This window comes from Urocitellus parryii, chromosome 4 (assembly GCF_045843805.1).
Source record: "Urocitellus parryii isolate mUroPar1 chromosome 4, mUroPar1.hap1, whole genome shotgun sequence".
Lineage (NCBI taxonomy): Eukaryota > Metazoa > Chordata > Mammalia > Rodentia > Sciuridae > Urocitellus > Urocitellus parryii.
Window position 1 is genome coordinate 61,448,092 of NC_135534.1, and position 72,089 is coordinate 61,520,180.

Below are 72,089 nucleotides of genomic sequence, written 5' to 3' on the forward strand. Positions count from 1 at the left end.
GCTCACACTCCTGATCACCATCATTCTCCAGATTTCCAGATCTGATCCTTTCTTCTTGATTCCTTTCCAGTCTCTCAGCCCAAATCAGAAACAGGAAATCTGTCTTTTCCATCTCACTGTTCAGTCAGTTCAGACAATTTCTCTGATCTAATAACATCTGACTCTAACTGCCAAGGAGGAGGAAATATGAAGTTAATTGGAAAGCTGGAAGATATCTGAACTGAAGTCCAGTTTCTTTTCTGCGTAGCGATCTCAGTGATTCTTTTGGGGGGCTTTAAGGAGGTGGCTGCCTACCATCTTCCTAATTAACACTCTGCTTCTCTGGCTCTGTAGTCACACCCCTCTAGGTTATTTTCTACTTTCAATGCTTGATCATTTTAATAGGGGACAAATGATTATTTTTATCTGCCCCAAGTTGACTCCTTTGTCAACTCAAAATAGTGGCAACTTCACTGGATCGTTATGGGAATAAATGGGGATATCACAGAGTGATCGAATCAAGTAAATTAGCATATTCATCATCTCAAACAGTTATCACTTCTATTCAGTGAAACATTAAAACATGTCGGTTAAAATTAAAATACAAAAAAAATGATAAATTGTAGGTAAAATACTTAAAGTCTATCCTGTATAAGGGACCACAATGTGCCGCTATTGCTACTAACAACAAGGCAATGAGGACAGCAGTGGCAGAGGTCCTGTGAGACCTAATGGGAGGGTGGAAGAGATGGGCACATCTGGAGTGCCTTCTCATAGAGATAAACAGGAAGAATGGGCATTTCACAAAGTGATCTAAGTAGTCACATGGTGAGAATGTCAGTTTGGTTCAGTGAAGTCCCAACATAGGCAGAAATAGGAATAACTTCTGTTTTTCTCCCCTCTGAATTCCTTTAATAATTTTTATGGGCCTAACTATGTGCTTTTCATTCTATTCAGTTAGTGCCAATTTTTTTGGGAAAAAAAGTATAGGGTGGCATGGGAATTTCCACCTAAACACACCATGATTTCCTTGGGCTTTAGTGGATGATGACCCTGAATAGCCACATTCGTATTCTGAAGTTCCCACAATTTCTGTATTTACTGTACAACATCTGTATTCACCAGTGATAGTTCTCCTGATGTTCCACAACCCCTCATACTGTAGCACTCCTTTATTCCATCATCCAACTCCTACTGCTCCTGATGCTGTATTTTTATAATCATCCCCAAGGCCATGTGGTATCTTCCACCCTTTCTCAGAAGAAGAGGGTAGATTTTGAGGGTTTCGTTTATTAACTTCAAAATCTAAAAGACTTACAAATTAGAGTTAAGATCTCTGAGCTGTAATTAAAGTAGTGATAGAAAACACTGATACTTCAGATTGAAAGGAATCTTGAGGTTATCCGGTGAAAATCTAATTTCATTCTGTAATTTAATCCCTTCTCTGTTATGTCTGAAAACAATCTTCACTTGTGTAAACAACACACTCCTGGACATTAACATCCAGGGAATCTTAAATAAGCCCTGTCTATCTGTAAAGCCAGTCTGACTTGGAGACTCAAAGCATGAATATGAACAAGGTAGGTATTTTGATGAAAATAATGTCCTTTGGTGAAAATAACTTTTTCTCCTGACCCAGTTTCTGTGTCCTCCTCACACTTTTAATGTCTGCCCTTCTCTTTTGCTTCTCAGGTTACCCTCTTTTTTGCTATTTCCTCCCACTTTTATTTCCCCCAGATCTCACATACTTGGTAGACTAGTTCCTCTTGCTGTGAATGACCCTTCTGTTTCTGAGAGCCAGCAGGATGCCTTAATAAGCCTTCCTTCTTCAGTCCTCAGAGATATGAGGCCCCAGGATAAACACAGGACAGTGGCTGCAATCTTGCCAATGCTAACATTTGAGAACCTTTTCAAAGTCCTCTCTACACTACTTCAAGATTGCAGCCGGACATTACAATTTAAAAGCATAGAAGAAAGAATTCTTTGGAAATGCTCAAATATTTATTTCATCATTGTCTGAAATACATGATGTAATGCAACAGGAGATGAAATGCTGGCATATGGTCACAATATGACAACATCCACTACTAGTGACAAAAATATAATTTTGAATATGGTATAGATAATAGCAGGGACTAATTAAGAATTTATACTGTGAGGAACATAGGTCTATTACTTAAGTACTGGAAATATCTTGTGTTCAGTTCCACGTAATATTAATAATGGATAAAAATGAAACTCAATTATTTGATTTCCTCCCTCAAAATCATATAATAAGCAATAAAGCCAACATTATTATCCAATATCCTGATTCTCTAGTGTGGTGCCTTTCTCTCTGTGCTAGAGTTCTCAAAAAAGCAAATTTGAGCTGACTATATGACAGCTTTTGTTCAATGAATAAAAATCCTGTTTGTCAATATTATTGACTTCTAAATGCCTGTTGTCGGATTGAGTCCTGCAATAGGTAGACTACTAACTGATAAAAATATCTATAGGATTTGGAATTTGAATTGTAATATCAGTCCCACTTAGTACAGGAACTATCTTAATATCTAAGCTTATTAATCTTCAGATGCTACTGTACTCCATGCACTCAACCAGTAGCTGTTTTTTTTTTTTCATGAACTCATGACCTCAGGAGAAGTTACACTTCTCATAAAGAAAATTTTGTTAATTACTAAAGAAATTCAACATCCACTAATAGTCTATGAAAATGAGATGCTATGCTTTATTATAAGAAAAACTTTCCCATCTCCATCTTTTTACCTCCCATTGTGAAACTACTACCAGATAAATGATTTGTTCTTATGTCATTCACTGGTACTGGATATCCTAAAAATTATCTTTGTACTTAAATTATTTTTATATTAATTTAAATAACATTGAATTTATCTAATTTTGGTATGATAAAAAATCCTTAATTTAAAAGATTATCATTATTCAATGCAAATATACTGCTTTGTTTTATGTTTTGTATATTTCTCAGATATGCAATGAGAGAGAAAAAGCAATTACAACCCCCTCAATTGCCAAATGCTCTGAAAACCCAGCTCATAAATGCAATCCCATATGTCCATTTAGATGAGGAGAACCTGATGGGCAAATACCCACCTTTAGAGTTACAAGTAGAACATTACCTAGACCAACTAGAGTGAGAATGGGTACAAACTTGACAGCCAAGGAGATGTCTGAAAAAACAGCAGAACTCATTTGTTCTCTATCACAGGATCTCTTGGGAGCACCGCACATTCAAACCATAACACTCCACACATTTTAATTTTTTGATGTCCCCATTTACATCTTTCTATATTGCATATTAAATAACACTAATATAGTTGTTATTTGTATTTTTTGTTTTTTAGTCTTCATACTAAATATATGAATGGTTTATGAACCACCTTCACTTTAGAGCATTCTGAAACTGCGTATTGCTCTTTTCAGTGAGTCTCTTACCATTCAATATATTCTTCTTACTCATTAACATGTCTTTCTTTCAGTTCAGAGAAATCCCTTTATCATTTTTGGGTAGAGATCTGATGCTGTTAAATTTTCTCAACTGAGCAATAGTGCTGGGCACCTGTTCCTCCTTAGCAGGTACAGTGGGTATCTCATGCCACACTCTACTGTCCTGTGTGTGAGGTTTCTCCTGAGCAGTCTGTTGTCAGGCCCATTGTGATACCCTTCTGTATTATTTCTTTTCTTTTGCTGCCTTGAGAACCCTGTCTTTATTAGAACCCTTGGAAAGTTTGAATATAATAGGCTTAGACTTGGTCTAGCTGAATTTGGCTGATCTTTGATCTACCTGTTCCTGGATATATGTATCCATCTCTAGTTTTCTATCTATTTATTTATATATTTTTATTCTTTTGGTTATTCTCTTGAATAAGCTTTATACCCTCTTTGATATTATCAACTTCCTCTGGATTGCACATTAACTTGATTATTTTCCATTACAATGGTGTTCTAAAATTCATATAAACTTTCCTCACTATTTTTAATTCTTTTTTCCCTCCAACTGTGTATTTTCAAATATTCTATTTTTAAGCTAACTCATTCTTTCATCTGTTGTCTCTTCTGTTTTTTGAGACCTTTTTTCACAATTTTAATTATACTTAGTATGCTTTTCAGCTCAAGGTTTTCTGTTGGACTTATAAAATTCTAAGTGTCTCAGAGTATTAGACTGTTTCTGTGTCTTCTTGAAGTCTGATGAGTTATTTATTAAAACAGTGATTTTTGAATTCTCCATCTGAAAGTTTTGATCCTCTCTGAGTGTTGCTATAGGGTCACATACTGTCACCTTATTCTGTTCTTTAAGATCATGATTCCTGGAAAGTTCTTCATACTTGTTGATGTACAATTTTGTCTCTTTTTTAAGGATTAGGTTTTTATTCAATTTCTTAGAATCTGGCATTTGTGGAGTTCTTCCTTTCAAAAACTGTAAGCAGTGCACTTGTTTCCTCTCTGAACACTTCCACTATTTCCCCACTGTTTGGTCCCCTAAGTCCAGGTTTGCTGTCTAAGTGTTGTTTTTTTAGTTCAACACTAGAGGGTGTCCCAAGGCTAGGCCTGTCCCAAATTCTAGGTGTGTTGTTCCAAAAGATCTGGGAGTGTCTAAAAAGGATGCCGCATCCCCACATCTCCTACCTGGTAGGAGAATATGCCACAATCCTCATCCATGGTCACAGGCTTGTGATCAAGTGCCAAAGGATTCTGCTGGGTTCTGGTCCTTACTATGAGGAGATCAGCACACGGACCTAGGCAGTGACTTCACAGCTACCTATTTTTACTCTTCTGACTCCCCTGTCCAGAGTGGGAGGCTGAACTAAAGTCACTCATGTGAATTTGGGGTGACACAAAATACCACACAAACACAAAATATCTTTTATATGAGCTTCAGGATGGCTTCCATGACTCCTGGCCTTAGGTTCCCCAATAAGGGGAGCAAGAAAAGGTCATGAGAAGCTGAAGAGAGAGAGAGAGAGAGAGAGAGAGAGAGAGAGAGAGAGAGCACCCAAGAGCAAGCAAGTGCATTCAGAAGTGAGCTTTTACTTGGGGGGACGCTGTTTCTTAGAACATTCTATCCAAAAAAGTCAGAATGGGTAGGATGACAAAGGAACAGGTGAGAGTAACTCAACCCCAGCGGCTGGCCTACACCTGGAGCCACACCTTGTTATCCCAGCTGGGGTAATGCCCAAGTTACTGCAGAACACAATAATTGTTCAGGACCCTGGGGCATCAGGAGTTAAAGGCCTGTTCATCCAGGGCGCCTCCCCAGACTCTTCCTAAGAGACAATTGCTTTATTCAGGGGAAGAAGGAGTAGGCAGTTTCCCCCCGCATTGGCAACAATCACAGATCATACCCTGAACCCAAAACTTACCAGTAGCAGTGCAGCACTGAGTGGACCAGCACACACTCTGCTGTGGCCTTTCTGCTGGCCCAAGACTGCTGCAGAGAGCCACAGCTGGTGCTAGCTGGGATATTAGTCTGTGTACCTGGTCTGTGAGTCACCAACAGGCACACAGATGGGTCCAGAGGCACCAGCTGCAGGCACTGTCCTGGGGACTGTGACTATTTTGATTCACACAGTGCTGGGTTTTACCAGCCCCATATTAAGTTCTAAGACAAGGACTTATGCTCACTTTCCTGACCTAATCAACAGGAGCTGGAGCTTTCATCCTTATTATCTGTCCAAGGTTGTACTAGAGGTGATGGGCATGGTACCTTGGCCACCTGACTAAGAGGGAAAAGAGGCTCAGCTGGGCAGCAGAGTCTATGAGCCCTGTCCAGCACTGAGTTTCCCTGTGTTGGGGACCACACTGGGAAAGATCAGGACTTAATTTCTGCTTCCTACAACTTTCTGCACATTGGGCTCCCTGGGGTTGGAGGAGGGCTGACACTGACAGCTCTTTTCTTCCTACCTTCTTCAGTGTGTGTTTCCAGGCACTGCAGTGTTCCACCTGAATTCCAAGGTGATGTGAAGGTGTTTGGTGCATGAAGAGCTGTCTAAACTGGGCAGATGATCACTGAAGCCTGCTACTCAGCCTCCTTATTGCTCCCATCTCCTAACTTTTAATCATATCTATTTAATGACCTAGTCCTTTCACACCTAAGTGTGCACCCCAAATGAAACACAGATCAAAAAAGATTTATAAATGAACATGAACAGCAGCTTTATTTATCACACCTACAACGTGGAAAGAACCCCAATGCCCATGGACAAATGAATGAATAAGTAAATTGTAATATATTCATAGAGTAAAATATTATTTAGCAAGAGAAAATGAATAATTGATGAATTAATTTAAAAGTAATTATGAATAATGAAAATAACTAAACAAAAAATGCTATTAAATAGCATTTTTCTGCATCAAAATCTACAATGTGCAAAATTCAACTTTACTGATAGCAAGCAAGTGGTCACCTGGAGATGGTGGTAAATGGAGGGAAGAATAACAAATGCACCTGAAATCTGGGTGATTGCTGGGTTAATTGAAGTAATGGTTTTATAGACCTACATGTCTGTCAAAACTGATTAGATTGTATAATTTATGTACAGTTAATCATATGCTCTTTTATACTAAAGTTGTAAAAATAAACACTATCTACTACTTCTATTATTAAAATGTGATTCTACATTTATTTTATATCTTAAAATGAAGATAATGGAATAGATATGATCATAAGCGCCCATGAGGCAGATGTTTTAAATACAGCAGGGTAAGTATTAGACTTTAGTGTTTGATAATTTTGGCTACATTGAAGCACATATACCTGTTCCTCAAAATGCATCAACAGTATATTTCAGAAAAGATGACAATATTTTCAATATGTATAGCAGAAAATTTTTGCACACAACATATATAAAGGACTCTTAAATATTAGTAAAAACTAACGTAGATAATTTGATAATGAAAATGGACACAATTATTAAATTTATACAAAAGAATATGCAATCAGGCTATATATGTGAAAATATGATCCAATTTTGATAGTTTTCAGACAAATGTCAATTTAAAACCACAAAGAGTTTCTACTACTTATAAACCATGTGACTAAAATCACAAGGTCCAGTCTCAAGCATGGGAAAAATATTAAGCAACACAATATTCTTATTCTTTACGGTAGTTTTAGTTGATGGAAGCATTCCAGAAATGTTTAAAAATACCTACCAATATTGATATGTATGAATTGGTCTTTTGATTCTTAGATGTACCAATCAGCATTCAAAGTGCATGAAGACACATACATACAAATATATCATTTATAATTGATCTTTTACATTCAAATATATTATTTATATTTGACCTTTGTCAATGCACATCAACATAAAAAAGTCACAAATTACAGTGTATTTTACCATGGCATATTATTCAAGGAGAAAGATGAGCAGAATAGACGTACAACCAGCAACCTAAACAAAATTTATAAGATACACACAATATATACTGTGTAAGTCATTCACACAAAATTCAAAATCAAGCAATACTAAAATTTAAAACTTAGGAATGCCTGCTTAGGCTGCGAAGTATATAGAATAAACGGGGGGGGGGAGGAAATAATTATATTAGATGTAAGAAAGAAGTTTATACTTGTTAGGGGAGGTGAGAGATTGTGATAACAAAAGGACAATTACAGGACATGTTGACAGTGAGTAATGATTTATTTCTTCACCTACATTGTAATTCCTAAGGATACATACTGGATTTCTTCTTTATGATGCAAGGAGGTTGGATTATTATATTTTCTGTTGATTTGATCCCAAAAGGCATTTTTCTAGTTTCATTTATTTACTTTGTTGTATTTTACATTTGATACCTTGAATTCATTATTTAATTTATGATTAATTGGTAGTTATCATTTTATTCTATAATTTTGGTTTCTTATTTGGAAATACTATATGTGTACTCTCTCTATTTTTACTTTTCATGCATAATAACTTTATGAAAATTTTGTATATTTGGCACATATTTTTCTAAGAGAATGATTCTTCAACAATTATTCGCTCTGTATTATTAATCCCACAAATACTGGAATATCTAATTATCCAATGCAGAATTAAAATGAATTATTTAGTTGTTTGCATTTATTATTTCATTTAACATCTTGTCTGCCTATCCAGTAACATGATTCTTTTTAATTTTGAAAATGTTTCTATTAGTGCATTATAGTTGTGCATACTATTTCAGTTCAGTTGACATAATCATAAACGCATGGAATATAATTTGCTACACTTCAGTCCTCAGTACTTCTTCTTTCCCTCTTTTCCTCCCTCCCTCTGTTCCCTTTCCTCTACTCCAATGGTTTTCCTTTATTTTTTTAATTACTGCTTAATATACATATACATAAAGAAAAGTTTACTGTGATACATTCATATGTGTACATAGTATAATTTGGTCAATTTCTCTTCACCATACCTCCTTTTTCTTTTCCCTCCTGCCTTCCCCTCAACCCTCTTCCTCTATTACACTGATCTCTTCCACTGATCTCTATCCCCTTCTTTAATTTAGCATTCACATATAAGTGAAAACATTCAGCCCTTGACTTTCGGAGTCTAGATTAATTCACTTATAATGATGTCCAGTTCCTTTCATTTACTCTGGTAAATGACATAATTTCATTTTTTTAATGGCTGAATAAAACCCATTATGTATGCATACCACATTGTCTTTATCCAGTTATCTGTTGATGGGTTCCTGGGCTGGCTCCATAGCTTGGCTTCTGTGAATTGTGATGCCATAAATATAATTGATTCCAAATTTGTTAAAATGTAGATTCAAAAAATAGGAAATACAGTGCAATGAATCTAACATAACTATCCTATATATATATGAATACACCACAGTGAATCTGCACATCATTTAAACCACAAGACTGGGATCCTAATTAGATAACATGTACTCCATGTTTCTATAAATATGTCAAAATATACTCTACTGTCATGTATAACTAAAAAGAAGAAATTTATAAAATGTTTTTAAAAGCAAACATCAGGAAATAGAATATAATAATTATAAATAAATAAATATAATAATTATAAATAAACATAATAATCATAAATAAATAAATAAAATAGAACATAATATTTAGAATCAAGCACTTTTCTCTGAAAACTTATTTTATATATAAGTCTAAGGAACTAGAGAGGAAGCATTGAGTTTAAATGGACAGGGTATACATAGAAGAATGACATAACTAAATTGAAATCTCAACACAAGAGAAATTGTGTTCCTTATGTTTTAGCCAATCAATTGAATACCTCCTTAAATAATGAGCATCTGAGATATAAACATTTATTATTAGATGTAACAATTTGAGGAAGATATAATTTTTTACCTCAGTGAAGTTGTTACTTATAACCAACCAAACACTTCTATGCAGAGAGTAGTTAACAATCAAGAATTTGGAGAGGAGACAAACATTTTCCAGACATGTCTGCGGATTTCTTTGGTCTTAACTCCATAGACAATAGGGTTGAGAAAAGGTGGAACTAACAGGTAAAGATTTGACAAGAGGATATGAACATAGGGTGGTATATGAGAGCCAAACCTGTGTGTAAAGAAAGAGAAGAAGGCCAGGAGGTAGAATGGTAGGAAGACACAGATGTGAGCTACGCAGGTATTGAAGGCCTTGACTCGGGCCTCCTTCTGGGGCAACTGGAAGACAGTGATAAAAATTCGAACATAGGACATGGTAATAAAGATTATGTCAAATCCTAGGATGGCGAAGGCAACAAATAGGCCATATATCTTGTTGACTGTGATGTTTTCAGCAGCCAGTTTCACAACAGCCATGTGCTCACAATAAGAGTGGGAAATAACTGTAGTTTGGTAGAGTTTAAGTCTGCATTTGATAAGCAGCAGGGATGGTAATGAAAGAATGGCAGACCTCATTGTTACTCCCACTCCAAGATGAGTCAAGAGTTTCTGGGAGAAGATAGTAGCATGTCTCAAGGGGTTACAGATGGCCACATAGCGATCCAGGGCCATTGCCAGCAGGACACCTGATTCAGTTCCCTGGAATGAGTGAACAAGACCCATTTGCAGCAGGCATGCATCAAAAGAAATCTCTGGCCAATGAAACCAGAAGATACCTAACATTTTGGGAAGAATACAGGTGCTAAGTGCCATGTCTGTGGCTGCCAACATGGCCAAAAATATGTACATGGGTATGTGGAGGCTGTTTTCTTTTTTGATGATAACCAAAATGAGGGAATTCCCAATCACAGCGATGACGTACATGGTGCAGAATGGAATCCCAATCCAGCACTGCACTGGCTCCAGGCCAGGAATCCCAACTAGTGTAAAAACAGAAGGCATGAAGAAGGAGCCATTGAATGTGAGCATGGTGACTTGGTCAGAAGAGCCACGTGGTGGTGCTGCTGTTTCATCTTCTAATCCATGTGAAGACTGGATGAATGGAAAATGAGGAGAAAATAATTTATTTTAGAAAAATATACTGGAGTTAGATTAGGAGTATGGTCTTTTAACCCTTTCACCCCCAAAACTCCTCTCTATTTTTCTTTCTATTTCCTTTGCCAAAGTCATTGAAAAACGAGCCATCAGGATCCATGTTTCTATATACCATGATCATATTAAATGAGCAAAATTAAATTTACTAGATGATTGCTTTCTGTTCCCTTACTACTGAACCAAGAGGATTCCCTTTAACTGTGTTTGCTACTAATCAGGTATGTTTGTGACTTGTAACTTGGAAAAGAGACAAAAATTACTTAATTATAAAGATATTTCAAAATCTAGGTTCTACCTACACCTTATATAAAGAATTCAGAGGTGACAGAGCAGTTTTCTGAAACTCAGAAGACAAGCTTTCCAGGAACATTTTTCAGTTTTGCTGCTCTTTAGCTGGATTTCTTAGGTTAGTCTATTTATACTTTATTTTGTCATAAATTCCCTTGGAATACAATCAAACTCATTTCTCAAAGTTCCAATTTTCCCAAATCCAAGCATTTATTTGACAACTTTCTCTATTTGTCCTCTGAGAAAATGAACCCATTATACTTTAGTTCACGGACACGTTCTCTCAGAACTTCTCACCTTCCATGACCGGCTATATGCACATCACTTGTATTTAACATCAGTGCCAACCCATGTTCTCTGCTTCTCTTGCTCTCTCTGAGCAATCATTTCACTTTTCTAAGAATGAACAGTTATTTCTCTTTAACCTTTTGAAATAACATGGAATGACTTATAAAAAGTATTTTCTTTTCTTTACAGCCTTGTAGATCTTCCATCCAACCAAACTACAATTTCCATAGAGGTGAAATTTTTCTGCTCCACAGTGTTTTCCATAGGACTCTCTCCATCCTGTTCTGTCTCTGCCTTCACTGGTCATCCCCACCCCCATGATACTGCAGACACCCATCTTGGTTACCAAGGAATTTGCTTCAGCACAGAGGAGCTTTGCCTTACATCTTCCAAAGCTCAAAGTCATTTTCCTGCCTGTTTGCAATCTGTATTTATTTCTCCTTCAAGAAATAATTTTCCCTCAGAATACAAAAATCTTAAATCATTTACACAATGCATTTGTTTTCTTGTAGAATTGTGAAAATCATTTTCTGAAGCCATTGAAGTAATATTTAAAATAGTTACTTAAGAGATAGTGAGGTTTCATTGGAAAATGAGGAGAAAATAATTTATTTTAGAAAAATATACTGGAGTTAGATTAGGAGTATGATCATTTAACAATTTCACCCCCAAAACTCCTCTCTATTTTTTTTCTATTTCCTTTGCCAAAGTCATTGAAAAATGAGCCATCAGGATCCATGTTTCTGTATACCATGATCATATTAAATGAGCAAAATTAAATTTACTAGATGATTATTTTCTGTTCCCTTACTACTGAACCAAGAGGATGAAAACCATGCCTTCTCCATCATTTCTCAGGGGTGTTTGTTGTTGCTTCATCCACTCCCCTGATCAACTAAAAATGAATCTCAGAAATAAATTGGCAACTATAACCCACATCAGGGCAACTGGAAGAGCATTTTCTGCTTCCTTTTCTTTAAACTTATCAAACTATGATCAAAACTTTCCTGAGTCTTGTCATTGAGAGACTCTTCCTTTTAACAAATACAAAATCATGTTCAACCAGGTCTTCCTTCCATCACAAGGTAATGTTATCATACACAAATTAAATGTTTAACTCCTAATGTTTTTATTCAGATATATTTATTAAATATCTTTTATCGTCTTAGTATTATTTAAAGCATTTGAGGAATAAAGACAAATTAATACAATCTATATTTAAGAAGTAACTAAGTTGTACTAAATACCTAGAATTCAAAAAGAATCATTTACTATTTATTAAAAACACATTAATCATCACTTACTCTTCTAACATCTTTGAAGGTTTTAGATTATTATACTTTCTTTGCCTTATAATGTTAGCATGTTATCCTACAATATTAATGAACTAAGAAAGAATCATTATAGGCAATTTTCTTTGGATCTGAATTCCATGGTTTATTTACTCAGCAAGAACAAAATAACAAATTTATATCCTTTGAGGTTTTGTAATTATAATTCAATTAAAAATATTAGGAAATGTTCAACATAGTATAACTGAATCAGTCTTGGCTATGTAAAATACTCTAAATGTTTTACGTGGTATGTACCTGTTCAGAAACTGTTCCTGTATCACTTCCTTAATCCACAAGGTACATAAATACAATAGAAATAGTATAGAACATGTACATTACATACCACCTATCTGATATATAATCACATATCCTACAGCATATGAACATACAGTAACCAAAAATAATCTGTGATTCATCTAAAAATTACAATTTTGGTTTTATCATTATGTTAATTGGGGAAATTTTACATTGCCACATGACTGACAGTTGACCTAAAAATAAGAGAAAGTGATGATACAAACTGACTCTGACACTGTGTGTACAGAGCGATCAGATGAAGGAGAGTGAAAGTAGAAGAATGCAGTAACTAAACAAAAAATCAAATAAATTTTAAAAAATACACATTTTCAGTCTAAAAGACCATGCTGCAAAATTAATTTACCTTTGTTCTCCCTAGTTTTCTATTTCCAAATTCCATGACTCTAACTGATAATCTTCTAGGGCAGGTTTCTCTATAATGGCCTAACTACATTTTAGGACAAATAATTTTGTTGTTGTTTTTGTAAGGATAGTCTCTGTGATGCTGATGTTTTAGCAGCATCCCTGTTTCCTACCCATTGGATATCAGAAACAACAATAAAAAATGTCTCAGGCATTGCCAAATGCCCCCTGGATGTGTGGGGAAGAATGTATCAGAGAAGGAGCTGACCTTTGTTCAAGGGTCTTACACTGAGAAGAAGAGGAACCCTAAATTAAATAAGAATTGTTGAATTTACATACCTTTTAAAATCAAGCAGGATAAAACTAGCTATCCAGGGGAATAATCTTCAGTAGATAGTAACCAGACAAAATATATGAAGAAAGGAATTCTAAGAAAAGAAAATACATTGTTCAAAATCACAGATGTGATGTATGCTGGCATTACCAATCAATAAATGTTTTAGCATTAAAGTGGCTAATAAGCAAGAATGATAAGAGTTGTGGCAATGAACAGAGAAGAAGACCAAATTCGAGGTACCAATTTAAGCAAATCAATCATGTAGGTGGTTGGGCAAAATTTTTGCCCATTTTAAGTTCAATCTGTCAGTAGCTTGGTGAATGAACTGATGAGCTTGAAAATAGTGGGTTGGAATAACTTAGTGGAAAGCTATTTGTAATAGCCCTGCTGGCATATCATGAAATGATGTGAAAATAGTGAAAGAATAACAAGGCAAATCCATGGAACTCACGGACTTGATGTAGGAGTGTCATCACCTATCCTAGCTGGTGACTTATGCTGGGTTCACAAAACTGACTATACCAACAACTTAAGAAAATGGCCAAGAAAGCACACAAACACGCAGAAGTACCTTTTCAAAATTCATAAAGGCTCTCCAACCATAAGGGTCTGTGGAAAGAGAGAGAGCCACTGGGATGCTTTATGCTTATATTGGTGACTTCTCACCTTTCATGACCGGCTATGCGCACATCACTTGTATTTAACATCAGTGCCAACCCATGTTCTCCTTCCACACGGGGAGGTTCCATGGAACATTCTATCCCAAAAAGGGCAAAGGGGTAGGATTACAAAGGAAGAGGTGAATGTAACTCATCCCCACCCAGTAATGCCTACTCCTAGAGCCACACCCCATTATCTGAGAGGTGGTAAAGCACAAGTTATCGTGGGGTGCAATAATTGTTCAGTATCTCTTGCTCAGTCAGGACTTAAGGGCGTGTATTTCCAGAGCAACTCCCAACATAAAATAATCTGAGAGAGATGAGGTGGAAAATATTCTTGGGCTGAGAATTACTGGGCTGGATGACAACAGACAACCTGAGGGAAACACTTTGTGTGCATAAATATGCACATGTTTAAAAGAAAAAAACAATTTCTCTAATCATTGAAATCCCGGAGCCAAACAATACTGAAATTTGGATATTCTCTGTATGGGTATATCCTTAATCATTATTCTCACCTATAATTCCTGTTCCAAATTATGGCAATTACCAACAGCTAGAATTTTTAAGAAATTTAAAGATCTCAATATAAATTTCCTAAAGGGCAAATTTCTTCCCTGCAATATAAAGAGCTCTTCTTTTTATCTCATATGATCTTTATCCTTTGATTTCTGCCTCAAGGTCTTCAGTGACAGAAAACTCCCTTATTTTTTCTATGACAGTCTTTTACATTGCAGATCAGCTCTGAATGTCAGAAAGATCCTTGTATAATTATCCCCAAACTCCCTCCATCTTGATTTTTTATTAAGGTTTTAAATCTACATTCCCAAAAAACACATTTTCCATTGATCATAGCAGTCAATTGTCCAGAATTTAAGACCAGACTAGACAGTTCAAACCCTGAATCTGCTGTTGAATACCTTTCATGCTCTTGAGTTCCTTATAAAAGTAAGTTCAACAATGACACCATTGGTAAAATAAGGCAAATGGATAGAACCACATTAAAGGATGAATGAAAATTAAATGAGATAATTCATGTCAAATACATAGAAAGAATTGTAAAATATACTGTTGTTTCATAAAATGCCAGATGTTAACTCACAAATACTTACCCACTCCTTCCCATGAAACAAATCAGATATTTGAAGATACACTGAGAACTTCTTCTGAATCCCCTCCAGTCAGCATGGATAGGCTCCTAACCTTTAGCAAACAAAGTTTAAATTCAAATATTAATCCATTTCTCTAGAGATCCTCCAACTTGTCAGACCTTAAATTTTTCCACTCTACATTTTATCAACTGTTTGAGATATATTCTGGAAAATATTTATTATGATAATATGGAATCTTTCTGAATTGAAACACTTGACTCTAGACACTGTTGCTTTCTGATCATTCTGCCCCCATATAGAGTCACAGAGGTATGTCTTCTTTGGGAAACAAATCCTCTGTTTCCCCACTCATACTACAGAATCTCAAGATATCAAGCCCACAGACTTACCAGGGCCTATCTACTAAAACGTAAGCAGAACCCATAGAGTAGAAACTTTTGGATATTTCAGGCTGTGAAAATTCAGTGTTTTATACACTAGGGTGCCCCTGTGGGACTGGGTTTCTTTAATTACTTCTGAGCCTTTTGGTCTCCCTATAGCAAAAGAGAAAAAAGAAAGCATAACATGGTTTAGAACTTAAAGATTCCTTGTCTCATAGAGGTTCTGTCTCATTTTTCTTCCCCTCAAACTTGGATATCTCTTTGGAACTTGGAACCAAAATGACTTCCCTTTTAAGAATTCTGAAGAAAAGACAGCATTCAATGATGACACCAAATAAGCCGTGGCGTTTAAGTAATGAGCCATAAGGAAAATAGAAGCACCTTGAGATACTCAGACTAATCCATATAGACCCTTCCTGGCCAAGAAACAAGGGGAATATTTTTAAATTTAATGCCAGTGTGATAAACAGTGATTCTTCTTAGGCCCCTGAAAGGGGCTGATCTTAGAATCATTTTTATTTTATTTTATTTTATTTTTTTATTATTGTTGGTTGTTCAAAACATTACATAGTTCTTGATATATCATATTTCACACTTTGATTCAAGTGGGTTATGAACTCCCATTTTTACCCCGTATACAGATTGCAGAATCACATCAGTTACACTTCCATTGATTTACATATTGCCATACTAGTGTCTGTTGTATTTAAATCTCTGAAATTCTTCCACTTGTCATGATTCTGGTGTCATGAATCTTTACTATATCTAACCAGCCCTCACCAAGTTTTTCTTGCCATGTCCAAAAGTTTGCCCTGAAAATATGTATCTTTGATAAATTTAATGTGAATATATCTACAATAGAGATATAATATTTAAGCCTCCATTTACATAGTTGAGAGAAGAACCTGTGCCTTAGAAAAGGGATTTTAGGAGGTGAACTCATAGAATCAGAGAGGAAAATGATGGTTACCAGAGGCTGGGTGGGTAGGGGAATTGAGATGTAGGTCAGAAGAAAATTTCAGTTAGGCACAATAATTTGAGGGATCTATGGTACATCACGGTGAGTACGCCAATAACAATATATTGTACACTTGAAAAATGCAAAGATTAGAATTTAAGTGATTTTGCCACAAAACAGGTATGGTGATAAATACAATAAATATCTCAATGTAGCCATTACACACTGTAATCATAGATGAAAATATCATACTGTATACAATAAATTTACAGTTTGTATGTGTTAATTAATAATAAAATAAAAGGAATTTAAACCTTTAGCTTGAGGAGAAAGAAGAAAAAAGATTCTCATTCTCTGCATAGTACAGGAGATAGACTACCAAGACTGGATAGCATGCAAATGTTTGAGAGACACAATGGTGACACATGACAGGCAAAATTTTTGTCTTGTGTCATTGTATCTGGCCTTATTCAATAGAACTTCTCTTTTGCATTTAAAGCCATTTGACAGATCTTTTGGTTAACCACCTGTAAAATTATATCTACTCCAGGGAAAAAACTGGGGCATAGATTTGAGGGCAGTTATGTTCATATGATTTAGTTCATATGGCTTAGAAAAGCTAGTTGCATGCATCTCCATCCAGCTGTATGTATAGGAAATGTGTTGTAGCCTGAATTGATCCATTGCAGGAGCACCTACACAAGGAAAACAGCAAATGATTCAAAGAAGGGTACAAACCCACCCAAGGGACAGCAGAAAAAGCCAGAATAAAAGGAAATGTTTGCACAGAAAATAAGATGAATATTTTTCAAATAAAGCATGAGGTATGCTCAGGTGTGCATTAGTGAGTTCTCCAGTCCATACACAATTCTTCATGTGTAATATAACCAATAAACTTATCTGTTGAATGATTCTTAAGATACATTTAAAAACACACATTGGAACATTTGTGCAGTGCTTGCCTCACATGCACAAGGCCCTGGGTTCAATCCTCAGCACCACTAAATAAACAAACAAACAAATAAATAAACAAATAATTGGAATTTTAAAAATAAACATCTGAATGTCAAGAAATCACAATGCTATAGAATGCTAGAGTCAAAAACAATCTTAGATACTACCTTTCTAAAACTCATGAAAATAATGGAGAAATAATCTCTTTTATAAATGATGTGACCACTCATGACTGGTACATGTCTTTAGAACTCCTATATTAAATTTCAAAAGGAGCTTTCACAAAACAACTTAGAGAAATATAAACTTCTACAAAATGTAATAGAAAATAAAGACAAACTTTTAAAAATTAGAGTTATATTTCCTCGTGTTTTTCCAAGAAAACAAAAAGCTAATCACACTTAAATTCAATTATAAGAACGTAGAATGAAATTTGAATAGATTTACCATAGAAGGTTAATAAATTTATGTGAAGAAAAGATACATGTTTTCATGAAATATAGAAATATAAAATACAAGGGCCTGACCATAGATATATTAATTGGTAAATTGTTTGAATTAAGATGGGAGAGTTTACCATACAAAAAAGAAGAATTGTGGAAAAGCTCACCCTGGCCAAAGACCTGTCTGCTAGGCTAACGAGCACTCAGATATTTCTATTCAATGGACAATTATTTGGCAGTAAAAGTAAATGACATTTGATTCATGCTAAAACATGGATCAACTTGAAAAATGCTAAGTGAAAGAAGTCAGATATATAATGTTACATATTATATGATTCTTCTTACATGAAATATCCAGAATCCAAAAAACAGAGAATAAAGTAATGGATGCCCAAAATGGAGAGCAATAGGAAATGCAGTGACTGCCAGTTTTGCATAATGTTTCTTTATTACTGTGACTGAAATTCTATAGAACTATACAGAGTAATGATAGGCAGGGACATACCCATATCACTAAGAGAGAACTTGGCCAGGAAGTAATACATGGGCTCATGGAGCCTGGGGTCTGTCCAGACAATATGCAAGATGATGCAGTTGCCTGTTATTCTAACAAGGTAGAAGAGGCAGAAGGGGGTGGAAATCCAGTGGTGGAATTCTTCATAGCCAGGGATCCCTGTGAGATAGAATGTGGAGGACAGGGTACTGGTGGAGTTTGAGGCTCCCATAGGGCTGACTTTTAAGCCACAACCCAATTCCACAGACATTCCAATGGGGAAGGCATTGATAAGATCAGCATCTGCATCATGGAAAATTGAGGAAATACGAAGAAAGAAAACAAAACTTCAGTATTTACCTCTAATCTCTCTTTAACCCATCCCCAATTTTCTGCTTCATTTTTTTCTGTTTCATTGCCAATATTCTCAGTAAATTATTCACTTTATAACCACCAAATCATTCAATTATGTCTCCCAGACCCTAAGTCATTCAACAACCCCTTTAAAGGAATGAACTCCTTCTAAAGACACTATATGTACAGAGCACCATATACAAACTCAAGATATTTTTAATATCATTATTTTCTTAGGAATTTTTTGAACAGGGGTTCTGCTCATACATTAACCATATTTTTAAAGATTCTTATACTGATTTACATTACATCCTTTATCTGCCTGATCTTGATATTTTCTTCCACAATGCTAGAAAAACAGGCAAGTCAAATTTACAAAATACAAATCCACACCCCACTACACACACACACACACACACACACACACACAACTTGATAAGAAACAAAATGAGTTTATTGATGTCTTACCTGACACTGAATAGTTTGCATACAGAACAAATAAAAAAAACTATTTCCGTACTTCTGTGGATAAGGAAAACATCAATGAAAAAGAAACAAACTGCCTCTTAAAACCCCATTTGTGATTACTTGCAGTCATACCTGCTCACCAAAATGTTGACATGAGAATTTAACATACATGACACAGATTACTTCCCATCATAAATAAATGAACATCTTCCTATCTTGGAAATTCTATTTTGGCCTTCTGAGAATTTAAGGCACTCAAGTTTTTAAAAATTTGTTCTCATTATTCATACATAATAGTACAATACATTTTCATACATCATCCATATATGGAGTATAATTTCTCCTTTTTCTGGTTTTACATGGTATAGATTCACGCCAGTTGTATAGTCATATATGCATATAGAGTAAAAATGTCAGATTCTTCTTACCTCCATATTCTCTCCCCCCTTAACTCCCATCTGCCTAATCCAAAGTAGCTTTATTCTTCCCTAGCCCCCACCCTCTTATTATAAATTAACATCCACATATTAGGAAAAAAAAAAAAAAAAAAACATTAGACCCTTGGGTTTTTTTGCAATTGGCTTTCTTTGCTTAGCATGCTATACTTCAGCTCCATCTATTTACTGGCAAAAGCCATAATTTCATTTTTTAAGTCTGAGTAATATTCCATTATGTATATATATATCACATTATCTTTATCCATTCATCAGTTGAGGGGCGCATAGATTGGTTTCATAGTTTAGCTATTGTGAGTTGAGCTACTATAAACATTGATGTGCCTGCATCACTCTAGTGTGTTGATTTTAAGTCTTTTGGGTATAAACCAAGGAGTGGGATAAATGGGTCAAATAATGGTTCCATTCCTAGTTTTTTCAGGAATCTCCATACTGTTTTCTATAGTGGTTGTACTGATTTACAGTCCCACCAACAATATATGAGTGTACCCTTTTCCCCACATCCTCACCAACAGTTTTTGGTGCTTGTATTCTTGATGATTGTCATTCTGACTGGAGTGAAATCAAATCTTAGAGTAGATTTGATTTGTATTTCTCTAATTTCTAGAGATATTCAACATTTTTCATGTATTTGTCGATTACATTTCTTCTTCTATGATGTGTCTATTCAGTTCCTTAGCCCACTTATCAATTGAATTGTTTGTTTCCTTGATGTTAAGTTTTTTGAGTTCTTTATATATCCTGGAGATTAGTGCCCTATCTGAAGTACATGTGGTAAAGATTTTCTTTCATTCTATAGGCTCTCTTTTCACATTATAGATTGTTTCCTTGGCTGAGAAAAAGCTTTTCAGTTTTAATCCATCCCATTTATTGGTTCTTAATTTTACTTATTGAGTTTTAGAAATCTTGTTAAAGAAGTCAGATCCTAAGCCAACATGGTGGAGATTTGGCTCTACTTTTTCTACTATTAGGCGCAGAGTCTTTGTTCTAGTGCCGAAGTCTTTGATCCACTTTGAGTTGATTTTTGTGCAGGATGAGAGATAGAGGTTCAATTTCATTTTGCTACATATGGATTTCCAGGTTTCCCAGCAGGATTTGTTGAAGAGCCATCTTTTCTCCAGTGGATTTTTAACACCTTTGTCTAGTATGAGATAATTGTGTTTATGAGGGTTTGTCTCTGCATCCTTTATTCTGTACCATTAGTCTACAGGTCTATTTTGGTGCCAATACCCAGCCATTTTTGTTACTATGGCTCTGTAGTATAATTTAAGGTCTGGCATTGTGATGTTTCCTGCTTCACTCTTCTTGCTGAGAATTGCTTTGGCTATTCTGGGTTTCCTATTTTTCCAAATGAATTTCATGATTACTTTTTCTAGTTTTATGAAGAATGTCATTGAATGTTAATAGTAATTGCATTAAATCTATATACCACTTTTGGTAGTACAACTATTTTGACAATATTAATTCTGCCTATCCAGGAGCATAGGAACATCTTTCCATCTTCTAAGGTCTTCTTTAATTTCTTTCTTTAGTATTCTGTAATTTTCACTGTAGAGGTCCTTCAACTCTTTTGTTAGGTTGATTCCCAAATGTTTTATTTCTTTTGAGGCTATTGTGAGTAGGGTACTTTTCCTAATTTCTCTTTCAGTAGATTCAACACTGATGTATAAGAATGTGTTTGATTAATGGGTGTTGATTTTAAATTCTGCTACTTTACTGAATCCATTTGTTAGTTTTAGAAGTTTTCTGGTGGATTTTTTTTTTTTATCTTCTAACTATAGAATCATGTCATCAGTAGATAGTGATAGTTTAGGTTTTTATTTTCCTTATACTATCTTTTTAATATGATTTTGTATGCTATTTGCTAGAATTTCATTGAGAATGTTGCATCTCTATCCATCAGGAATATGGAGTTGAACTTTTCTTTCTTTCATGTGTCTTTGGTTTTGGTATCAACGTGATACTAGACTCACAGAATGAGTTTGGAAGGGCTCCCTCCTTTTCTACTTCATGGAATAATTTAGGAGTACTAGCGTTCATAGTTCTTTGAAAGTCTTGTAGAACTTGACTGGGAATCTCTCTGGTCCTGGGCTTTTCGTGGTTGGTAGACTTTTGATGGAATCTTCTATTTCATTGTTTGGAATTTATCTGTTTAAATTGTGGATGTCCTCCTGATTCAGTTTAGTGGGTCATATATCTCTAGAAATCTGTCAATGTCTTTAAGATTTTTTATTTTATTTGAGCATAAATGTTCAAAATATTTTCTAATTATCATTTGTATTTCAGTAGTATTCATCATGATGTTTCCTTTTCATCACATATTTTAGTAATTTGAGTTTTCACTCTCTTACTCTTTGTTAGCATGGCTAGGGGTTTATCAATTTTATTTATTTTTTTCAAAGAATGAACTTTTGTAATAATACTTTTTGTTTCACAGTATTTATATTCTTACATCTTATGAAATTGTGATGGGCTTCTTTTTATCTTTATGCTATTTAAGAAACTAATTTTTTTTTTACTAGTAGTGTCTTGTAGCAATCATTTACATGTAAAGTTATGCGCATATTTTGTTTCATAATTTAAAAAGTATGTTCAAATATATATTTTTATTCATTCAGATTGGAAGATAGTTTTTAGTCGAATTTTAAGATGCTACTTATCCTGATAGAATGTGAATGTTAACATTTAATATTAGTGTGAGTATGTCAAAATAATTGTCCAGAGATCAAGTATACCAATTTATGGACATATCATATTGTAAGATTTTTTTTCCCATTTACTGATTTATTAAGTGTTTTGATGAAAACATTGCTAAAAGTATGGAAGAGGAGGAGAAAAGGAGAAGAAGAAGAAGGATGAAACAAAAAAAAGCAAACAGGCACAGGAGTGGGATTTTCAAGGGAGATTAGTGAAATAAAGGAAGGAAATTGAGAGGGAGGGAAGAGGGATGGGAAAAGGAAAGAATGGTGGAATTAATCTGATATAAATATACAACCATGAATCTTATCTTCATGTATGTCCACAAGGCATTAACTTAAAAAAACCTGTATGTAAATAGCAGAAAAATCAGCAGAGTGAAGGGAAGAGAACAGGGGAAGAGAGGATGGAAGGGAAAGCGGAAGTACTGAGGAGTGAATTTTGAATTGGTGCAAATTATATTACATGATTGTATAATTATCTCAAAATGAAAACTAATATTATGTATGTCTACAGTGAAATAATAAAAAGGTGAAAAGAGAAAATGCAGGCAAAGAAAATATGATCCTATTTGTCTTTTGTTTCTATGCTTTTTTGGTTTTGTTTTAGTTAATACTGTCATCTTTACTTGTTGCTGTGTTTACTAGTTATGGAAATTAGTTTTATGCTATTATTTCTTTTCTTTTCCACTGTTCTTACTTTCAGATTCTGTCATCCCAAGCCAAACCACAGTGGGTAAGATGTTATCCTAAAATGAACTGAAAACAATTAAAAAACAGTTCAAGTCTTTGCACCTTGTTCTGAAAATCTACACTTGTTAACTTGGAGTTCTCAGATGGAAAAAAGAGTTCAAATCCCATTTGTGCAGCTGCCTAGCCACATGTAACATCTGCTTCTTCAGATTACCTTTTCATCTCATTTCCAACAGTCACCTCTTCTTTGTACATTTTGTTCTACACCATATCATTGCCTCAGTTTCCTCTCATATGAGAGAAAATATTATACCCTAGACTTTCTGGGGCTGGCTTATTTCACTTAGCATGATTGGTTCTCTAGTTTCATCCACTTATCCACAAATGCCATAATATCATCCTTATTTATGGCTGAGTAAATCTCCATTGTGTATATATATCACAATTTCTTTATTCATTTAGTAAATTTGAATATATGAAATTATTCTTCATAAATATTAAATCAGTCCTTTTTATCATTTGCTACTATTCATTTATGTTCTTATTATTCATTGTCTGTTTATATTTCTAGATTTTTCTGATGCTAGTTTCTCCATATGGTCTGTGCTAAGATAGCCCTGAAGAGTGTTGTAAAATGATTCCATGACACTCCACCTTTCTGACATATTGATGTATTTAATGCCTCCAAAGTGTGTTTTCTCATAGGCAAATAGAGTTGAAAATTTCATCAGAGTTTACACATCAATGGCCTGAAGCAACTTTGTATAACTGGTGATTTCACTAATAGATTTGACTCACAAAAAAACTACAGTTTTTTTTTTTTTTTTTTTTCAATCAGGGCTGAAGATCAAACCCAGGGATTCATACAACCCAAGCCAATCCTCTGCCAGTAAGCCACATCTATAGCCCACACAAAACTTTTAATAGGACACTATAGACAAAACCCCTCTGGATATCTGTGTATATTTATATGCAATTATGTGAAGGAGAGAAATGAGCTGCTTTAAGGGGACAGGTGGGGAGGGGAGGGCAGGAAGATATGAATAAACAAAGGTACAATTATTTTTTAATGGTGGAATTATGAGTGATTGTAATGTTACCCTTCAAGCTTTCTTCCTGGGCATGCTTCTATTATCTCAGCTGAAGAAGACGGTCATGAATTTGAGGCCAGTCTCTGCAGACTCCATCTCAAACAAAACAAAACAAAACAAAATCATAGTTTCCTCAATGAACTTACATTACATTAGTCAAGAAAAAGAATTAGGGATTAAAGTTTTAGGCTCACTAGTTTAAAAAGCATCATTATCGTGTGTTACATTTTAAATTTTAAAATCATGTAATATCTGCAAGTGAACATAAATTATTTTGACTTCATCCCAGATGTATAAACTGTATATCAAATGTAGATATTTAATAGGAAAAATAATGGAGGTAAATAACACTCTGGAACTTGTTCCTGGCATAGTGTCTGATAAATTTTTGGAGTTTAATCAATTTTCTAAATCTTCACCAGCATTCATTAAACACAGATTTTTTTCAGACAATTTGCATATATTATTGTATTTAATCTCCACGATTGTCAATTATAATAAAGAGTAGAGTGGGCCTCAGTTGAGTCACAGAACCACTTAACAGCCCACTTGGAAAGTACCAGATTGAGGAGTTCAGATTCAAGGCCCAGGCTTGTTGTGCTATGACTTACTGCTTCCTAATATTTAACAGATTTATTCAAAGGGACACTTAAGAAATGACAATGAAAATATTTTCAGAATAGGATACACTGAAATTAACTGGAAAAGAAACACAATATGATAGAAATCTGAGCATAAGAGTGCAAAAGTCAATATCAAGGTACTAAGAGTATAACAGTGGTCCACTTCATTTTTGAATATAAGTTTTGAATATATGCTCTGAAGCTTATTTTAAAAAGACATGTTCTTCCCAATTGGAGGAAGGGCCCAGCTGCCGCCCGCACCTGCAAGGTAGGCAGACCTGCCACCAGAGAACAGGCCCAGGGGCCCGCTGGCTCAGTAGACAGATCACCCCTATTGGAGGAGGGGCCCAGCTGCTGCCTGCAAGGTAAGCAGACCACGCATCCTGGAGAAGGGGCCCAGCTGTCCGCCAGCATGGTAGACAGATCACCCCAATTAGAGGAAGGGCCCAGCCACCACCTGTGACTGCAAGATAGGCAGACCTGCAACCTGGAGAACAGGCCCAGCGGCCCGGCCGGTGTGGTAGACAGACCACTCCAACTGGAGGAGGGGCCCTGTTGCCCACCCATTTGGTCACCTGACAAACATAAGATTTCCCCAACACCCCTATCTCATCAAACATCTTATGAGAAAAACTGATGGAACTCATCTTGGAAAATCCCACCAACCCTTAGAACCCACCAACTGGTTGGCTGGTGTGGCTACCAGTGCGGTTCTGCAGCGGATCAGGCACCTGGTTTATATCTCAGAGAATAAGACTAGACAGGCCACAGGTGGAAGCTCAAGTCCTCTCACATGAATACCACCACCATCCTGAACCCAGAGACTCAAGCTAGGAATAGACAACACCATCAACTGGAAGAAATGAAAACAGAGTTCTGAGAGACATTTTTTTTCATTCTTTTTCTCTCTTTCTTTTCAGCCATTCACCCAGTCTCCTCTACCCTTCCCCCTCAGGTCTTCAAAACCTCAACATATGTGAAACCAAAAATTAGGCACGAAAAAGGTCTTTAACAACTGAATCACCAGAATAATATACTATAGAGGAATTGCATATGCCCCACCTCCCTTCCCACTTTTTGTTTCTTTTCTTTTATCTTGTATTTTCTTTTTCCCGCTCTCTTTTTTCTCTTCCTTTCCTTGTTATTTGTTTTCCTCCCTCTTCCTCCCTCTACCCCACTTGCAACTCCCTAAGTTTTATTATTCATAAGTAGGGTAATCTTATAAATACAGATAGGAATTTGAATCTATACATTCTTCCATAAATTACCCATCTGTTGGTTAGAGCTCTCCAAAGTTACTAAGTTAGATTAACCCCACACCCTCACTCCTTTCCCCATAAACATAACATCCTACACCTGAAATTCAGTTTTCTTCAAGCTGCCAGAAACGGTATGCCTTTCATGAAACTAATGAGTATATTTGTAAACGATAATAGAAACCAACATTTGTAGACATAGAGTCAAGCTATAAACGTAGTAATAAGGAAAACGTGTGCTTAGATGATGTACTATTGAGATTCGCAACTATACAAGAGCAATATAAATATATAGGGGTAAAATTCAATAACACAACAGTTTCACCAAGCAGAAAGAAACGTGAGCAGTATGAAAAAACAAGGAAAGAAAGGACCACAAGCAATGCAGGTCAACTCAAATTTAGAAGAGGTAATATCTGCAGCAGATGGAATGTCAGATAAAGAATTCAGGATATACATGCTTCAGATGATCTGGAGTCTCAAGGAAGACATTAGACAGCAAAATCAGACAATGAAAGATCACTTCAAAAATGAATTACATAAACAAATCCAAGAAGCAAAAGATCAACTATACAGGGAGATAGATATTATAAAAAACAAACAGAAATCCTAGAAATGCAGGAAGCAATAAACCAAATTAAAAACTCAAATAAGAGTACTAGCAGCAGAGTAGAACACTTAGAAGATAGAACATCAGACAATGAAGACAAAGTATTTCAACTTGAAAAGAACATAGATAGCTCAGCAAGACTGTTAAGAAACCATGAGCAGAACATCCAAGAAATATGGGATAACATAAAGAGACCAAACTTAAGAGTCATTGGGATACAGGAAGGTAGAGGACCAAACCAAAGGAATGAGCAATCTGTTCAACAAAATAATACGAGAAAACTTCCCAGACTTGAAGAATGAGACAGAATCCCAAATCCTAGAAGCCTACAGGATGCTGAATGTGCAAAATCATAAGATATCCACACCTAGACACATTAAAATGAAGATGCCCAACATACAGAATAAGGAGAGAATTTTAAAAGCTACAAGAAAAAGGAAGCAAATTACATTTAGGGGTAAAACAATCAGGATAACAGCTGATCTCTCAACACAGACTCTGAAAGCTAGAAGATCCTGGAACAACATATTTCAAACACTGAAAGAAAATGGGTTCCAACGAAGAATTGTGTATCCAGCTAAATTAAGCTTCAGGATGGAAGAAGAAATTAAAACCTTCCATGATAAACAAAAGTTAAAAGAATTTGCAGCTATAAAACCATCTCTTCAAAACATCCTCAGCAAAACATTACAGGAAGAGGAAATGGAAAATAACAATGAAAACCAACAGTGGGAGGTAGTGAAGTAAAGGGAAAAAATAATCAAAGAGGAAATACAAACCATGTTAAGTAACATAAATAAACAAATATGGCTGGAAGAACAATCCATATCTCAATAATAACCCTAAATGTTAATGGCTTAAACTCACCAATTAAGAGAAACAGGCTAGTAGAATGGATCAAAAAGAAAAAAAGATCCAACAATATGCTGCCTACAGGAGATGCATTTGATAGGAAAAGACATACATAGACTGAAGGTAAAATCATATCACTCATATGGACTTCGGAAACAAGCAGGAGTGTCCATACCCATATCAAATAAAATGGATTTCAAGCCAAAGTTAATCAAAAGGGATAAAGAGGGACACTACATACTGCTCAAGGGAACAATACACCAACAATACATAACAATCATAAATATATATGCCCCAAACAATGGTGCAGCTATGTTCATCAAACAAACTCTTCTCAAATTCAAGAGTCTAATAGACCACCATACAATAATTATGGGAGACTTCAACACACCTATCTCACCACTGGACAGATCTTCCAAACAAAAGTTGAATAAAGAAAATATAGAACTCAATAATACAATTAATAACCTAGACTTAATTGACATATATAGAATATACCACCCAACATCAGCAGCACATGGATCCTTCTCAAAAATAGATCATATATTATGCCACAGGGCGACTCTTAGAAATTATAAAGGAGTAGAGATAATACCATGCATCCTATCTGATCATAATGGAATGAAACTGGAAATCAACAATAAAAGAAGGAAGGAAAAATCATGCATCATTTGGAGAATGAACAATAGGTTACTGAATGACCAATGGGTTATAGAAGACATCAAGGAGAAAATTAAAAAATTCTTAGAGATAAATGAAAACACAGACACAACATATCAGAATCTATGGGACACAATGAAAGCAGTTCTAAGAGGAAAATTCATTGCTTGGAGTTCATTCCTTAAAAAAAGAAAAAACCAACAAATAAATGATCCCACACTTCATCTCAAAATCCTATAAAAAGAAGAGCAAAACAACAGCAAAAGAAGTAGAAGGCAAGAAATCATTAAAATCAGAGCTGAAATCAATGAAATTGAAACAAAAAGAAAAAATTGAAACAAAAGAAAGAATTGAAAACATTGACAAAACTAAAAGTTGGTTCTTTGAAAAATTAAATAAGATCGACAGACCCTTAGCCATGCTAACAAAGAGAAGAAGAGAGAGAACTCAAATTACTAGCATACGGGATGAAAAAGGAAATATCACAACAGACAATTCAGAAATACAGAAGATAATTAGAAATTATTTTGAATCCTTATACTCCAATAAAATAGAAGATAGTGAAGGCATCAATAAATTTCTTAAGTCATATGATCTGCCCAGATTGAGTCAGGAGGATATAGACAACCTAAACAGACCAATATCAATTGAGGAAATAGAAGAAGCCATCAAAAGACTACCAACTAAGAAAAGCCCAGGACTGGATGGCTATACAGCAGAGTTTTACAAAACCTTTAAAGAAGAACTAATACCAATACCTTTAAAGCTATTTCGGGAAATAGAAAAACAGGGAGAACTTCCAAATTCATTCTACAAGGCCAACATCACCCTGATTCCTAAACCAGACAAAGACACTTCAAAGAAAGAAAACTACAGACCAATATCTCTAATGAACATGGATGCAAAAATCCTCAATAAAATTCTGGCAAATCGGATACAGAAACATATCAAAAAGATCGTGCATCATGATCAAGTAGGATTCATCCCTAGGATGCAAGGCTGGTTCGATATACAGAAATCAATAAATGCTATTCACCACATCAATAGACTTAAAGATAAGAACCATATGATCATCTCAGTAGATGCAGAAAAAGCATTCGACAAAGTATAGCATCATTTTATGTTCAAAACTCTAGAAAAACTAGGGATAACAGGAACATATCTCAATATTATAAAAGCTATGTATGCTATGCCTCAGGCTAGCATCATTCTGAATGGAGAAAAATTGAAGGCATTCCCTCTAAAATCTGGAACAAGACAGGGATGCCCTCTCTCACCACTTCTGTTCAACATAGTTCTCCAAACACTGGCCAGGGCAATTAGACAGACAAAAGAAATTAAAGGCATAAAAATAGGAAAAGAAGAACTTAAATTATCACTATTTGCAGTTGACATGATTCTATACCTAGCAGATCCAAAAGGGCCTACAAAGAAACTACTAGAGCTAATAAATGAATTCAGCAAAGTGGCAGGATATAAAATCAACACGCATAAATCAAAGGCATTCTTGTATATCAGCAACAAATCCTCTGAAATGGAAATGAGGACAACCAATCCATTCACAATGTCCTCAAAAAAAAAATACTTGGGAATCAACCTAACAAAAGAGGTGAAAGACTTATACAACGAAAACTACAGAACCCTAAAGAGAGCAATAGAAGAAGATCTTAGAAGATGGAGAAATATACCCTGTTCATGGATAGGCAGAACTAACATCATCAAAATGGCGATATTACCCAAAGTTCTCTACAGGTTTAATGCAATGCCAATCAAAATCCCAATGGCATTTCTTGTAGAAATAGATAAAGCAATCATGAAATTCATATGGAAAAACAAAAGACCCAGAATAGCAAAAACAATTATAAGCAGGAAGTGTGAAAATGGCGGTATATGGATACCAGACTTCAAACTATACTACAGAGCAATAGTAACAAAAACAGCAAAACAGCATGGTACTGGTACCAAAACAGGTGGGTGGACCATTGGTACAGAATAGAGGACACAGAGACTAATCCACAAAATTACAACTATCTTATATTTGATAAAGAGGCTAAAAGCATGCAATGGAGGAAGGATAGCATCTTCAACAAATGGTGCTGGGATAACTGGAAATCCATATGCAACAAAATGAAACTGAATCCCTTTCTCTTGCCATGCACAAAAGTTAACTCAAAATGGATCAAGGAGCTTGATATCAAATCAGAGACACTGCGTCTGACAGAAGAAAAAGTTGGCTCCAATCTACATGTTGTGGGGTTGGGCTCCAAATTCCTCAATAGTACACCCTTAGCACAAGAGTTAATAACTAGAATCAACAAATGGGACTTACTCAAACTAATTTTTTTTTTTTCTCAGCAAGAGAAACAATAAGAGAGGTAAATAGGGAGCCTACATCATGGGAACAAATTTTTACTCCTCACACTTCAGATAGAGCCCTAATATCTAGAGTATACAAAGAACTCAAAAAATTAAACAATAAGAAAACAAATAACCCAATCAACAAATGGGCCAAGGACCTAAACAGACACTTCTCAGAGGAGGACATACAACCAATCAACAAGTACATGAAAAAATGCTCACCATCTCTAGCAGTCAGAGAAATGCAAATCAAAACCACCCTAAGATACCATCTCACTCCAGTAAGATTGGCAGCCATTCTGAAGTCAAACAACAACAAGTGCTGGCGAGGATGTGGGGAAAAGGGTACACTTGTACATTGCTGGTGGGACTGCAAATTGGTGCGGCCAATTTGGAAAGCAGTATGGAGATTTCTTGGACAGCTGGGAATGGAACCACCATTTGACCCAGCTATTCCCCTTCTCGGTCTATTCCCTAAAGACCTAAAAAGAGCATACTACAGGGAAGTGCTACATCGATGTTCATAGCAGCACAATTCACAATAGGTAGACTGTGGAATCAACCTAGATGCCCTTCAATAGATGAATGGATAAAAAAAATGTGGCAGTTATACACAATGGAGTATTACTCTGCATTAAAAAATGACAAAATCATGGAATTTGCAGGGAAATGGATGGCATTAGAGTAGATTATGCTAAGTGAAGCTAGCCAATCCCTAAAAAACAAATGCCAAATGTCTTCTTTGATAAAAGGAGAGCAACTAAGAACAGAGTAGGGAGAAAGAGCTTGAGAAGAAGATTAACATTAAACAGGGTGGAGAGGTGGGAGGGAAAAGGGGAGAGAAGGTTAATTGCATGGAAATGGAAGGAGACCCTCATTGTTATACAAAATCACATATAAGAGGAAGTGATGGGAAAGGGAAAAAAAAACAAGGGGGAGAAATGAATTACAGTAGAGGGGGTAGAGAGAGAAGATGGGAGGGGAGGGGAGAGGAGGGCAGGGGGGATAGTAGAGGATAGGAAAGGCAGCAGAATACAACAGACACTAGTATGGCAATATGTAAAACAGTGGATGTGTAACCCATGTGATTCTGCAATCTGCATACAGTGTAAAAGTGGGAGTTCATAACCCACTTTAATCAAATGCGTGAAATATGATATGTCAAGAACTATGTAATGTTTTGAACAACCAACAATAAAAATTAAAAGAAAAAAGACATGTTCTTTTCCTTTTCTCCCCCTCCCCCTCCCTAACCTGGGGGCAAAGAAAAAGCTTACCTTCAGTTATCTCTGTTCCACAGGAAGGAGAGGTCTGCTGGAGCATCTAAGAAGTGACTATCTCCCAAATTAACAAGTGAATCCTAACATACCATGGGTGCCCTGGGATCCCCTATATTTCAGTACACCTGGAATAAAGCTTTTGAATATCTCCTTTAAGAGTTCTCTGTTTTCCCTGATGGGCAGAATCACAGCCTCAGGGACAGGAGTCCCCTGTGTTTCTCCTTTACTAGCAAAGCAATAAAAGAACTTATTTTCCCCTCAAAACAGTGTCCTCATTATTAAATTGGCACTAATTGGCACTGGGGACAAGGACTGAGATTTCTTCAACAAGGGCACACAGCTGAGAAAAGACATGCTGACGACAATTTCTAGGTCCCACTAAAATATGGTGGTTTTTCACCATGCCATTCATCCTCTTCCCTCCTCTTTCATGTCCACCATCTTTTTTTTGTCTTTTTGGAATAAAGAGTCTTGCCACCCTCCAAATCTTCCTCCTACATGCCACCAATTCATTGGAGTATTCTTTTTCTCTTTTTTATTCATATTTTCTAGCAAATGTTTATTTTGCTCTGTGCTTAGAATGGGGGATTGAATATTGAATAAAGCTGGTCTCCCAGCAGGTGTTTGGAGCACTTCAAGTTTGGCAGCTCTGCCAGGAAATTATGTGTGCAACAACTGAATTGCCTTTCAAGGTTATGCAAATTAATTGTAGTCACAAGGGCAAATAAAGCTTCTCACTCAGTTCTTATAAACACTGAAAGAGGATTACTTTCACAGCAGTGGGTTCCTAAACCTAACTTTACATAATACCTGGGGGACTGTGTGGTGAAAATATACACTGAATTTCCTGATGCTGGTGATTGTCAATCACTAGGTATGAAAGAGTAACTCGCAATTTCTGTAAAGCTCCCTGGAATATTCTGATTTGACAATTTACATCAATTTGGAACCATAATGAACATATAAAATTATTAACTTGAATGTCTTAAATATGTAAGTGTGAATTGAATAAATCAGTATCTCTTAAAATCCTGACTTTATATACCCTTTCCCTTCTTTGAACCAACAAACCAGAATTACTGACACTGATTCCATCCTGTACTATGATACTTTCAGGATTTGTAGTGACTTAGCCTTTCCCTGGAGTTCTGTCAAAATTTTTGCTTCACTTGATTTTTAGCTTCCATGCAATTAAACACTACACCAATTAGTAGCTCTCAAAATTAATATGTTAAGGTAGGATGAATAATATATATAATACAACAACAATTCAAACAGATGAATGAGGATTTTCTTAGGATTTTCATGTGCCCGTGCTACCCTGATAGTGGAAAGGGGTAAGAAAAGCTTAAACAGAATTGATCTAGAAAAGACATCTTTCTTTTGGAGGTTCTAGCAGTTCAGAAATTCTGAGAATCCAGTTATTCTTCAAACTTCGAGCTGGGCATTTCCAGGAATTCATTATTATTATGCAAAACTACTAGCTGATCTGTGAAAGGAGTATTTTTTAATCCTATTCATAACAAAAAAATTAATTATGAAAGACTTACATATTGACTAGTTTGGGGAACAAGAAAAAAATGAAATTTGCATTGAAGAGAGGTGAATGCTCCTTGTTGCACACACCCAGAGGTAATAATTTGGAGGCAAAACTCTATAAAGGGCTTTCTGTGACTAAAACTTGTTCTCAAGTATCCAAAGGAACTTCATGTCATGTGATAATGAGTGGAGTCCCGGCTTTGAACCTGGAACAGATTCTGCTTAACTGGCAATTCTATTTCTGTCTCCATTTCACGCTCTACAAACTGAATTGTTTAATCCCTAGTGCAAAACATTGTGGAAATTTAAAAAGTTAATGCTTGTATAGCCCTCAAAGCATTTCATGATATAGAGTGGAAATTCTGTAAATTTTTTTTATAATAATTAGAACTAAAATGTTCTGTAGAAACTCACATACGTCTTAGCTGCCATGGAGCTGTCTTCTGGATTTCAGCAGTTATTGAGGCATCAATGAATGACATTCTGTTCTTTAAATGTGGACATATTGACATTTGAAAATAAGACATGTAAACCAAACAAATGGCATTTGAAACATTTGGTTTATTACTTAGTAAAACCTGTATAGCATGTCTTGGTTTAGATATTCATCTAAACTGGTAAACTGAGCTATTTAAAAATTTCTCCCACTACTATCTCCTCCTAATTAGTTTAACTTACCTCAAGCTTCAGGCTTTCAGTGGCAGGAATAGGACTTTTTCAGGAAAGGAGTGAAGAGTGACTCTGAGATCTTTAGGGTTACCACTTTCATATGTCAAATAAATCCAGGTGTTTCTGGATTCTCTGTTTTATGCATTGATCTTTTTGTGTATTCCTTTGCCAATAATCTTCTTTCATTAGTAGAAGAAAATTATTGTTATATCAGAGAATACATCTTGTTTCTCTCTCCTGGATCTCGAAGGTCATTCCTTAGCTAGTAGTTTTTCAATACATTTTTTAAAAAGTTTCAAATAAATGGTTTTGTTTTTGCAGCACTTGCAGATTACAGATAAATAAAAACACAGTACAAAGAATTTTCTTACAAAGGTACATAATTTCTCCAATCATTAACATTTAGTATCAGCAGGGTCATTTGTTACAATTGATAAATCACATTGATACATTATTATTGACTAAAGATAAAAAAAGTTGGAATGAAGATGACACAATGTACTTCACTCAGATATTCTTAGTTTTTACCTAATATACTTTTCCCTTACGTTATTCCATTCAGGATACCACATTTCATTTATAGTTATGTATCCTTAAGATCCTGTTGGCTGTGACAGTTCCTCAGATATTCTTGTTTTTAATGACTTAATAGTTTTGGGAGCATTAGTCAGAAATTTTGTAAAAATATAGCTCAACTGAAATTAGTATCATTACTTTTCTCATGATTAAACCAATGTTAACTGATCTGAGGGGAAAGATGAGTGAGGGAAATCAAAATTTATACGTCTGCATACCAGATGTTTTGCATATCAAATATATATTACTATCAATGTGAATTGTCATTGTTGCCATTGAACTCAGTCACTTAGTTGAGGTAGAGCTTATCAGAAAGCTCTTTGTCTTGCTTCCATTTTTATTCTTTGGAAGTAAGTACAATTTGCCAATAAATGGATGGAGCTGAAGAATATCATGCTAAGTAAAATAAGCCAATCCTAAAGAAACATTGGCAGAATGTTTTCCCTTCTATGAGGATGCTAATTCACAATAAGGGTGGGAGCCAGGAAACAATTGGTGTACATTGAATTAGATAGAGGGGAGTGAAGGGAGAGGATGGGGTATGAGAGTAGGAAGGTTAGTAAAATGAATAGGACATTATTATCATATGTGCATATATGACTACACAACTGGTATGATTCTATATCATGTCCAACCAGAAGAATGAGAAGTTATACTGCATTTATGTATAGTGTGTCAAAGTGCATTCTAATTAGAACAAATTATAAAAATTGGAAAAAAAGAAGTAATATTACTACTAAAAATATAATCTGATATTTCTTAACTACTTATAATATTTTGGGAATTACATTTTGTATTTTGTTTAGTTCACATTTCATAGTTATTTATGGTTCAGAATTTAACAGCTTATATACAGCCACAAATCTATTGTATAACAGAATTTGAAATGAATTGTTGAGTTCCTGGGCAATTTCTTTAATCTATCTGCTATGATTTAATGTAAAAATAGACTACAAACAATCACATGTTAAAAAAACTTTAGAAGCCTACCTGATATGATAGATGTAATTAAAAATATAATTATATAAAGTAAAGCTATTGTTAGAAAAGTGAATAAAAGAGGGCAAGGACATATTTGAAAAATAATGTAGTTTCCAAATGCCAAAAGGCCATGATTAAAATAATTAGAGAGACATATGAAGATAAAAAAGTTGGAAATAAAGATGTCCCACATAAAAAGTTGGTGTGCCTATGAGAGAACATACAACAGGGATTCCTGGTTCCTTAGATGTAGCTTTGAACCAACAGGGATCAGATTGCTTGACTCAAGCTCTCAGATGCTCTTAGTTCCTGAACAGATTGAGCCAGGCTGTCCTTCTCCAGAGAATTACCTCCTTGTCATAGTGATCCTCCTGAGAGGCATAAAAGCAGGGATCCTGGGCACAAAGGCCAGCCTGACCCTGCAGAAAGAGGCAGTGCAAGAAGTGCACTTTCACTGCAGACGTGGGCCCTGGTGAGTGACAAGTGTCCAGATCTATGGACCGCACCTGACAGATCAGCATGGTAGTAATCTTGGAAATAGTTGCTTTATCTTATCAGCTGGAAGGCTTTGGGGATGAGTTCTACACTCTGAGTTGTCAACAGTTTCTCTACTTGTGTATGATAGTCCTCATATTCTATAAAGATGATAGTGTTTTCATAATCTCAGTTATTTTTTTAAAAAAAAAGCAAATTTGAGTTGCAGAATCCCATTTTGTTTGATGAAGCCAATTCCATTCTATACATTCCATGTTTCAGGATAAAATTCAAGTTATTAGTTTATTAATTCAAATGAACTGATTTACAATCAACCACAGTAGAGAGATGGGTTTTGATATATAGAGAATCTATGGGCAAGATGGGCATTGAGTGGGCCTTAGTTAGCAAGAACATTCTAGTAAGAGGAATAGCATGTCATAATACTTCCTATTATAGTATATGTCATTGCATTTGACATCATTTAAATCATGAGTTCTTCAAATAAGTCTGTAACCTTATAACTTTGGAAAAGGGGGGAAGGTTTGAAATGTGAGTTGGAAGCTGCTACTTCTATTAGGTCACCATCTACCAATGCATAGTGAATGTAAGCAATGCTGTTGAGATGTTTTGGTTCTGAATCTATAGGCTCAACAAAAATAACATATCTTTGTATTATTACTATATACTTTAAACTTTAGATATAAAATGTTCTTATTGCTATATATGTCAAATAAAGGTAATCTCAGAATCAAACCTGCTATCACGGAAATATTGAAAAGGGCATTTGTTTCCTAATGATGGCCCAACTGCTGATAAAGGGGAGAGGAACCTTCAGAGAATACACATATAAAGGAATAAAAGGTAAATACAATTCAAAACAGAAGTCATAATAGAATGTTTAAAATTCCTAGGGTATTTTTTAAATATTATTTTAATGTGAATATAAATATGGTAATTTTGAATTTTTTCTTTCTTTATGAAGTACAATAAATTAATATTCTATTCAAATATAATAATGTCTCTAAAAGAAGCTCTAAAATTGAATATTTGATTAAAGCAAATTATACTTGTGTAGGTGATAGTACTCTGTAAAGTATAATGATAACACTTATTTTAAGTATATTAACATTTTATACCAATTTATTATAAAGTATTGGAAACCAATAGAAAGGAAAAAAGGACACAGGGAAAGATAATATTCTCATCATCCAGTTTCAACAACCATAATCATTCTGTTATTTTTCTCCAAGCTTGAAATTGATTTTTAAGATAAAATGCGTTTATGCTTAAATGTACTAACTTACCTATACATTTTTGACAAATGTGTGTATACATATATATATATTTTATTCCACCATAAAGATGGAATTTTTTTATTACCTTAAAATAACTGTTTATGTTCCTTTCCAGTTCATACCTGACTTTTCCCAGCTCTTGGCAATAATCCACCTGATAATTTGAATCTATTTCATGTCATGCTCTGGAGCTCTATATAAATAGAATAATATAGTAAGTATTGTTTTGTTATTAGTGAAAATCATTAACTCAGCACAATTATTTTTGATTCATTTATGCTTTTGCATTATAAGTAATCCATACTTAACACTGAAAAGCATTCTTTATGTAAACATTCTGTGGTACTGGTGATTGAACCACTTAACCACTGAGCCACATTCCCAGCCTTTTTTCCAATTTTTCTTTGTGCCTAATTTTTACTATAAGTTTTCTTAGTTTTCACTAAATGGCTGAGGATGACTTTGAACTCACAATCCTCCTGCTCCAGCCTCCCCTGTCCCTTGGCTTATAGGCTTGGCCTAAATTCAGCACTTTTTAGGTAACACTGTTTGTAGAAGAGTCCTTTGTTCCATAGCCTTGCCAAAATTTGGTGATTTAATGCTTTTTAATTTTATCCAGTCCAGTGGGTGTGTGTGTAGTACTATGTCTTTATACATTTAACTTACAATTTCTGATGATTTTGAGAATTTCAATGTTATTTGTGTATTTTATTTTTCCCCTATTTTTCTTATTTTTTATCTATAAATATATTTATATGTTCTTAACACAAATTCTTTTTCAAAAATACGGATTGTAGCTATTTCCTTCCAATCTGTGCCTTCTAAAATTCACTTTCTTAATAGTATATTTTAAGATGTAAAAACAGGCACTGGATTCTTTTTTATGGTTATCATGTTTTGTGTCATAAGACACCATTACTGGAGGGCAAAGATATTCTCCTTTGTTGATTATAAATATTCTAGAGCTTTGAATTAAAAATGCTTGACTTACCTCAGAAATATAATTAATATATTACGTTTATTGTAATGTTGTAATTAGAGATTTTTAAGCTACATGTATTCAGTTTTACTAGTATCATTTCTAGAAAAATGAGTCTCTTATCTTCATTGAATTGCAATATTGGTCTCTTTATTAATACAAAGTTGTGCATATAAAATGTGTCTATTTCTGCTCCATTCTGGCTTACCTGCACTTCCATCACTGTTAAATGCCATTCTTCCTTACTATATTAGATTTATAATGGGTTTGAAATTGTTTAACATATGTTACACTATTTTGCTATTATTTTTCTAGTGAATTTAGGGTATATCTGTCATTATCTCAAAATACATCTAATTTTTTTGGTATTGGCTGAAACTATCTTAATTTACAAATTTGACCAATCAGAGAAGAACTAACATCTTAAAATATTTCAGTCTTGAAAATAATGGATCTATACCTACTTGTGCACACATACATGTGACTTCTTAATTTCTTTTTCATGTTTTATAATTTTAAGTGCTGATCACTAATACTTCTTTTCTTATTACATCAGAAGTGGTATTCTAAATTTTTATAAATTTTTTATTTCATCTTTTTCTATATAGAAAAGTATTGGTTCTTATACCAAAGTAATTATATTCTAAATGGTTCTAAATTTTTAAATTTTTACCTGAAAGTTTATATCTTTTATGAATAAGAAACTTTATTCTTTTCATTTCAGTTTTGATACCTACTTATTTCTTACTTCTTTTCTTTTTTCCAGTGAGATATCAGATAGAATTGCCTATGTTCTTGATGTATTTTCCATTATGTAGGAAAAGCCTTTTTGTGTCTCATCATCCAGTGTATTAGCTGCATTTGTGTTCATCAAGTTGAACACAATTCTTTCCTAAGTTTGCTAGAAGTTTCATTTTTTAATATCATGCACGTATGCTAAATTTAAATGTTTTTCCTACCTCCAAGAAAATTATCATGTTTTTGCATTATTAGTTTGTGTGGTAAATCACAAATTTTTTAATCCATTAAAATAGCAAAACACTAACACTTGACTCATCAACCATAGGAGTCTCATTAAGAAATTGGTAAGAAATACACCTATAGAGCAGGGCTCTGAAAGATAGATGGAAGAGTACAGTTTTTTAACCATCACCTACAAATTTTCTTCCCATTTCAAATTTTCTCTTTTTTTCTAACATTTTGAATACTTTTCTCTTAAGTATATGCTCAATTCTGTAACCATGGTAACATGAAGTTATAAAAGTTCTAGTTACTGGAGGGGTTTCATTTGATACTAGTTTATATAGATAAGCATTGCATAAAAGAATGAGTAAAGATCATTGTGAAACATATTACCACCAGAAAAGACAGCTTCTAACCTCAACAATACTCAGGCAATATTAAATGGGACAGTTAATAATTTGAGTATCTCTGATAGTAATGGTCCAGTAATTCCCTTGGGCTGTTCTCTTAGAGTTTGATTGACTTGCTATTTAACATAGTGATATATGACCATGATGTATTCTCTTATGTCTCCACAGAAGTACTGAAGATAACAGTAGAAGATCTTCCCAGAATCCTCAGCAGGATGTCCTCTGTCAATGGCACTGACTCATATCCCTCTGCCTTCCTCCTTCTGGGAGTCCCGGGTCTAGAAGCTTTCCATATGTGGATTGCCTTCCCCTTCTTTGCTGTTTACCTGATAGCACTTATGGGGAATTTCACAATCCTGTATGTGATCAAGAATGAACAGAGTCTTCATCAACCCATGTTCTATTTTCTTGCTCTTCTGTCTTTAATTGATCTAGGCCTCTCCACCTCTACCATCCCCAAGATGCTGGGCATTTTCTGGTTCAACCTCAAGGAGATAAGCTTTGAAGGCTGCCTCATGCAGATGTTCTTTATCCACACCTTCACTGGTATGGAATCTGTTGTACTCTTGGCCATGGCAATTGACCGCTTTGTTGCCATATGCTACCCATTGAGATATACCACAATTCTCACCAATAGAGTGGTGGCTATCATGGCCTCTGTGGTAGTGGGGAGGCAAGTTGTACTTGTCATCCCCTTCTGCCTTCTACTCAAGCGACTTCCATTTTGTGGACACTACATCATCCCTCACACCTACTGTGAGCACATGGGAATTGCTCGCCTTGCCTGTGCCAGCATAAGGGTCAACATCATCTACGGTTTGTTCACTATTACTGTGCTGATCTTAGACTTGATCCTTATCGCCCTCTCTTACGTTCGGATCCTACAAGCTGTTTTCCGCCTTCCTTCCAGGGATGCCAGACTCAAAGCACTTAGCACATGTGGCTCACACGTCTGTGTCATCTTAGCCTTTTATACACCCGCATTTTTCTCCTTCATGACTCATCGTTTTGGTAGAAACATCCCTCGCTACATTCACATCCTCCTGGCCAATCTGTATGTAGTTGTTCCTCCCTGTTTAAATCCAGTCATTTATGGAGTCAGGACAAAACAAATTCGAGAAAGGGTTGTGAGACTATTCCTAAAGAAAGAGTAACTCAAGTGTCCTCAGAAGTTCATAAATTCTCTCAGGTTCCTCTTTTCTTTCAGGCACATTTCTCAGAGTGCTGCAAATTGACATTAGGTTAAGAGCCACTCAAACTTCATCGATTTTTAGCGTGTAAACACATGGACAATTATGTTTCTCCCTCATTAGTAAAATTTCTATATTGGTTTCACTAAAGAAAGATTTTGAGAGCATAAAATTCTTCAGGCTTTGATCCATAAATCAATATTTTCTAACTCTTCTTCCGACCTACTTATCTGTCAGTATTACAATTTTTTAGGTTGTATATCTTAATTTCACATTTGTTTGACATTTGCATGTTGTTTATCCCTTATTTCTCTCTCTGAAAGAGTCAAACTCATTTTCTGTTGCCAGTTCTACAATGATACCAAATCCAGAAGAAGACATCATGCAAAAGTAAAATCAGTAGTCAGATTGTTTTCATAAACAGCTATAAAAGTGATTAAGAAGATTCATGAAAATTGAATAAATAATTATATAATACAATCATATACCATGACCAAGTAGCATTTATCTCAGAAATGTAAGGGCAACTCTTACATCTGAGACTCATTCAATGTATTTTACTGTAGGGGACTAGAAGGACATTCTCCTTCAAAGATTAGCCTGACAGCCCCCTGGGAGACATCCTGCCTGGAAGGCATCCTGCAGCTACCTATCTCCCTGGAACATCCTGTGGTTATCAGGATCATCAGACATCTTGCAGCTGGCAGTTTTACCACCCACATCCAGCAATTGCGGAGACCTTCCCCATCCCTAGCATATGAATACCCACCCACATCCAGCAATTGCAGAGACCTTCCCCATCCCCAGCATATGAATACCCACCCAGCAATTGCTGATTAGAGAGCTTCCCCATCCCCAGCATATAAATACCCCTGTGTGAACAATAAAAGTTTGCAGCTTGATCAGAACTTTTGTCTTGCTGTCACCTTTCGTGTCTCTTGTCCCTTCATTCCTCCCCATCTAGGTTCGCTGCCCAAGTTGATGTGTCCTGCCGGATGGGACATTTTACCATATTATTAGAGTAAAAATATCACATTATTAAATGTAGGGAAAACATTGAACACAACCCATTATTAATCCTTCATAAAATTTCTGAAAACTAAGAGCAGAGGGGGAAAATACCTCAGATAGAGGAAGGACATATATCAGAATTCAATATCTTTCTTCACATTTACCACATTTTAAAAGTTTTGTAACCCACATAAGAATTTAATTTCAGAATACATTTATCACCTAAATGAATCTCCATTGGCTTTAGTCACTTCATGTTTTATTCCCAAATTCTTCACAATGTGGTCAGACATTACCTTTCACATAAACGACCTTATCCATATCTTTCTCCAAATCCAAGACAATTATTTCCAATGCAGATGGAAGCCACTTCCAATATTTCATAACATCTGGCTAAGGAAAAGTATGTGTTATATGGGCATATATGTAGTGATAAAATTTCAACAGTTTTGGAACTATATAGCTTGATAAAACTTATCTGGTATAAAAGACATTATATCTTCTACAATCTGATTCGTATATTCTTTTGTGTCTCTTTAGAGATTACTTCCCACATAATATAAGACAAAAAATGGAACTATTCATTATGAATGGGTACCAGAAGTAGCCATGGGTTCTGGCATGAAGTCTTGTCACTTTCATTTTCCATAGGCCTCTGGCAGAAGTACCAAAATTACTTGTTTTTGTTGATTTATCCCTCATTACACTATATTTTTACTGCTACTTTCCCTCAATGCCTGTTTTTAGTGAGGACTCATTTCACTCCTATTAGTAAAAATGAAGAGAAGTAATTAATTTTATGACATATCCTTGTGTTGAAAAGAAGTTTTCAAATTAGAGTGAGAATAAACCATCATGCATGTGTATGTATGTGTGTGTGTGTGTGTGTGTGTGTGTGTGAGTGAGAGAGAGAGAGAGAGAGAGAGAGAAATATCAACCTGAAAATGAGTCTGGACTAATAGTTTTGGAATAGGTCCTTTCCAACTACAGAGGGAAAAGAAATGGAACTGAGAGCTTCAAGTGCCTGATCCCTAATGTAGGTCTGCCATACAAGGGAGAATGCTTAAGTGAAAGATCCTGTCAGAATGTAGGTCTGTCAACAGAGAGCAAATTTTACAGTTTAACATGTTGAAGTATCCTCCTCTGCATGAACTTCACTGTTGAGCCTGGTGGCTTCATTCAGCTTATAATTCCCTCATCATGTAACAGAGGTTTCACTTGAAGTGACTGACATCACCCATACTCAAGTAATGGCTGTGGTCAAAGTCATGCACAATTTTGTATGTAGATACAGAATTTTGGAGATCATTAAGTATCCTTAAGTGTAATATATGCATTTCTCATAAATAGAAAGAAGATCAAAGTCCTGAAGCGATAAACAGAAATAAGAAGGGAATTCTGATGCATTCTTTAACCCAAGGAAATGTTCTCATTACCTTTTGCTTCAATGATTGTGATCACTTTTAATTCAATTTTCTTTCTACATTTCCCTCTTAGAATTCACCCACCAACATCCTTCAGAATGAATTCCCAATGCAATTGCAAATCTGACTATGTTGATACTCTGTTAATAGTCAACAATCTTTCAAAAGCTATCTCTTGTATAAAGAATACTGTTGAAACTTTGTGTGTGTGCTTCTCTTACAGGCCTTGCCATATGACAGAGGGCAGTGGCAATATTTACTCTTTATTTCTGTTTCCAGAAATCTCTCTCTTATATTCACTTGATCTCAGTCTTAATGAGTTGAAAATCATCTTACTCTAAATGTGACCCAAGACTGATATTTACTAGTTCTTGTTCCTGGGAGACATCTTTCTCCAAAAACCCCTAAAATTTTCTTTGTTTTCCAGGACAGAGATCAGCTTGCTCTTGATAAATAAATCTGTAGGTGTGAAGGATCATGAAACTCTGGGAGAATCAGAAGGATAATGATGCTCTGAGATCAGTCCAAACTTGAAGAAAAATACATTGACTCTTCCATTAATATCTATATGTGATGGGAATTTGAATGGAAACAGTTGATACAACCAGGCTTTTTATATGCTAGACTACTCCTCGGATCTTACCAGTAAATTTTTCCTAAAAATTGGGAACTGAAAGTGATGGCAGTTTATTTTATGAAAAAAAGGGGTGTGGGAATAGGGGTCTTAAAGCTAGCTTTATTCAATGATTTTTTTGTCTATTTTTTTCTGTTATATATTTATATTTTTCCTCATTAAAAAAAGATAATGAGTCAAGCTAATGTAGCTTAGAGTTAAAATATTGTCACAGGTAATTAGGTAATTAAAAAAAATTGGTCCTCCTATAATTAAGGACATAAGCAAGCTTGTAGCCAAACTTTCTGGATTATAGTCAATTAGATTTCAGTTAATTCTAAATTTCTTGATTTTTTGGAAATGAAAAGGGTTGATGTAGAGGCAACTTACTATTTGACTCTGTGGAAATATGGCAGGTGTTTGAGTAATGTATAAAGTAGGAAAAAGGAGAATTATAAGCCATACTTTCCTATGAGAAATATAATTACCATTAGCTATCAAATGTGACATATAATCTTGTCCTTTGGTTGATATTTTTGAGGGTAAGTAGTTCTCAGTGAAAATAGGAGACTTACCAGTATTTGCCTCTGATCCCTTGTTTTGTCAGACTGTAGGACACACATTGGAATTTGATGCGCACAAAAAGGTCAAGGGTAAATCAGTTTCTTTAAGGTATTCATCAATGAACTGAAAGTGAAGAATTGCAGATTATGAAACAGAAAGAAATCCCCTGATGAAGAGAGAGAGAATAATTTACTAATTTCCTCTTCTGTTTGCCCAAGATTGTTACTGACACATGCCATATAGGCTCCAGGGTGCCTGACTCCTTCACTCTCTTTCACCCTACTGAAAAAAAATTTAATTTTATCTGAATTTCTAATTCAGACCATACTAAGTCTTCAAAGAAAGTGAAAATTAATGTATCAAATAATGTACTATAAAATTTGGGACAAATTAAGGTATAAATATAGACATATTCTCCTATTGTATAATGGAACAAGGATCTACTCCTTTGAATTTGATTTACTGATCAAACAAAGCTCTTCTGAAGAGCAAATTTAATTGCACAATCATAGCTACACTGTACAAAGTTCTTTACATCCTTTACTAGTTCTCAATTTCTACATTATTTCAGATGTAAAAATATTATTCAAAATAAATCTGGAACCATATATATTCAGTCAATTTGGTAAGTTTCATTACCAAATTATTTTAGATTTCATTTTCTTAACTGTTTTCTAATTTATTTCTAAAAAGAGAACTATCCACCCATATTCAGTGAATAACAACTTCAAAATTGATTGAAATGTTTATGCTTAATTCTTTTCCCCTAGACATTCTTTGGGCTGTAGGATATTACCTCATATGAACCTACCCCTGAAATAGAAGATAAGGAGAACAGATCTAAAAAGTTTTACAACCTGGTAGAGATGGGGTTTTTTTGTTCAAACATCTCTCTAGTTATACTAGAATAATACTGATAGAATCTGTAGTTATTATTTTTGCAGTCTTTCTACTTCCTATATCTACAACTATTTATTTTGCTCTGATTTGTGTGTCTCTAAGAATACAATGTGCCCTGTTGTTGTTTTTATCTATCTAGTCTATAAATTATCCTCAGAGTTATTGGTGGGACTTCAGAGCATAGTAGAACTGAACTTTATACTGCTGAATTCTAGTGTCTACTGCAGCCTTTAGACATTGCAATTTAAACTTTTTGTTGGATGGGAAAGAAGAAAAAAGGAGCTTGTCAGAGAACAAATGGGATATTAATGTAGGATGATTATAACTTAGCTCAAAAATAATTGCCTCCTATTAGAGCTAATTTTCCATTTAGTTTGAGGAGACAAATGCAGAAAATATACTGGTTTAGAAACTTTTGTTACTATTATAGCTCATTCCTTCAGTAAAAAGAAGTCTAGGTCATGTTCAATTAAAATTATTTATTAGTACCTTCTAATTGTGGCAAGGAAAACTTAGGGGAACAAAATCTCCTCTTTCCTTAAGTCTAAGATGTTCTTGTAATGTTAATGTGTTTTTAAAATAATCTTGGATTGGGCTGGGGATGTGGCTCAAGCGGTAGCATGCTCGCCTGGCATGCATGCGTCCTGGGTTCGATCCTCAGCACCACATACAAACAAAGATGTTGTGTCCTCCGAAAACTAAAAAAAAAAAATATATATATATATATATAAAATTCTCTCTCTCTCTCTCTCAAAAAAAATAATAATTTTGGATAAATGAATTGTAAGTTGAGACAATTTATTGAAGGTAGAGTTCTGCTAATTTAAATGCAACAATGGGTCTGGGGATGTTGCTCAAGCGGTAACGCGCTGGTCTGGCATGCGTGCGGCCCAGGTTCGATCCTCAGCATCACATATAAACAAAGATGTTGTGTCCGCCAAGAACTAAAAAATAAATATTAAAAAAAATTATCTCTCTCTCTCTTTAAAAAAAAATAAAAAAATAAATGCAACAATGATTTACTTTTAAAACCCTCCAAACATTTGAAAATTTGAGAATAATTAAGACTTGAAAAGTAACTTAAATACTTCTAAATAGTCTATCAATGAAACAAAAAAGAATATTAGAAAATACCTTGGAACAAATGAAAATGAAAACTCAAAATTTGTGACATATGAATACAGCATCACTCTTTAAATGAGGAAAACTCTGATTGTTATGAAAATTTTTTATAAATAAGCAATAGTTTATTTATATACCCTTGATATGCAACTTATAATTTCTGCCAGCACGTTGGTTTCTAATATTTCAAATGTTTTATTTTGGTTTGTAGTGCTTCATATGTTTCATTTTACCTAGGTCTCTACAAAGGATCTTTTTTAAGAAATCAAGGTAAGTATAATACGTACTAATTTTTTATTAATTAACTAATTAATAATGTATCATGATAGTCTCACCTACTCATTTTGTAGCACAAAAAGAAAAAAAATGACAAGATCTTATACCTATAAAATCTATAAAAGTTGAACTCATAGAAGTGTACAGTAGAATGGCAATTACCAGAGATTGGGAGTTAGGAGTGTTGGTCAAATAATTCAAATACTTGGATGATTTTCAAAGGAAATTGTTGCATGATTCTGTTGAATAATCATAGAACTCTAACCTGCAATAAATCATTTCAACTTAGAATACAATTATCCTAAACTACTTTTAAAATATATTAATATGACAATGACAAGAGAACAGAAGATTTTCTCCTAAATTCTCCTTGCCACAATTAGAAGGTACTAATATATGTTTTTTTGTATTTCTTTAGTTGTTGATGAACCTTGATTTTATTCATTTATTTATATACGGCGCTGAGAACAGAACCTGGTGCCTTACACATGCAAGGCTCTTACTGAGCCACAACCCCAGTCCTAATAAATAATTTTAATTGAACGTGATCTAGAATGTTTTACCCAAGGAATGATCTGGGTAAAACAGGATACTCTCTGCATATGTCTCTTCAAACTAAATATCAGCCATAATCTTATGGCAGGTGATTATTTTTTTAAGGCAAGCTATACTCATTCAAGAGTTCTATTATACCACATAGTGACAACAGTTAACAACAATCAATGTACTGCATTCTTCAAAATTGCTGAGAGGTTTTAAGTGTTCTCATCACAAAGAAAGTTTTTTGGCTAGTTCATATGTTAAACATTCCATTGAACTATTCCTCAATGTATACATATTTCAAAACATCATAAATATATAAATTTTCAATTTTTCAGTCTTAAAATTTTTAAAAGAAGTGTAAAATTAAGGTCTCCCATATATACACAAAAACAAATTTTTATCTTCTCAGTGGAGTTAAACATGTTTTCCAACTTTGAATTTTATATATACATTTTTCTCTTTATTTTAAAGGTCCAGATGCTTCATAACAAAGATTAAGCCCTTTTTCTATGAAATCATTTGACTCATTCAAGTGGAATAAATTTCTTCATCTATTGTGTCATGGGAACAACTTGTTCATATAACTTTAACTGCAATACTCACATGCAAATACAATCATTGGTTTGCACCATTTTCTTCATATTGAATGTTAAAATCTGAAATTAGAGGTTGGGTCCTATTTGCTACTTGTTTGGGTGGTAAAAAAATATGGTCAAGAAAGTAGAAATGAAATTTGAATAGATTTACCATAGAAGGTTAATAAAATATATGAAGTGAGAAGATATATATTTTGATGAGATATAGGAGTATAAAATATCAGTGCCTGGTCATAGATATATTAATTGAAGGATTGATTAAATTAAGATGGTAAAGTAACATACAAAAAAGAAGAATCGTAAAAAAGCTTACCCTGAATGGTAGAAAATCTTTACCACCTACACCTCAGAAAGAACATTAATAAGGCATTAACTCCATAATATAAAAAGAACTTAAAAAATGTAACACCAAAAAGACAAAATAACCCAATCAATAAATGTACAAAGGTACTAAACAGACACCAGAAGAAAAATATGAATGGTCAACAAATATATGAAAAAATGTTCAACATTACTAGCAATTAGAAAAATACAAATTAAAAGTACACTATGAAATCATCTCTTTCCAATCAGAATGACAATTATCAAGAATACATGTAATAATAAATGTTGGCAAGAATGTGAGGAAATAGGTACATTCATACATTGCTGATGGATCTGCAAATTTGTGCAACCATTATGGAAATTAGTATGTAGATGTCTCAGAAAGCTTGGATAGAACCATCATTTGACCCAGTTATTGCACTCTTAGGAGTATACCAAAAAGCCTTAAAATCAGCACACTATAGTGACATGACCACATCAATGTATATAGCAGCTCAATTCACAATAACTAAGCTATGGAAACAATCTAGGTACCCTTCAACAGATGAATGGATAAAGAAAATGTATGTATATGAAATGGAATATTACTCAACCATAAAGAAAAACAAAATTATGGCATTTACTGGTAAATGTGTTGTCAAAAGCTTGGTCCTTGTCCCTGATGCTAATCCAAAAATCAGGACACAATTTTGAGAAAAGGCAAAAGAAGTTTTATTGCTTTGCTAGCAAAGGAGAAACAGAGGGGACTCATGTCCCAAAGTCTGTGATTCTGCAATCAGCAGAAACAGGGGGCTTTTTAAGAGGCAATTCAGAGAAAATGAGATTAAGGAGGAGAGATCAGGAATAAGATCAGGGAAAAAAGATCAGGGAGGAGAAGGCTAGGGAAAAGAGGATCAGGGAGAAGGTCAGGGAGAAGAAGGTTGGGAAAAAGAAAAGAATATATAAGTTTCAAAGTTACAAGGGGTATAGTTAAAGCATCAAGGGAACCCTGTTACAAGTGGATGGAACTGGAGACTATCATGCTAAAGGAAATAAGCCAATCCCACAAAACCAAATGCTGAACATTCTCTCTCATGGATACTGACTCACAATGGGGGTAGGGGGAGTCGAAGTTCACTGGATTAGACAGGGTGGAATAGAGGATGGGAGGGGGGATGAGAATGGGAAAGTCCATAGAATGAATTGGACATAACTTTCCCAGGTTCACATATGAATACACAACCAGTGTAACTCCATGTCATGTACAGTCACAAAAATGGGAAGTTATACTCCATGTATATATGATATGTCAAAATGTCTACATAACTAAAAAGGATAAATAAAAAATTTCAAAAAAGAAAAACTTACCCTGGCTGGAGTCTTACATGTTACACTGAAGAGTATACTTATATATTTTTATTCAATGGACTATTATTTGGCCATAAAAATAAATTACATTTTGTTTGACTTCTGCTAAAACATGGATGAATCTTGAGAAAAGCTAAGTGAAAGAAGTCAGATATAAAAGGCCACATATTAATTATATGATTCTGCTTACATGAAATATCCAGAATGCATAAAGCAGAAAATTCATTAGTGGATTCCAGAAATGAAGAGCCAAAGGAAATGGCTAGGTCTAAGTGGTACCAGAGAAGAAGATTTGAGTTTTAATGGATAGTATATAATCAGAAGACTAAATTAGGTAAACGGAAATCTTAACAAAAGAGACACTTTATTTCCTTATGTATTAGCCAATCAATTGAATACCTTCTTAAATTAAGAACATCTGAGATTTAAAGCTTTTTTCACATACACATACTTGTGGAAGACATAAACTTTTTTCTCAGATGAAAGTTCTTACTTAAAACCAGCCTAAATTTTCTACTCAGGGAGTCAGTAGCAATCAAGAATTTGGGGAGGAGACAAACATTTTCAAGGCATGTCTGCGGATTTCTTTGGTCTTAACTCCATAGACAATAGGGTTGAGAAAAGGTGGGACTAACAGGTAAAGATTTGACAAGAGGATATGAACATAGGGTGGTATGTGAGAGCCAAACCTGTGTGTAAAGAAAGAGAAGAAGGCCAGGAGGTAGAATGGTAGGAAGACACAGATGTGAGCTACGCAGGTATTGAAGGCCTTGACTCGGGCCTCCTTCTGGGGCAACTGGAAGACAGTGACAAAGATTCGAACATAGGACATGGTAATAAAGATTATGTCAAATCCTAGGATGGCGAAGGCAACAAATAGGCCATATATCTTGTTGACTGTGATGTTTTCAGCAGCCAGTTTCACAACAGCCATGTGCTCACAATAAGAGTGGGAAATAACTGTAGTTTGGTAGAGTTTAAGTCGGCATTTGATAAGCAGCAGGGTGGGTAACACAAGAATGGCAGCTCTCAGTGTTACCCCCACTCCAAGATGAGTCAAGAGTTTCTGGGAGAAGATAGTAGCATGTCTCAAGGGGTTACAGATGGCCACATAGCGATCCAGGGCCATTGCCAGCAGGACACCTGATTCAGTTGCCTGGAATGAGTGAATAAGCCACATTTGCAGCAGGCAGGCATCAAAAGAAATCTCTGGCCAATGAAACCAGAAGATGCCTAACATTTTGGGAAGAATACAGGTGCTAAGTGCCATGTCTGTGGCTGCCAACATGGCCAAAAATATGTACATGGGTATGTGGAGGCTGTTTTCTTTTTTGATGATAACCAAAATGAGGGAATTCCCAATCACAGCGATGACATACATGGTGCAGAATGGAATCCCAATCCAGCACTGCACTGACTCCAGGCCAGGAATCCCAACTAGTGTAAAAACAGAAGGCAGGAAGAAGGAGCCATTGAATGTGAGCATGGTGACTTGGTCAGAAGAGCCACGTGGTGGTGCTGCTGTTTCATCTTCTAATCCATCTCAAGACTGGATGAATGGAAAATGAGGAGAAAATAATTTATTTTAGAAAAATATAGTATAGATAGATTAGGAATATGATCTTATCTCTTTCATCCCAACAAGACCTTTCTGCGTTTTTTCAATCTCCTTTTATAAAGTTATTGAGAAACCAACTATCATGATCCATGTTTCTCTAAGCCATGATGAGCAAAATGAAATGAGCAAAATTAAATAATTTACTGTGTGGCTACTTTCTGTTCTATGACTACTGAACCAGAAGGATTACCTTTAGCTATGTTTGCTACTCATCATGTTATGTTTTTTTTCTGTGACTTGCCTATTCATATTAGAGAAAAAAAAAGTATTTTAAGAACTATGCTACTGATACTTGACATAAAGAATCCAGTGGTCTAGTGGTGATGGATCAGGTTTCTCAAAATCAGATGATACGTTTTCCAGGAATATTTTCCAGTTTTGCAGCTTTTTAGCTGGATTCCTCAGGTTAGCCTCTTCATAGACTCTTTTCTCATCTACTTTCTCAAAATACATTCAAACTCATTTCTCAAAGTTCCAATGTTCCCTAATACAACCATTTATTTTGCACCTTGTTCTATTTGTCCTCTGAGAAAATGAATCCATTACATTTTAGTTCAGGGATACTTTCACTCAGTGCTTCTTGTCACCTTCCATGATCTGCTCTGTGCACATCACTTGTATTTAACATCAGTGCCAACTCATGTTCTCTGCTTCTCTTGCGCTCTCTCAGCAATAATCATACTTTTCTAAGAATGAACAGCTATTTCTCTTTAACCATTTGACATAGTATGGAATGGTCTATAAAAAGTATTTTGTTTTCTTTACAGCTTAGTAAATTTCTATCCCTCCAAAGAACAATTTCCATAGAGATTAAAATTTTCTTCTCCCCATTGTTTTCCATAGGACTCTCTCCATCCTGTTCTGTCTCTGCCCTTCACTGGCCACCTCCACCCATAATACTGCAGACATCCAGAGCCTCTATCTTGGTTACCAAGGGATTTGCGTCAGCATAGAGGGGCTGGCTTTGCCTTACGTCTTCCAAAACTCAAAGTCATTTCCCTGCCTGTTTGCAATCTGTATTTATCTCTCCTTCAAGAAATAATTTCACCTCAGAATGTGTAACATGTTAAATCTACACAATGCATTTCTTTTTATATTTGCAAAACTCATTTTCTAACAGAATTTAAGTAAAGTATAAAATTGATAGGGAGAGTAAGGGTGGCCTGAAACCATGCCTTCTCCATCATTTCACAGGGGTGTTTGTTGTGGCTTTATCCACTCCCCTGATCAACTGAAAATGAATCTCAGAAATTATAGGACAACTGTAACCCCAGTTCAACTAGAGGAGCATTTGCTGCTTCCTTATCTTTAAACTTTCTAACCCTAAGCAAAGCTTTCCTTTCTGAGTCTTCTCATTGAGGAACTCTTCCTTTTAACAAATACAAAATCCTATGTTCAACCAGGTTTTCCTTACATCACAAAATAATGTTATCAAATACAAATTAGATGTTTATTTCCTAATTATTTTATCCAGATACATTTATTAAGTATCCTTTATAGTCTTAGTATTGTTTAAACCATTGGAGTAACAAAGACAAATTAATAGGGTCTGTATTTAAGAAGTAACTAAATCGTACTACTTACCTAGAATTCAAAAAGTATCATCTACAATTTATTAAAAATATATCAATTATCACTTACTGTCTTAAGATCTTTGAAGGTTTTAAATTATTTTATTTTCCTTAGCTTATAATATTGGCACTGTTATCCTATTAATGAACTAAGAATCATTATAGGTATTTTTTATGTGAATTCCATGGCATATTTACTCAGCACGAACAAAATGAGAAATTTATATCCTCTGAGGTTTTATAATTATAATTCACTAAAAAGGATTATAAAATATGCAATAGATTATAACTGTATAAAATACACTAAAGGTTTTAGATGGTATGTGCCCACTAAGAAACCATTCCTGTATTACTTCCTTAATTGACAAGGTTCTTACAGTACAAGTGGGATAAAACATGTAAATTACATGCTGCCTATCTGATAAATAACCACATATCCTACAGCATATCATCATACAGTAACCAAATAATATGTGATACATCTAAAAATTATAATTCTGCTTATATCAGAGTCTTAATTTGAGACAGGAGTGGTGGTTCACACCTGAAATCCCAGAGGCTTGGGAGGCTGAGGCAGGAGGATCAAGAGTTCAAAGTCAGACACAGCAAAAATGAGGCGCTAAACAACTCAGTGAGATCCAGTCTCTAAATAAAATACAAAATAGGGCCGGGAATGTGACTCAGTTCATTCCCAGTACCACTTCCACAACCACCAAAACAAGAATAATGGCAATTTGAGAAATTTTACATTGCCACATGACTGATAATTGACCTGGAAAATAACTGAAAGTGAAGATACCAGGTAGCTCTGACTATGTATGTATACAGCAATCAAAGGAAGGAATGAGAAATTAGAAGAATGAAGTAAATAAACAAAATGACAAATAAATAAAATAGAAAAATATGTTTTCAGCCAAAAATCCAAGGATCATGCTGAGAAATTAACTTACCTTTCTTCTCTACAATTTTGTTTCCAAATCTCATGAGGACTGTCAATGTTCTAGGGCAGGTGTTCTCAATGATGGCCTAACTACATTTCAGGCCAAATAATTTTTTTATTGTTGTTGTGAGGATAGTCTCTATAATTCTTATGATTTAGCAGGATCCCTGTCTCCTACCCATTGAATATGAGAAGCAACAGTCAAAAATGTCTTGGGTGTTGCCAAATGTCTTCTGGATTTGTGGGGAAGAATGTATCCTTGAGGAATGCTGACCATTGTTAAGGGGTCTTACACTGGAAAAGAGAGGACCCCTAAGTTGAATGAGGATTATTGATCTTATATACCTTCAATCAAATTGAACAAATAAAACTGGCTATCCAGGGGATTACTCTTCAGTAGATATTAGCCAGGCAAATATATGAAGAAGGGAATCCCAAGGAAAGAAAATGGACTGTTCAAAATCACAGATGGGATATATGCTGGCATTATCAGTCAATCAATATTTCAGCATTAAAGAGGCTAATAAGCAGGAATGATAAGAGTTGTGGCTAATGAACAGGGAAGAAAACCAAACATGAGGTAACCAATTTAGCAAATAAATTTTGCAGGTGTTTCAGAAAAATTTTTGCTCATTGTAAGTCCAGTCTGTTAACAACTTGGTGAATGAACTGAAAGCTTGAAAATACTGGGTCGGAATAACTTAGTGGAAAGCTATTTGTAATATCCCTGATGGTATACCATGAAATGATGTGAAAATAGTGAAAGAGGCAAATCTATGGAACTCGTTGACATGATGCACAAGAATATGAGAGAGATGAGGCTGAAAATTTTCTTGGCCTTCAATATCAAGGAGCTCTTCTCTATCTCATCTGTGATGTTCACCATTTGATTTCTGCCTCAAGCTCTTTAGTGACAGAAAACTCCTTTATTCTTTCTGTGACAGTCTGCCACATTTCAGGGGACAGCTCTGAATATCAGATAGATACTTATATAATCATCCTCAAACTGCCTCTATCTTAATGTTTCATTAAAGTTGTAAGCCTACTTTCCTTTAGTATTCATTTTCCATTGATCATAGCAGTGAATTGTCCAGAATCCAGGCCAGAGTAGACAGTTCAAACCCTGAATCTGCCACTGAATATCTTTTATGCTCTTAAGCCGGTTATGAAAGTAAGTTCCACAATGTCACCATTGGTAAAATAAGACAAAAGGACAGAACCATATTGCAGGATAGCTGAAAATTAAATGGTAACTCATTTCAAATACATAGAAAAAATTATAAATATACTGTTCTTTCATAAAATGCCAGGTGTTAACTCACAGATGCTTACCCGCTCTTTCCCATGAATCAACTCAGATATTTGAAGATACACCAAAAACTTCTTCTGAATCCCCTCCACTCTCAGCATCTATAGGTTCATGACCTTTTAGCAAACAAAGTTTACAATCAAATATTAATCCAATTCTCTAGAGATCCTCCAACTTGTCAAACATTATATTTTTCCACCCTATTTTTATTAATTGTTTGAGAAATATTTGGAAAGCATTTATTACTAGGAGATGAAAACCTTCTGAGTTGAAACTCTCAACTCTAGACACTGCTGCTTTCTTATCATTCTGCCCTCATCTGTCCTTTTATGGGGTCACATGGGATAGGCGTTCTTTTGGAAACAAATCCTCCACTTCCCCACTTACATTGCAGAATCTTAAGATCTCAAGCCCATAGACTTACCAGGGACCCTCCCCTGAAACATAAGCAGAACCCATAGAGTAGAATCTTTTGGATATTTTAGGCAGTGAAAGTTTAGTGTTTTATACCATAGAGTGTCCCTGTGGGATTGGAGCTTCTGAGCCTTTACATCTCCCTATGGTAAGAGAGAAAAAGAAAGCATAACATGGTTCAGAACTTAAAAGTTCCTTGTCTCATAGGGGTTCTCAATCAAATTTTTCCTCAAACTTGAATATCTCTTTGGAATATAGAACCAAAATGACTTTGCTTTCAAAAGTTTATAAGTTGGACAACATTCAATGATGACAACAAACAAAACATGACACTTAAGTAATGAGCCATAAAGGAAAATAGAATCACCTTGAGATACTTAGACTAACCCATGTAGACTTTTACTGGCTGAGAAACAAAAGGAATATTTTAAAATTTAATTCCAGGATAATAAGCAGTGTTTCTTTTTAGGTCTAAGAAAGATGCTGATCTTAGAAAGTACACCACAGGCCCCAATCTCCTTCAAGTGTCTGAAATTCTTCTACTTGAACTCATGATTCTGTCATGATTTTTTCCTATATCCAACCAGCCCTCACCAAGTTGTTCTTGCCATGTCCAAAATTTTGCCCTGAAGAAATGTATCTTTTATAAATTTTTTGTCAATATTTTAGAATACAGACCTAATGTTGAATCCTCTAATTTACTTGGTTGAGAGAAGAACCTGTGCCTTAGAAAAGGGATTTTAGGAGATGAACTCATAGACTCAGAGATGAAAATGATGGTTACCAGAGGCTGGGTAGGTACGGGGATTGAGATGTAGGTCAAAAGAAAATTTCAGTTAGGAATAATAATTTTGAGAGGTCTATGGTACATCATGGTGAGTGCAGCCAATAACAATATATTGCACGCTTGAAAATGCTAAGATTAGAATTTAAATGATATTACCAAAACAGTTGAGGAAATAGACACACTAAGTATCTCAAATGTAGCCATTACACATTGTAATCATAGATAAAAATATCACACTGTACACAATAAATTTACACAATTAATTAAGAATAAAATAAAATGAATTTACACTTTTAGTTTGAGGAAGAAGGAGAAAGAAGCTTCCTATTCTCTGCATAGTACAAGAAATAGGCTACCAAGACTGGATGGCATGCAAATGTTTGAGAGACACAATGATAACACATGGCAGGCAAATTTTTTGTCTTGTGTCATTGTATCTGGCCTTATTTAATAAACCTTCTCTTTTGCATAAAGCCTTTTGATGAGATCTTTTGATATAAAATTATATCAACTCCAGAAAAAAAACTGACAAAGCTTTGAAGGTAGTTATGTGCCACAGTCAGATCATATGGCTTAGAAAAGTTGGTTGCATGTATCTCTATCTAGCTGTGTATATAGGAACTGTGATGTAGCCTGAAATCATCCATTGAAGGAGCACTTATACCAGGAAAAACAGTAAATGATTCAAATAAGGGTGCAAAACCCACCCAAGGAAGCAGAAAGAACCAGAATAAAAGGAAATATTTTCAGGGAAAATAAGATGAATATTTAAATATTCATCTAGAATATTTTCTAGAAGACAAACACTTGAAACTCTAAAGGAAACAAGAAGGTGGATCTTGTGGTCCTAAGTTAAATATGACAAAAAGGCTCTTTCAGAGTTTTTGAAAGTGACCTCAAATCTGCTCAGAAAACATGTAGGGTCCACATAAGAATCCAAATATTCTCCAGGCAGTAAAACATCACATCAAGATTATCTTCTTTAGTTGAAGCTTTAATTGCTAATTATTTATATTAAAGCTTCTATTTTAGAAAATATGAACATATGTCAGTGTAAAGAGAATATTATAATACATCTGCATGTGTTTATCACTCAGTGTTATGGATATGAGGTGTCCTTCTGAAGCTCCTGGATTAATACAGGAATAATCAGAGGTGAAATGAATGGATTATCATAACACTAACATAATTAGTCCAAACTAGCTTGAATGACTGATTGGGTGGTAACTACAGGCATGTGAGTAGTAGTTAGAGGAGGTGAGTTATTGGGGCATACCTGGGAAGAATTCATGGGCCTCATGGCCCATTTCCCTGGTGCTCTATCTTCCTGATTGCCATGTTCTAAGCAATTTCCCTTCACACTGCCATCCCACCATAATATTATACCTCACCTTGGGCCCAGAGCACTGGAGTTGTCCCACCATGGACCAAATCTGAAACAAAGAACCAAAATAAATTTTCCATCCTCTAAATTGTTCTTGTCAAATAATTTGGTCACAGTGACTCAAAGCTGACACTATCAAGTGACACAGAGTTTTGCTTCTGATTTTTTTCTCTATAATTTTCATTATTCCTAAATTGTTTGGACACATTACACACATTATATAATTCAATATGCAAACACTTTAGTACCCTGAATATATGAACTTGTGTCACATTTTTTTTCTGATCAGAAACCCTTAAACCTGTCAGTAAAAGATTTTATACACACACACACACACACACACACACACACACACACACACGTATGGACCAAATACCTTTATTTTATTTATTTATCTTTATGTAGTGCTGAGAATTAAAATCCAGTACCTCAAACATGCAAGATAAGCACTATATCACTGAGTCACAACTTCTGCCCCAGATTTCTTTCTTTTTTTTTTTGCAATATAGAACTGATATTCTGAAACTTGAATATAATGTGTTTCTTTTGATAGAATCAAACATTTACTTGTATATTTATATCATTCTTTCATTTTGATCTTTCATAACTTCACCAACATATGCCTTGGTCAGAATATTTCCATATTGAAAAAAATGTTTCTTACAGTTTCTATTGTGTTTGTTTGTTTCCACTGTAAAGATACCCTTTATTCCAATTATGAGTCTCCAAGTTGTCTTACATATGAATTATTATCTTTCTAATTATTAAACATTCTATAACATTTCTTTTTAAACAATTCTGTTATTTTTTTTGAAATGTTTATTATGTCATGCCAATTATTTGAACATATTTGTTTGTTATTTGTGGTACTATCTTGCAATTTGCCCCCTTTGCTCTCAGTTCTGCCTTTTTACCTCATTTCATCTTTAAAGTGTATTTTCACAGAACTTTTGCTTTTATAGGTTCATTTGGAACTGCAAAGTTTGTTGTTTTTTCTACTGTTCTCTTTAGCGTGATGAATATATTTTCCAAGAATTTTTTTTTAAATCATGGCTGTGAAGAGTTTAAGTTTTCATTATTTCTGTATTCTTTCTTCTATTTAGTTTATCTAAATGATAATATAATATAAAAGCTTTATTTTATTTTATTATTATTATTTTTTTAAGTTGAGAAACCATTTATTTCACAGGAAAGAAAAAATAGTGATTCAATTCTATAGATCTATCCTTTGGGCCAAAAGAAACCTAGTAGCGCTCACCTTCTCATTGAGTCATTCCCAAATCCAACACCCGCTGGAGGAGGTGGTGTGGAGGAGACAGCATAGCAACTACCACAGTATCTGCAAACAGTGAGGCCTGCTGGGAGAACAGAAAGTGAACAGGAAAGCTATAGGAACTTAGCTAGGAAGGTTAAAGTCTATAGTTCCTGAGGACTGAATGCACAGAGCGGAGAACGTCCCGGAGATGAGGTATATTTTCATGAAGGTTATATTTTCATGCACAACTGCAGCTCAAAATTACAGGCCCCACACATCCCACCTCAAGCTTTAAAAGACTGAGTACCCCGAGGGATCTGGAAACTGCTCCAGCTCATACCCAGCCATGTCGTACAGGGAATTCCGCGCGACTGCTGAAGCTTGGGACATCTCACTCTCGTGCCCATAACCATTGCCCTCTCCAACAGTGAGGACGGGGCTCCTTTTCCCATAAGGTGAAGTGGAAGCTGTAGTAACAGCAGCAGCTGTGGCAGCAGCAACGCCTGAGATCCACAACTGGTGTCTATTATAGGGATCAAGAGGTGGAGGTGAGGTGACTGGCCAAGGCTGTGTTCTGAACGTGTGGCAGCTGGGACAAGGCTCTGCTTATTCGCAGAGGCAACTGCAGCCATCACTGCCTCATAGAACCCCGTATCTCGGCAGCTCTTGTAGTAGGCATAACCCGCTTCTCTAAGCCTTGTAATACTGCCAATCAGGTAGCTCAGGGTATAAAGCATATGCACTGCTCCATAGGGCTCATTATATTTCTAGGTCGAATCTGCCACGTTGCCTGAACGACTGGACACTTTGTACCAGTGTCCCTCTTTCCTACAACCATAGCAGCAGCTCTGGTCTTCCATCCCTGGCTCAGTCCTAGGCCTGCTGGTGGACAACTGCACGTGTATTCGTTTGCCTTGGAACTCTGCCTTATCACGGCTCCTGATGGCCTTCATTGCATCCTCTCCTTGCTCCATGTGTACAAAGGCATAATCTTTCACCATGTCACATTCGATGACTGGACCATACTCCTCAAACTTGGCCTGAAGCTCCTTGTCCTTGCAGGTGGGACTGAGGTTGCCCACATGCAACTTTGTTGGGGTTTTTCTCTTATTTTTGCTGGCTTCTACATTAATATTCACCCCATGAAGCTTGTAGTGGTGCAGGTTGCATATAGCATCCTCAGCTGCAGTTTTGTGCACAAAGCTATGTTTCTTAATGATGTCACATTCCAGCACCTTCTCATACTGTTCGAAGAGTGAGCAGATCTCTTGCTCTATGGCCTCCCTGGGCAGGTTGCGAATAAACAGCTTCACCATCTCCACACAGCAGCACAGAAATCAGCAGGGCCTCTTCCTCGTGGTGTGGACACTTCTGACAAAAAGCTCAAAAACTGTTATTTAGTTGTTGTTTTTTTTAGTTTCCTATTATTTAAAGTTACATTTTTATGGAGTTAATTTGTTTAAGTTCTGCTGAAATCCTTCAACCCATTTCTGTTTGCCCCGTTGATTGGGTACTTTAGCTTTGAATATTGAAGCTTATTTATTTTTCCCTGTTGATTTCTGAGTGAGTTAGGCGCTAAGAAGAGTGAGCCACTGTTATAGTGATTTTTTTTTTAAGTTTTAAGAACTATCTGGGCATTGGTAGTTTGAACATTTACATACTTGACCTCTTTCTTTAAAGCAGGATTGCACATCCAATGGTCTACTGTAGATCTCTGCCTGTATAGCTACCAGATACAACAAATAATACATGCCAAAATATAAGAATTCTTTCTCTCTCTCTCTCTCTCTCTCTCTCTCTTTTATTTGGGGGGTAGGAGTGAGGGGACTAGGAATTGAGCCCAAGGTTGCTTAACCACTAAGTCACATCCCCGGAACTTTTTATTTATTTTTATTTTTTTTAAATAGAGTCCTACAAAATTTTGGAGGGCCTTGTTAAGATGCTGAGCCTAGCCTTGAAGTTGCATTCTTCCTACCTCAGCCTCCCAAGCCACTGGGATTACAGGCATGCACCACAATGCCTGGCCACTAATAAAGGGTTCTTGATAACTGCTTTAGTGTTTCCATATCGGCACATGTAATTCTTGCTATATAGTTCAAATGGAAAAAGTAGGTCTTGTCCTCAGTTATTCAAATCTTTACCCCTACCCAACTACTAAAAGCATCTGTAGTGATAATACTAGTCAATAGTTGTAACTTTAAAAAAAAATACATGTGTTGTAATCACAGACTCTAATCTTGCTCTGAACCAATCCACCTTTTTACTGCAGAGTTGTCTACAATTTTTCAGTTCTTTATATCTTCCTTATCACATTCTGGTAACTATAATTTCATTCATGGAGCAATTGTGTTAGGTTAACACATGTTTTGGATATAATCTTAGATTCTGGAGACTAGGTAGTGACTAAAAAGAACAAATTCTTTGCACTTATAATCTCAATGTTTTCATAAGATAAAAAAATACACAATAAAATTTCAGATAATGATAAGTACAGACTCTCAGTCTATTTACCAAACTATGGGCTATAAAATATGCCATTATGCATATACTTTTATTTATGTATCTATGAGGTAGACATTATAATATCATGTAATTTTTTTGTGGAAACTGAATACTGCCATGTCAAGTCACGAACTAGAAAAGTCTTAGGAAGAGCTTGCCTTGGTTGAGAAGTTTTCAGTAATCCAATAAAGTATAGCCAGAGCCAAAGAATGCTGAGCAATGAACTTCCTTGGTGGGTCTTCATCACCATAAAAATATGTAAATATGATTACTTATAAACACACTACTGACAATGAAAATGACCATGTTTTTATCTTCCTAGAACTCCCAGATTTTTTCTATACAACTTCATTATTTTTCAAGAAAAATTATAGTTTATATAAAAAACGGTCTCCTTAATTATCTTCAAAGAGGTCTGAATCCTACATGCTTGTGCAAATAGGCATAGTTCATACAATTTACAAAGAAGTGATCATCTAGGGGGAAAATGAGATTATGGATGTTCAAGTTCAAGAACGGGCTTTAGAAGTCTATGATTGAGATTAATAAATCATACCCACAGGGAGCTGACAAATTTTTAGATGAGTAGGGAAGTTAGTATTTCAGCATATAAGACAGGGATGGTGATATAAACTTGGAAATCATCAGCAGCACATAAATGCTGTTTGTAGCCCCAGGGATATATGGAACCATTGAAAGAAACTATAAATAGAAGATAAAAGCAGAACAGGGAAACATTTTAGTTATTTTGGAAACCTAACATAATCTTAACCTGGTCTTTGAAAATGGCCTTACAATCAGCTTTGTTTGCAAATTTAACATTCTTTATCAAGTCTCTACAGAGGACATCAAATTACATATCACCAAAAACTCTGGTTCCTATTGCCTTTTTTTGCAGTGGTCAATAAGGTTCTAAATGGCCTAGCCTGTGCTCTCTCTAACCTCCTCTGAGGACACTCTTTCTGTTGTATTGGCTTGCCATGTTCAACTGTCCCACCTTTTTCACTTCCCTAAATGCTTAGCTAGGAATTTTTCCCCAGGGATGCTGTACCCCATATTTGTGATAGTTCTTTTCTTGCAATTTTCTTCCTCAGTTCTTTGAAGAATTGATTTATTCTTTTTATTTAAGTCTCAATTTAAGTATCATCTCCTCACAGAGGTCTTCCCTGGCCATTGTCACCATGTTCCGCCTACTTTTGGTCAGTCTATATCACCTCAATCTCTTCTATCAAAGAACTTTCTGTTTCCTGAAATATTATATAATCATTTTATTGCTGATTTTTATATTACATCAAATATTTATAACACCTCAGATCTTATTTGTATGTTTATTACATCCCCAGTTCCAAGAATATTACTTAGTACCTGTATAACAATTAAATAAATAATTGAAGAGTATGAAAGATTTCCATATATATGGTGGTGCAGTAAGAGATCATAAAATTTTCTCTGCATATTTCTCTGTAGGATAATACTCATACCAGTAGATTCTAGGTCTTTTTTTTTCTTTTTCTCTTTTTCTATTATGTTCCTATTAAACTGGCTTAAAGAACTGATCTTCAAAGTTTTCCCTAATAAGGGGATCAAAAAAAGAAAAAACCAAACCACAATTATACCCAGGAAGTGGACAATGGTTAAGTGAATTATTGAATATAATTTTAATAATGTATTTTGTGAAATTTGGAATGATAACTATGAAAACTATAGCATTACCAGAGATTTTATTGCATTACATTTCTCATAGGATTATGTGTACTCAATAAAGTAAAAATTATTATGTGAAGCTCATCTGATCATACATTTCAAGGAATTTACTGGAAGAAGCATATTTCTAAATATTTTTGACCAATTGATATATCCCTAATGAAAAGAGTTTTATAGTGAAATGGACTTCATGGAAGAAATTGTCTCTTTTCTATTCCCTTTGTCAATTTTTTAATTTAAAAAATGTGGAAGAGAGAAATTCCAATGATTGTTGCTATCTTCCACTCAAAATCTCTACTGTGGTGGATGATGGGCTCCACAGAGAGTTTATGCTCCTCTGGGTCACTTCTTCTCCTGTGGTAAACTGTAATTTTCCATCTATTAATGTAACTAGGTTATATGGGGGAAAAAACATATTAAGACAGAGCTGTAGTTTCTGGTGACACAAGACAGGTAGGGTCAACCATTTCAGCCTCTCTGTTCATTAGAAAAGCAGAGAAGGAAGCCCTTGGCACTTCATCAAGACCAAAGGAATCAGAAAAATAGATTGAAATTGGAGAATTAAAGTGATTGTTCCAGGAGAATAAGGGAAGAGAAAATGAGAAGGAGATGATTACTACCTTCTATAAAGGAAATTTTTCATGTCAACATAGAAGATAGCATGTAATTTTTTAAAAAATTCTATCTTTTTTCTTATTTCTATGAACTCAAGGTCTGTATCAACTATCAAATTTCTTTAATAACCAGACCTTGTTCTGGGTCTTCCTTTTCCCCATTAGCTTTAGATATTAGATTGGATTTTGATATCTAATCTTGCCTCTAGGAAAGACACACCACACAGTTGAGATTTTCTAAGGATAAGTAGTTCTCGGTTAAAATAGGAGACCTAACAGTATTTACCCTGATCCTTTGTTTTGTCATCATGTTGGGCAAAGGACACACACTTGTATTTGATATGCACAAAATGGTCAAGAGTAAGCCAAGTTGTTTAAAGTATCCAGCAAGGAGCTGAAAGTGAACAACTGCAGAGTATGAAATAGAAAGAAATTCTTGGGAGGAGAGAGAGAATAACTATGTTTACTCATTTTCTCTCCTGTTTGTCCAAGATTGCTACTGGCATATGCCAATAGGCTCCAGGGTTCCTGACTCCTTCACTCTGTTTTACCCAACTGAAAAAATTCTAATTCCATCTGAACTTCTAATTCAGGCCTTACTAAGTCTTAAGAAGAAAATTAATTTAGCAAATACATTTATTATAAAGTTTGAGACTGGAATTAGGTTAGAAATATAGGCATATTCTCCTATTGTACAATGTGATAAGGGTCTATTCCTTTGAACTTGATTTACTGATTAAAAAAGAGAGCTCTTCTGAAGAGCAAATTTAATGGCACAATCATGACTATACCTGTTCTTTACATACTACCAACTACTTCTTCAACTTCTGTTTTATTTGCTAAAGTAAAGCCATTATTCAAAATAAATCTTGCACCATATTTATTGAGTCAAATTCCAGTTTCATTACCAAATTATTTTAGATTTCCTTTGTTTAAAAAAAAAACTGTCTTCTTATTCATTTTTAAAATGGGAAATCTGCCCATATTTAGGGACTACCAACTTCAAAATTGATTGAAAAATTTAGGTTTAATTTTTCTCCCTAGCCATTCTTTGGGCTCTAGGACCATTGACTCTTTTGAATTCTTTGACCTACCCCTGAAGTAGAAGTTGAAGAGGACAGATCTGAGAAATTTGCAACCTAACAGAGATGAACTATTTTGTTCAGCCACCTACCTGGTTATACTAAAATAACACTGATAAAAATTGTAGTTCTTATTTTTGCAGTTTTTCTACTTCCTATATCTACAGCTATTTATTTTTGCTCTGATTTGTATGTCTCTAAGGATACAATGTGCCCTGATTTTGTTTGTATATCTAATCTGTAAGTTATTGGTGGGACTTCAGAACATAGTAAAATTCACTTTATATTGTTAAGTTCTAGTGTCTACTGTAGCCCTTAGAACATTGCAATTAGAATTTTTTGTTAGCTGTGAAAGAAGAAGAAAAGAGGAGCTTGTCAGAGAACAAATGGGATATAAATTGAAAGTGATTATAACTTGGCTCAAAAATAATTACCTGCCATGAAAGTATAGCACATTTTCTATTTAGTTTGAGGAGACAAATGCAGAGAGTATCCTGGTTTAGAAACTTTTAGTCTTACATTTGTAGCTCATTCCTTTTGTAAAGAGTCTAGATCACTTTCAATCAAAATTATTTATTTTTATGTTATAATTGTGTCAAGGGGAATTGAGGAAAAAATCTTCTATTCCCTCAAGTCTTTTATAAATAGGCAATATTTTATTTCTATATCCCTTGATATGCAACTTACAGATTCTGCCAGCAGATTTGTTTAAAATGTCTCAGATATTTCATTCTGGTTTGTAGTGTTTCAGGTGCTTCATTTTACCTAGGTCTACTCAAAGAATCTTTTTTTAAGAAAACAAGGTAAGTATAATACACAGCAAATTTTTATTAATTAACTAATAATGTATCATGATGGTTTCAGCTACTCATTTTATAATACACACACAAAAAAAAAACAAATGTGACAGGATCTCACACATAGAAGATTTATAAAATCTGAGCTCATAATGTATCCAGTAAAATGGTAATTACCAGGGTTTGGGAGTTAGGAGGTATTGGTGAAAGAATTCATAAAATTTGGAAGATTTTAAAAAGGGAACTGCTAATGCATGATTCTGTTGAACTACCATAGCAGAACTCGAACTTTCAATAAATCATCTCAACTTAGAATTCATTTATTCAAAATTACTTTTAAAATTTATTAATATGACAATGACATTATAGATTTAAGAGAACAGAAGATTTGTTCCTAAATTTCCCTTGCCACAATTACAATGTACTAATTAAGAACTTTAATTGAATATTATCTAGACTCTTTTACCAAAGGAAAGATATATAAAAGTAACACCTAAAGTTTCTAAACAAGGATACACTCTGTATCTGTCTCTTTGAACTAAATAGAGTATCAGCCATACTCTTGTGGCAGGTAATTATTTTTGAGCCAAGCTATAATCAGTCAAAATATCTATTTCAACACATAGTGCCTACAGTTAATAAAAATGTACTGAATTATTGAAAATTGTTGAGAATTTTTAGTGTTCTTATCACAAAAAAAATATTTAGGATAACTCATATGTTAACACTCATATGTTATTGAACTATTCCGCAATGTATACATATTTCAAAACATCATAAGTATATAGATTTTCTATTTTCAGTCTTAAAAAATTCTTTAAAGAAGTGTAGGAACTAATCTCTCTACATATACACAAAAGCTATTTTTTTTCTCAGTAGAGTTAATGATGTGTTCCAAATCTGAATTTTTTAAATACATATTTTTCTCTTTATTTTAAAGGTCCAGAATGCTTCACAACAAAGACTAAGCCCCTTGTCTATGAAATCATTTGACTCGTTCAAGTGGAATAAATTTCTTCATCTATCCTGGGAACAACTTGTTCATATAACTTCGACTGCAATATTCACATGCAAATACCATTTTCTTCATATTGAATGTTAAAATCTGAAATTAGAGATTGGGTCCTATTTGCTCTTTGTTTGGGTTGTAAAAAATATGGCAAGTATTCTGTGTGACTTAATATGTAAGAACATCAGCATGTGAATGGACGGGTGTATATAAAAGAATCCAATTCACAGCTGAACACAGCCAGTGGCTTTCATCATGTCATTGTCAAATAACACCAGTTTCCATCCTGGTATCTTCCTTCTCCTTGGCATTCCAGGAATGGAATCAGTCCACACCTGGTTGTCAGTGCCCTTCTGCTTTGTTTACCTGAGTGCTCTCCTGGGCAATTTCTCTATTCTCTTCATTATCAAAACAGATTCCAATCTGCATGAGCCGATGTACCTCTTCCTGTGTATGCTCTCTGTGACTGACCTGGTCATCTGCACCACAGCTATGCCTAAAATCCTCAGTATTTTTTGGTTCCATGACAGGGAAATCTATTTTGAAGCCTGCCTTGTACAAGTATTTCTCATTCATTCACACTGTAGTATGGCCTCAGGGTTTATCTTGGCCATGGCCTTTGACCGCTATGTGGCCATCTGCAATCCTCTGAAACATTCCACCATCCTGACACACAGAGTCATCAGGAACTTGGGGCTGGCTATTGTTATTCGAGGGGTTTTACTTTTCAGTCCTCAGCCATTCATGCTTCGGTGGCTTCCCTACTGCAGAACCAATATCATCCCTCACACTTACTGTGAATTCATGGCTCTGATCAAGCTTACTTGTGCCAAGACCAGGGTCTGCAGAATATACAGCCTGACTGCTGCCTTTCTCACAGGGGGCTTAGATTTCATATTAATCATATGCTCCTATGTTGTGATCCTTTACACTGTCTTCCATCTTCCATCCAAGGAAGCTCGGCTCAAGACCCTGGGCACCTGTGGATCCCATGTGTGTGTCATCCTAGTAGCCTACACTCCAGCCTTCTTCTCCTTCCTCACTCACAGGTTTGGGCACAATGTGGCTCCCCATATTCATATTTTGGTGGCCAACATCTACCTCCTTGTTCCACCTATGGTAAACCCAGTGATCTATGGCATAAGAACCAAGAGAATCAGAGAACGTGTCCTTCAAATTTTGACATCACACAAAATCTAAAATGGCAAACTCATCCCTTCACAAGATTCCTCGACTTAGGAAAACACAATGATGACACAATTACAACAACATAAGCCCTTTATATAGAAGCCTAATACCTACATCTTCTACTTGTAATGTTTAAAGTATTTATTCTCATTTTTATATTTTGTTCTCAATAAATTTGCTGAGAAGATATCTGACATAGGAAATTTGTTTGTGATATATTTGTCTCATAGTATTCTCACTATTTTATGAGTTTTTTTGTTGTTATGTTTGCTTCTTCAAGACTCTTCTATTGTTCAATTTTATCAGCTTTATCAAGAAATGTTGTCCCTAACTTTTTTCCTAACATCTCTGAGAAGACTTCTATTTTTAGCTGTCAGTTAACAGTTTTGTCTACATATTCTGTTGGAATAGACTGAAACTTAATTTTACCCTTGAAACTGGGATGGTGCTAGTAAAATAAATACCTTCTGAACAAGGAGGTGAAGAAACTCTTACCATATCCTTTGCAGAGGCCTTCTTGAGTTTTTTTATGATGTGTTATTTTTCTCTACCTAGGGTGAATTTTTTTTTAATTTCTAAATAATATTTATTCTCAAAAATACTTCCGCAAAACACTTAAGAATATCCAAAATTGATGAATCATTTTTTTTCTCCTTTTGTTTGTTCAACATGTTCTAGTTGATTCTCAGAGAATACCTGGAGCCTGTTCTCCCATTCCATGATGAGACTGATTACACCTATTTCCTCCTATTCTGTATTCAAAATAGAGAAACGTTGTTTCTAACGTTTCCTTGTAAATCATGATTCTCGGTGTTCTTTACTGATACTGCTCATTCTTCTTTCTTTTGTGAAGTCTAATAACTGGAATTTGTATGGAGAATCTTGTAGGATAAGTCTTCATGAGTAGGTGGTATGAAGATTACAGTTGCTTTACCATCTATCATATCCCGTTGGTGACCAAAACAGCTTTGTATATAAGTCAGTAGTACATTTTGCCATGTTTTTCTGTGAGTAGAGTGCTCCTCTCAAACTGTGGTTTGAGAGAGGATCATGTGATTACACAGTAAGTATCATGCCATTTTTGCCCTTGGATTTTTAATTTCTTCTTTCTGAACAAGGTAAGACCTATGAGGGACTGCAGGTATGGAGTATCACAGAGATCTTTTCAGCTGATCCTCAGAAGATAACACACCCTTTTCCTTGAAAGGAAAGTGTCTACCTGATGTTCAGGTTTCTGATTGTATAAACTTATTTTATCATACTCAATTTGACATTGTCTTGGTTATGATGGAATACAATTGTATGCCTAAAATTTTAAGAGTGGCAGTAAAAGTTAGAGTTTAAGACTCATGCCTTTCAAGCCACAGTGTTCAGTTGTGAATTGTGAAACAAACTATCACTGGCTGTCTTAATTTTTATCAAGATACATCTTGATAAAGATCCATATCTCAGTTTCCTGAATGGGAAATAGAGATATTAATATTTTGAAAAACACTGCTGACAGCTAATGTTTTCATTTCTATTTTTAATAACCAATATCACTATGCTCTAAAATGAAAGCAATAAGACAGTGTATCCTCAGAATACTTTGCATCATATGCCAATCTGTAGAATTAAAGGCGACAGAAATACTTTTGAAATCCTACAAGAGATTTGGTTCTCTTTGCAGTTAATTTATCATGATCTTGATAAAATCTGAAATTTAGAAAATATTATGGAGCAGTAATATTTAAATTACAAACTTCGCGCTTAAACTAAAAATAATTTGATCATTTAGGGGGCTGATTTTCATAAATTCTGATGGCAAATGATGAAGGACTTCTAGTGAACGTAGAGAAGACAAAGATTCAAAAAAAAAAAAAAAGAATATCAATTCAATTAGAAAATCTGGATGAATGGCTTCCCAGAATCATCTTCTAGCTCTGTTTATACAAAGTGTGTGTAGGTGAATGTAAGGGCAAAGGCTAGCCTGTGCCTCATGATCCCACTTAAATGGAAAATTTCCCCATGTGTGAATTTTAGTGAATATTGAGAAAGTATTTTCACTTACTTCTACATTCATGACAATATATGTTCTAGAGTAGTCAGTAACATGTAAAAAATGTAGTAATTTTTTAAGGTTAAAAATCACATAATAGTCCAGGCAATTTCTTACGGTAAAAAGACTCATTCAGGAAATGCATGCTAAACTCCTACAATGACCACTCATAACAAGGGTCACGTAAAATACATGGAACACATGCTTCATAAAATGTATGTTTGATGGGAAGACAGCAACTAGGAATCTGCATAAAATAAATTAACCTAAATATTGACCAAATAATTTCATGTTCTAAAAATGTGGTATAATCTTTCAGAGGTGAGATAGTGTGAGAGAATAGGAAATAGTGGCTGGAATACAATGATCATATTATTTCTGACATAGATTGATATGTATTAGAAAGGTTTTTATTTTGTTTTGTTTTAAGCTAGAGAGAGAAAAATACATGTGGAATAAAGAATAAGTACAAATTTAAGCTTGGGTTGGGCACAGTGGAGCATACTTTTAATCCCAGCAGTTTAGGAGATTGATACAGGAGGATCATGAATTCAAAGCCAGCCTCAGAAACTTAGTGAGGCACTAAGCAACTCAGTGAGACCCTGTCTCTAAATAAAATACAAAATAGGACTGGGGATGTGGCTCAGTGTTTAAGTGCCCTGAGTTAAATTCCCAGTACAAAAAAAAAGGGGGGCGGGGCTTGGAAGTCCAGAAAACTCAAGTTTTTAAGGACAGATAATAAATCAGCATGTCATGAAGAAAGTGATTAAGGAAAGAGAGGTATATTAGAAATCAAAACAAATCATAATCAAAACTTAAATCATAAGTCATACTTATTAAGAACACAAAATTGTATGACTACGTTTAGGGACACTGATATATTAAAAATATGAAAATGAGACCATTATTAATCACTACTTTAAGATAAACCTGGATTGACATGTGACGTTTTGAAAGAATATAATTAACTCTTATTAACAATGCTTGATGAGCAAAGAAAATTAGGAGTAGTAGAGCTCCAGAGAAGATGAAAGTCTTCACCCTAGAACATGTTCTAGGTCAAATTCAAGTCATGTTTGAGAAAGAGTAGGACACCAAGATTTAGAATGGTCACATCTGGGTTGAAAAATCTAAAAAAAAATTTTTAAATCTCAGATTAAAAGATGTATCAAAACAAAACAAAAACAACAATGATGATGAGATACTTAATTAATAATTAGATATGGAAATTTTACTGATATGGAAGCAAACCTTCATGACATAAGACTAAATGTCTTTGCAAGAAACTTGGGAGATGGTGCTAATATGTTGTAGTTTAGCTTTCAGAAATTTGGAAAAATGATGTTACACAATGAGTAAGATAAAAATGATAGTAATGTCATGACACTTTATACAGAAAGGTACCAGAGTGCTGGACATAATTGATTATAAGATGCCAAAAACCACCAGTAAAAGATGGTCCATGGAAATCACTAGAGGACATTTCATTAGGTGAACATGAAGGAATGTAAGGGAGAAGGTACCATAATCATTGAGGATGCAATGGTGGCTAGCCTTTTTTGTTTAGTATAAAAGTAGAAAGCACTATTATAAAAACAAGATACAAGTATGTGAATGAGACTTTTCAACTAAAAAAAAAAACCAAAAAACAGGTCAAGTGGCAGCATTTAATCATCATCTGAAAGAAGATGGTAATTCTTTTTGTGTAAATTGTCAAGGCCAGAGTAGTGGCTAACTGGCTTCATTTAGAGAGAGGGACAGGGGTAGCTATTAAAATGTGCTATTCCTAGAGGTCAGCTGGTTATCAACCAACAAACATTTTTTACTCTGTATTTCTAAATAAAAACCAAGGGTATGACAGCAGAAATTTGATGTCTGAATAAAATGGTCAAATATGTTGCTTAGTTTTCAACCTGAGGCAGTTTCCAGATCCAAAACCCAATGACTAAAGAAAAATTCATGTTCCTAAGAGCCAGAATACCAAAACCAAATTCCAAGTATATGTGGGACTGCATCTTCCAGTTCTTCTATGAAGGAATCATATATAGATATGAAGGAAGGCTAATGTGAAGGCTAATGAGTGACTACTCTAAAATTTATGTTAAAATTAAATAGCATTTTTAACAGTACTAATAGGTACTTAAGCAGTAGGGGACCACCCTCAGGAATGGGTAATACTGTGATCATGGGAATCACCTGCTCAGGAAAGGATGCATTCAGATTGATTTTTATCTAACTCTTGTTTGTATCCTTCCTCACTATGTGATATTCTAAGACATGTTGTGACACAACTAAAAGGACCTCACCAGATGCTGGCACTGTGCTTT

At 35.0% G+C, this 72,089-nt stretch overlaps 4 protein-coding genes and 1 pseudogene across 5 annotated transcripts; 2 read left to right on the plus strand and 3 right to left on the minus strand.

The window, feature by feature from the left end:
* Positions 1–9,372: 9,372 nt before the first annotated feature.
* Positions 9,373–10,323, minus strand: LOC113191259 (olfactory receptor 52A5-like). Its single transcript, XM_026400931.2, has one exon. It carries the CDS (start codon positions 10,321–10,323, stop codon positions 9,373–9,375), a length of 951 nt encoding a protein of 316 aa, XP_026256716.2.
* A 23,164-nt stretch (positions 10,324–33,487) lies between these two features.
* On the plus strand, positions 33,488–40,794 carry LOC113191315 (olfactory receptor 52E4-like). Of its 2 annotated transcripts, XM_077797607.1 has the most exons (2): positions 33,488–33,510; positions 39,855–40,794. In XM_077797607.1, exon 2 carries the CDS (start codon positions 39,856–39,858, stop codon positions 40,792–40,794), a length of 939 nt encoding a protein of 312 aa, XP_077653733.1. In that variant the 5' UTR covers positions 33,488–33,510; position 39,855. The 2 variants fall into 2 exon arrangements, with proteins under 2 accessions (XP_077653733.1, XP_026256793.2); XM_026401008.2 differs by lacking the exon at positions 33,488–33,510 and having other exon boundaries at positions 39,856–40,794.
* Positions 40,795–50,085: 9,291 nt separating this feature from the next.
* Positions 50,086–51,036, minus strand: LOC113191260 (olfactory receptor 52A5). The gene has a single exon (XM_026400933.2). The coding sequence runs from the start codon at positions 51,034–51,036 to the stop codon at positions 50,086–50,088; it is 951 nt and encodes a 316-aa protein (XP_026256718.2).
* An 8,083-nt stretch (positions 51,037–59,119) lies between these two features.
* On the minus strand, positions 59,120–60,147 carry LOC113191359 (RNA-binding protein 4 pseudogene; annotated as a pseudogene).
* A 6,644-nt stretch (positions 60,148–66,791) lies between these two features.
* Positions 66,792–67,736, plus strand: LOC113191366 (olfactory receptor 52E8-like). Its single transcript, XM_026401082.2, has one exon. The coding sequence runs from the start codon at positions 66,792–66,794 to the stop codon at positions 67,734–67,736; it is 945 nt and encodes a 314-aa protein (XP_026256867.2).
* Positions 67,737–72,089: the final 4,353 nt, after the last annotated feature.

What these genes read in the sequence shown, in the direction of transcription:
- LOC113191259 (XM_026400931.2), bottom strand. Translation starts at nt 10,323, where the DNA reads ATGCTCACATTCAATGGCTCCTTCTTCATGCCTTCTGTTTTTACACTA.
- LOC113191315 (XM_077797607.1), top strand. Translation starts at nt 39,856, where the DNA reads ATGTCCTCTGTCAATGGCACTGACTCATATCCCTCTGCCTTCCTCCTT.
- LOC113191260 (XM_026400933.2), bottom strand. Translation starts at nt 51,036, where the DNA reads ATGCTCACATTCAATGGCTCCTTCTTCCTGCCTTCTGTTTTTACACTA.
- LOC113191366 (XM_026401082.2), top strand. Translation starts at nt 66,792, where the DNA reads ATGTCATTGTCAAATAACACCAGTTTCCATCCTGGTATCTTCCTTCTC.